A 71,562-nucleotide genomic window follows, 5' to 3' on the forward strand; every position below is an offset into this window, starting at 1 on the left:
CACAGAATCCAAAGCAGATTCCAGGCACTGAGCTGTCAGCAGAGCCCCACATGGGGCTTGAACTTGTGAACCATGAGATCATGACCTGAGCCGAAGTCGGACGCTTAACCGACTGAGCCACCCAGGTGCTCCTATTGTGTGAATTTTTAGAAATGCACCTGCTCTTTTTGTGGATGCAATTATCTTTTTCTTTTCAAGATTTTATTTTTAAGTAATCTCTACACCCAACGCAGGCCTCGAAGCCACAACCCTGATTAAGAGTCACACGTACTCCACTGACTGAGGCAGCCAGGCGCCCCTGCAATACCTTATCTAAGGAAATGAATAATAGTTTTTTGTCTCTTAAGGTTTCCTTCTTCCTGCACGTTGTTTCCTCCAAGATGGTTTCTTCTGTTGGTTTGTTCTGGTGTCTTTTGTATGAAATGCTTATGGATCCTTACATATGGATCTTTGGCTGGCTGAATAGCTTGGGAATTCCTGTGGATGTGGATGGGGCCTGGTGGCTGTGGCCTCTCCCACGAGGTGCTCCCCTCTAGCCTGCTTCATTAGGAGCAAGTACCTAGGAGTAGTTCATCTCAGATTCCATAGAGATTTCTCCAATGGTCTGCCTTCTGCCAGGAGTGTCAGTCAGGTGGCCAGTGCCTGGGAGCATAGAGGGGGAAAGGTGGCTAGTGAAGCTTCTACCTCCAATATGGAAACTTCCACTTAACCCTCTTTTCTGTAGAGAACCAGACGCTACCACACCTGGCACCCCAGGCTTCTGCAGGGTGACAGGCAGCTGGTTGGCTACACAGGGGAGGTGAGCTGGTCTAGCAGTTTGATACTTTAAGTCTTCCAACTGACCCTCTATTTTAGCCCCATTTTATTTCCCCTTGCCCCTTCCAGAGGTTCCTGGTGCCAATTTCTCAGCCCTTGGGGGCAGCAGGGTTCTACACGCTAATTCAATTACAGTCCCTTTGCTTTCCAGACTCATTGGCTTATGCCATTAAAAAAAAAAATCCCTTTCCTGGGGTGTCTGGGTGGCTCAGTTGGTTGAGCGTCTGACTTTGGCTCAAGTCATGATCTCCCAGTTTGTGGATTCCAGCCCCACATGGGGCTCACTGCTGTCAGCACGGAGCCTGCTTTGAATCCTCAGTCCTCCTCTCTCTGCCCTCTGCCCCTTCCCTGCTTGCACTCTCTCTCAAAATAAATAAAACATTTTTGAAAAATAAAATTAAAACAAAAAAAGAAGAAAATCTCTTTCCTATCATTTTAGTGGGGACTCAGGAACAAATGGACCTAAGTGTGTGACTTCAATCTACTAGGCCTGAGTTCAGGGTTTTTTAAATTTTTTTTTTTTAATCTTTATTTATTTTTGAGAGAGAGACAGAGTGTGAGCAGGGGAGGAGCTGAGGGGAGGGAGACACAGAATCAGAAGCAGGCTCCAGGCCCTGAGCTGTCGGCACAGAGCCTGAACTCATGAGCCTGAATTCAGAGCGGGGCCTGAACTCATGAACCGTGAGATCATGACCTGAGCCGAAGTTGGACGCTTAACCGACTGAGCCACCCAGGCGCCCCAGTTCAAATTTCTTAAAGTTAAAAACGCATTAGTTTGAAACCAAATGATCCTACCAGTGACCAAGATTTTCTTAAGTTTTGGATCACATAGCATCTTTAACATGCATTATCTCCTCTGAGGCTAATGATCACTCTGAAATGTAAAGATTATTCTTTCTGTTTTATGGATAAGAAAAATCAGGAAAAAAAAAACAAACAGGTTCACATACTTTAAAGCAAAAGGACAACATATAGGCCAAATCTAAAATCTAGACACATTTTTTTAGAAAATTAGAATTTATTAGAAATATTAAAAATTAGGAGACCTTGCATTAACAAATCCAATTTCAGCAGCCATAGAAAAAATGGAAAATGGGGCGACATTGGGCCCACACTTCCCATGGTGACCATCATTTGGAGCTGAATCACAGCTGCTCCTTTGAGATGGGGCCTGAGCCCTCCAGGCAGCCACTGCATTCCTTGTTACTAGGAGACATTTGAATTTGAGACCGGAAAGAAAGAAACCACTTTATTTGAACAGACAAAATGGAACTTAATACATATGCAAAAGTAAATTGATGACACAAGCCACTTCTTTGGATCCTACCCAGTGTCTACCTTTGCTAGGTTAAATAGTTACCTTGAGACTGGAAACATGAGTAACGGGGACAAATCCACGCAGAGATTATGCATATTTTGTCTCCTTTCCCCCCACACAAGCTACATGTACCTTTGTAAGCATTTGATTTGTAAATCATGTCTAGTACTGCAGACAAATGTGCTGGGATGAAAGGAAAAGAAATCACTGAAATAGGAACAAAGGTAATTTACCTGGCTTGGATCCCCAAGTTTGCATTTGATGATAAATTTCCACAGTGCCTCAGGTGAGGGGAAGGGAAGGGATATTCAGATGCACTGGGGTGTGGCATTTGTTTTTTTTTTTTCCTTCTTACATCCATAAAGCCTGCTTAAAAAAAACAAACAAACAACCTACAGCAAAACTGAAGGGATATTACATTCTAGTCTAATTTTAAATTTCATTCCCAGGATCCTCTAAATAACAGCAGCTTTCAAATCCTAGCTGCAGCTAGCTACTAACCAGCTGGGTCCACTGTGAGAGTCTACCTTTTGGAACCTTGGTTTCTCCATCTACGGTTAGAGATATGGGATTATATCACAGACTCTGTTAATCTCCTGGACCTTCAACGGCTTCTTGTACTTCAAGATGCTCTCTGATGACTTCCCAATTGGGCTGGAATGTCCTGGGGTTGTCTTTTGTTTTTGTATGCCCATAATTTGCGAGGGGGAAAAAAAAGCCCTTAACCAGCTTTAGAAGGCACAAAACCAGGTTTTAAATGTGGAATAAGTCCTCCTACTGGCCCAGAAGGATCTCAGCATCTTGCAGATCATTTTACTCTCCCCAGTCCTTAATAAGCATATGCTTAGCTATACATCCAGCCTTTTGGAAGAGAAGCTGGCTGAGTTAAGGCCATGGAGGTGGGTGGGTGGAAGCGGAGGAGTGACAGTTCAAGCCAATTCAGACGACAAATCATTAACTGGTTGGAAGAACCAGAGCCACAGATCAGGTGCTGTGACTAGGGATGACTCTCCATTTGCTCACACATTTACTGGGGCCTATTCTGTGCCAACAACCTGTGTTTTTGAGCACTCAAAGTTGGAAAGTTGAGATAGCTTTTACCTTCAGGGCATACTATATAACTCTTAGTCAAGGATTAGTGCCAGAGTCGGCAAACTACTGCCCAGGCAGGCTGTTTTTGTAAATAAAGTTTTCTTGGAACATCAGCCAAGCTCATTCATTTAGGTACTGCTCATAGGTGTTTCTTCACTACAGCAGGGGTGAGTAGTTACAACAGAGATCATATGACCTACAAAGCCTAAAGTATTTACTATCTGGCTGTTTAACAGAGGTAAGAGACAAGTCACAATAAAGTTGCTTTCCACTTAACATTTACCACATGCAATTTAACTCTACACACTGGTTTAAAACACACAAACAAAAAACCTAATGCAAGCCAACTTCTTGGTCTGGTGCAAATGAAAAAAAGGGTGAATACTCCCAACTTGTAAAGGAAGCTGGTTGTGGTGTATCCATACACATGAGGGATACTGGAATTTACAGGTAGTCTAAAGGATTTTTCCAAGGGTCATCCTGAATCCGCTTGATTTTTTCCCTTAGGGCAACACTCTGAACTTTGGAACCCAACAGCTGCAGAGGTTCACAACCTCACAGCACTTAACAGTACTGTGTTGAAAGACTTGTTTCAATGGACAGATAAGAATGGTTTGTATGTCACATTCTGTTTTTTTATTTTTATGTTTCCCTTTTTAAACAAAGGGAGAGAGGCTGCTTTAGCACTTGGGCTTGATCAAAGCAGTGTGTTTTCTTTGCTATTTGATACACCAACTGAAATCATACCGATATTAAATCTTACTCCTTTTAAAGGGAAAGCTCATTAAAGACAGAGAGCCACAGCCTCGCCCTGGGGAAACTACTGGAATTAATGAGTGTTTATAGTTCTTGCCCTCTCATTCTCAAACATCCGAGATAAATCTCAAGGGGCTGTGGCTGAAATAGTACGGCTGCAATTTACAAGAAAATGAGCCCAGTTTCAAGCAGAAAATACCAAAGAGAGGGCCTGGGGAACAGATTCTACATATAAACGTCAGATGCTAAGAAAACACAGAGGAACACTGTACACGGATACTTCAGGTACACTGTGGATGCTGCCACTGAGATGCGGAGTATATATCTGCTTGGAGTAAAGGCTCCAGTTCCAAATTGCTGACCTTACATGTAAAAGGTTTGAGGCGCACCCTCTCCCACACTAGCTGATGGAGAAGTTAGAGGTAGTAAATGTGTGCATACAAAAATCAAACCTGTTTTATAAAGCCCACTCTAGAAAGCATGCTGAAAAATGGAATTTGTATTCCAGAAAATCAGTTGCATTCGGGAAGGAAATTAAAAGATAAGCCAACAACCAGCGTGCAGGCCTTCGCCCACAGCAGAAGGGGGCCTGATACTGTGCAATCTTACATCCACAGAACGATGCCATGCATGCGTCCAAATGCTCTGAAATAAGGCTTTGCACTAAGTCATGATAAGATACACCCTGGGAAAAGTTAATGTGCAGCTCTACCCTCCCCATCACAACTCAGGAAACAAATTCTGTGGGCCCAAGGTTTCATTTCAGTACAGCCTGAAAAAGCTGGTGAGCAAAGCCCAAATAGTTTTCATTAATGGCAGCAAACAGCACTTTCTTACATCTCATGACCAAAAAAGAAAAAACAGAAGAAGCAGCTCAAAACGATATGTTGGTTCATTAGGCTGCTTTCTCGATCCCCACTCCCCAAGATGCTGCCCTAAGGGACAGCTGTAGTGTCTCTGCTAATAGCAAAGACACGTTCAAGAGTCAAAAAACGAAATACAAAAGTTGATTTACAATACACTAAAAATACTTGCCCCTTACCCCCGCCAAAAAAAACCCTAAATGATAAGTCTTCCCCCTCCCCTCCCTGCGCTTAGCCCTTTGGCTTGGGACTGGACGGCAGTGATTTTCCTGGCAAGCTATTCCTCCATCTGGGCCCAGGCTTCTTCTGCCTTCTGGTAGTACTGGTTGGCCAGCCGGCCCTTCATGGCTTCCATCGCTGCCTCGGCTGCCTGTGTGTACAAGTCGCCTGAAGGAGAGCAAAGTGGGGCACAAAGAGGTGAACCATCTGTTGTTTTTGCCAGCCCTATGACCCAGACCCCTCCCGGGGAACAGTACCCTAAGATTTCTTTAAGAACCCAAATGACTTCTTCCTGACCTGAGTGGGCAGGTGATTCAAGCCTAGCCAATCAGAACACTCTCCCAATTCCCACCCGGCCTTAGGGACTTAAACAGAGCCAATCAGACATCCAGACTTAGGCACAGCCAATCAGAGTAAACCATCTCAATGAGCTCAGTGATTGGCTTAAGGGTGAGGGGGTGATTCCATTTGATCCCATGAGAATCAGGGTGAGGATTTTTACAGGCCTAATTAGGGAATGCATGAAAGTGGAAGAAATAAATAGAAGAAATAAAGATTATTAACAGTTTCATGTCAGTTCTGGAGAGGTTTTTGCTTCCAAGAAAATTTGTGCAAAGTGTACAAAAACACTTGGTTTTCAGAGTTTTTTGAATTTAGAAATTTCAAATAAGGGATTTTAGAGTTGCATTATTATTTGCTTAGTTTTTTTTTTTTTTTAAGTTTATTTATTTTGAGAGAGAGAGACAGACAGAATAGGAAGGGGCAGAGAGAGAGGGAGGGAAAGAACCCCAAGCAGGCTCCATGCTGTCAGAGCAGGGGCCAATGTGGGACTTGAACCCACAACTGGTGAGATCATGACCTGAGCTGAAATCAAGAGCCAGAGGCCTAACCAGCTGAGCTACCCACGTACCCCTTATTGGCTTCGTTTTTTTTTTTCGCACATCTTAAAAAAACTTTAAACTTTTAAATATAGGCTCATCCTATGAAATCAGGAGTTCAGTACGCTTATTATGTAACAGAAAAAAATATATATATAGTGTGCACATCAACTGATGAATGTATAAACAAAATGTGGTGTATCTATACAATGGGATATTATTTGGTAAGAAAAAGGAATGACGTACTGATACCTGCTACAATATGGATGAACCTTCAAAACAAGATGCTAAGTGAAAGAAGCTAGACACAAAAGACCACATATTGTATGATTACATTGATATGAAACATCCAGAACAGGTAAATCCATAAAGACAGAGAATAGGTTAGTAGTAGCCAGGACAGAGGAAGGGGGAAATAGGGACTGACTGCTAACCAGTACCAGGTTTCTTTTTGGTGTACTGAAAATGTTCTGGAATTAGATAGTGGTGATGGTTGCACAACATGATGAATATACTAAAAACCACTGACCCATGCACTTAAAAATGGTGACTGTTGTGTAATGAAAATGTCAGTTCAATTTTTAAAATTGCAAAAATACCAAACTCCTAATATATAACCATTAAAATAAAAATGTTCATTTGCATCCCAGCTCCATAAAGCCCCCTCCTAAACCAGCACCATATGGGTATCCAGCCTGTCACACAGGGCTGGTATGTCTCTTTCTCCCCTCCAGTGAAAGAAGAGACTGTCTTAGGGCACCTGGTTGGCTCAGTTGGTTAAGCGTCTGATTCTTGATTCCAGCTCAGGTCATGATCTCGGGATCCATGAGATCGAATCCTGAGTCAGGCTCTGCGCTGACAGCTTGGGATTCTCTCTCTCCTTCTCCCTCTGCCCTTCCCCCCTCCCCTCACTCTCTTTCTCTCCAAGTAAATAAATAAAAACTGAAAAAAAAAAAAAAAAAAAAAAAAAAAAAAAAAGAGATTCAGTCTTGCCTCTGCCATAATTCCCAATGAGACAGGAATTATGTCCCTCCCTGTTCCATACCAGGGGCAGGTCAGCCAGGCCCTACCTGATCTCTGCGGGTCCTTCTCCAGCCCACAGCCGCCAGTAAACAGCATCTCAGCCTCCCTGGCCAGCAGCGTGTATCGAGGCTCATCTTGCATCCCATCATACTCCCCGCCCTCATCACAGTCTGTCATCTCCAGGGCAGTGTTGTACCAGCGCAGAGCCTCTGGCCAGTCTCGGGACCTTCCAGGAGATACAAAGGAAAAGTTGGAGGTTACCATGGCAATGGGCAGAAGGAGGAGACCCATCAGCAGGAGAGGCAAGTCAGGGATCCCAGTGGGGCCACCACCTATGATTCATGACCCATGGTACCCAGTGCTACCACATCTAAGGGGTATCATTCACATTGTAGGTTTAGATATTAAGACAGTAGTCAAGTAGCTTTCCCTAGCAAAATTGGTATATTACCCAGGGTACCTGGGTGGTTCAGTTGGTTAAGCATCTGACTCTTGATATGGCTCAGGTCATGATCAAGCCCCGAGTTGGGCTCTTTGCTGACAGCAAGGAGCCTGCTTGGGATTCTTTCTCTCTCTGTGTGTCTGTCTGTCTCTCTCTCTGTCTCTCTCTCAGCCCCTCCCCCACTCACCTCCATGGTATATTCTCTCTCAAAATAAATAAATAAACATTTTAAAAAATTGGTATATGTATTACACAATTTCCAACAGATGATGTAGAGTATTTTGAGGAAGGGGCATTTTTCTAGTTTGTACAGAATCACACTATGGGCTAGCATTAGCAGCGGCTGGTACCCAGCCAGTCTTCTCTATGACTTGAGTAGGAGAGGCGGTGGGTGGAGGACCCTTTCTCAAGGCCTCCAGAACCATCCAAGCTAACAGCAGTCACTCAGCCACATCTTATCCTCTGCCTGTGCTGGCCAGTTCTGGTGCTCCTCCAGCACAACTCAGGGCTCTCCCCAGAATAGCCGGCTTTTCTCTGGCTCTGCCCCTCAACTCTTTCTCCCTACTACGAAAGGCCAAGCCACCAAGGGCATACATGGGTTCCAACCAAATCTGAACATAAAATACAAAGCAAACAGGGCAGCGGGCTCTTTCTTGGGGTGTACTAACTGCACAATACGAAGCATGTGAGTAACTATTTATAGCATATCAGGAAAGAGCAAAGAGAGACGCAGATAAGAAAGTCTATGGGTCTCGTGAAATGTGCCAGGAATAACAGCTCCAATGACTGGCTGGCCTCTCCTCTGAGGCCCTGCCCGACCTAGCTCCACCCCTATCTTAGAGCCCATTAACCTCCCCCACGCCAGACTGGCTGAGCCACTTTCTCTTCCCAGAACGTGCCAGACTCTGTCTGCTGTTTGGCCTCTGCCCCCGCTGCTCCCTCCGCTTGAGCGCTCTTTCTTCAAGTCTTTCCACGCCTGGCTCCTCATCCACCCGTCACCTCTTGGGAGACACCATCCCAGACACTCTATTTCCTACGATGACCTCGATCATATAATCCCATAATTCTCCTGTTGACGTATTCAGTTGCTTATTATGGCTTCCCTTGGCTAAAACACAAGCTCCAAGAAGGCAGGGACTTTGTTGTGTCCGCTGCGGCATTCCCAGGGCTCGGCAAATAGCTCAGCCTTCCTAAATGTCTGTTGGATGAATAAACGTAAACAAGTGGCTGGCTGGGATGGCGTTCAGGAGATAACATTGATTCCATTTTATTTCATGAAAAGGGGAAATCATTTGAAAATTCTTGGTGACCTGACAAACTAGGGTTTGAACAGTGGACTGAGGCCACTAAACTACATCATCTCATCCTTCTCAGCTTTGACCCTCCCTGGTCCAGAACGGCAAAGCAGAACTGCCCCAAAAGCATTAAACAGGAAAGAGGACGGGGCGCCTGGGTGGCGCAGTCGGTTAAGCGTCCGACTTCAGCCAGGTCACGATCTCGCGGTCCGTGAGTTCGAGCCCCGCGTCAGGCTCTGGGCTGATGGCTCGGAGCCTGGAGCCTGTTTCCGACTCTGTGTCTCCCTCTCTCTCTGCCCCTCCCCCGTTCATGCTCTGTCTCTCTCTGTGTCCCAAAAAGTTGAAAAAAAAAATTAAAAAAAAAAAAAAAACAGGAAAGAGGAGGACAGGCCTAATCTCTCCCTGCCCGCCTCCCACCACACCCTACACCCCGAGATTAGGGTGCCCACCTTGCCTTGGAATCGCCAATGATTTTCCTTCCCATATTAAATGGCAACTTCTGGGGTTCCTGGGTGGCTCAATCGGTTAAGTGTCTGGCAACTTCTGGGGTGCCTAGGTGGCTCAATCGGCTAAGTGTCTGACTCTTGATTTTCCTTCCCATATTAAATGGCAACTTCTGGGGTTCCTGGGTGGCTCAATCGGTTAAGTGTCTGGCAACTTCTGGGGTGCCTAGGTGGCTCAATCGGTTAAGTGTCTGACTCTTGATTTCGGGTCAGGTCATAATCTCACAGTTCGTGAGTTTGAGTCCTGTGTTGGGCTCTGCACTGATAGCATGGAGCCTGCGTGGGATTCTCTCTCTCTCCCTCTCTCCACCCCTCCTCCACTCACACTCTCTTGTGTGAGCTCTCTCTCTCCCACTCAAAATAAACAAACATTAAAAAAAAATAAATGGTAACTTCTGAGAAAGTTGAAACCCCTTACATGTAAATGTGGGCCTATATGGGGCCCTGCCTTACCCAGAGCTGGCCCTTAATTAATAGTCTGTGAATGGAAGAGGCTGGAACTGCTTGGAATGAGGAAGAAGAATAAGAAAATGACTATGGCAGAAGCTATAAAAGCAAATGTTGACAGATTTAACTACATAAATATTAAAAACCAGTTGCCCCAAACCCAGTAACAATGGTCACACTGTGTGGAACATGTGCCACCCCCCTCCCTCACGCTGATGACAGCCATCTTCAAAAATAATTTTTTAAAAAAGAAGTATATGCCTCAGAGTCGATAGCCTTAATGTTAAAAAATTCTTACAAATCAGGGACACCTGGGTGGCTCAGTTGGTTAAGTGTCTGACTTCGGCTCAGGTCACAATCTCACACCTCGTGAGTTTGAGCCCCGTGTCGGGCTCTGTGTCAACAGTTCAGAGCCTGGATGGAGTCTGTTTCGAATTCTGTGTCTCCTTGTCTCTCTGCCCCTCCCCCACTCCCGCTCTGTCTCTGTCCCTCAAAAATTCATAAACATGAAAAAAAAGTGTTTTAAATTCTTACAAATCAAAACAACTGCCATCTCAGATAAAAAGTAAATAAAAGGCATGAAGAGAAAACACACAAAGATTTCTTAAGGACCTCAGATACAAATATTCAATGCCCAGCTCCAGCCCCCTCCCACCATGCAATCAATGGGCACCATATACATTGGCATTTGACCTGACATAAGCATGTCTTGTCTTTGCCTTTTTCTTTGTCTCCCCTCCCCTCTTTCTTTCTTTCTTTCTTTCTTTCTTTCTTTCTTTCTTTCTCCTTCTTTCCTTCCTTCCTTCCCTTCCTTCCTTCTTTTTTCTTTCTTTCTTTCTTTTTCTCTTTCTTCCTTCCTTCCTCCCTCCCTTTGCTTCTTCCTCCCTCTTTCCTTCCTTTCTTTCTTTCTCTTTCTTTCTTTCTTTCTTTCTTTCTTTCTTTCTTTCTTTCTTTCTTTCTTTCTTTCTTTCTTTCTTTCTTTCTTTCTTTTCTTCCACCTCTCTCTATGCCAGTATAGTTCTGAATCTGAGAAGCAAGCCAGTACACAGTACATTGGAGGAGAGGGGACAAGACCTAAGATTTGGCTCTGCCACTTACTAGCTACCTGACCTTGGCCAAGTCCCTTCACTTCTCAGAACTACAGTTTACTCATCTGTACAATGGGGCTAAAAACACCTCCTGTCTGTGTCTGAGAGAAGTGTGGGTTCGTTTATTCAAACAACTAGTAAGCCAGGCCTTGCGCTAAGCGCTGGGATTATAGAGATGCAGGAGACCCCCAGTTCTTGTTCTCAGTGAGATCACAGATCTCAGATCTCTCAAAATCACAGATATGAAGGTACAGTCGAAAAAGAAGGGGACGTGATTGTCACACTAGGTATCTGATAAAATTGTGGACGCATGATATGTAGTAGAGGTGAGATGTCACAAATGGAGACATTTTAGACACCGAGAGCTTGATACGATGCAGCCACAGTCCTGACCTTCCTTAAACCCAGGGAGAAAAGATGAGACCTCGACCCAAAGAGGAAGAAACTTCCAGGCTGCTCCAACCCTGCAGGTTTAGATAATCATAGTGCCCACCCTGTTCCCATCTAGAAAGCCATGGGCCCCTGAGGACAGCAGGAACAGCTGAGATCCAGTGGGAGCCAGAGGCTGAGCAAGGGGTCGCATTACGAGTTGAATTCCTTCAAAGGATCTCCACCGTTGGGACTTCTGGGACTTCCCACTGGCTAAGCCAAGGAGAGGAGATGAAGCGGGGCCACGCCTCCTGCCCTCCGCTGCAGAAACCAGTCTTGGCACCACAGCCGGAGGGACAGCTGGGAAAGTGCTGGCACCTGCAGCGGGGGAGCCTTCAGGAGACTCAGAGCCACTCTGGAAACTCACACCAGGCCTGAATCTCCATGGGATCTTGCTTCCTTCCCTGCTCTCCCTCTCAGAAGTGAAAAATAACATCACAAAAATAAAAGTAGAAAGAGGAAACTAAAGTCACCCATAATCCTAACATCTAGGGACAACCACTCTGGACCTAAAGCAAATCTCTTGGCAGAATGTCTGGGATGTCCCTGCTTTATCTGCCAGGCTCGGGGAGGATTACAGGCATCATGTCAATGAACCCTCACATAACCACCCTGGAATGCAGGTTATATAATTATCCCCATTTCACACAATGAAGACACTGAGATCACTTGTCCACAAGTGAAATAACTTGTCCACAGTAGGGGACTGGGACCGGGGGAGCTGAGCCTGGAACCTGGGTCTGTGCTGATACTGAGGGGGAAGTCCCCGCCTGTGGCCCAGGTTCCCACCAGCTCCACTTGAGCTACAGCCACGGTACCTGTCTGGGCTGAGGTTCTGGCCAGTGTCAAAAGCCCGAGCCACCAGGATCATGGACTGTCTGTCGCCAGCTTCAGCTGCCTTCAGTAAGTAATCGAATCCTTTAGTTCTATTCTCTTCTGTTTCCTGTCAATACAGACCAAAGAGGGGGAGAGAAACGGAAATGAGGCAGGGAGGAATGGAAGCTTAGCCCACTCTTGCTCACTGCTCTGATTCCTCCAGCCAGCCACATCATCTCTTGCCTCCAATAGGGCTCCTTGCTACCATTATTTAAAAAGTTTTTATTCTGGGGCGCCTGGGTAGCTAAGTCAGTTAAGCATCCCGACTCCTGATTTCGGCTCGGGTCATGGTTTGTGGTCAAGCCTCGCATCAGGCTTTGCACTGACAGTGCATGGTATCTGCTTGGGATTTTGTCTCTCCCTCTCTCTCTGCCCCTCCCCTGCTCACTCTCTCTCTCTCTCTCTCTCAAAAGTAATAAATAAACATTTTTTAAAAGTTTTTATTTTTAAAAAGTTTTTTTAAACTTTTCTTTTTATTTAAAAAGTTTTTAACAGCTTTATTGAGGTATACTTCACATGCCATACAATTCATCCATGTAAAGCACTCAATTCAGTGGGTTTTAGTACATTCACAGAACGTGCAACCATCCCATTATCAATTTCAGAATATTTTCATCAGCCCAAAAAGAAACCAAAATACCATACCCTTTCACTGTCATGTCCCAGTTGCCCCATCCCACCCAGCCCTAAGTAACCACGAGCCTACCCTCTGTCTCTAGAGATTTCTCTATTCTGGACACTTTATATAAATGCAATCATACAGTACGTGGTCTACTGTGACTCGCTTAACTTCACATAAAGGTTTTAATAGATTGGTGCTTTGTTCTTTTTATGGCAAATAATATTCCATCGTATGGACAGAGGATTTTATTCATTTTATTCATCACATTTTATTCATCAGTTGGTGGATGTTTGGGTTGTTTCCACCTTTTGGCTGAATAATGAATAATGCTGCTATGAACATCTGTTACAAGTTTTCACATGGATGTGTGTTTTTATTCTTTTGGGTAGATAGCTAGGAGCGGAATTGCGAGTCACATGTAACTCCTACTTAGCCTTTGGAGGGGCTACAGTGGCTGCACCATTTCACATTCCCACCGACAGTGCACCACCTGCTTCCATTCTGCTCCCCCAACATCCATCCCATAGCAGCAGCCAGAGGGATGCTTTTAAAGACCAGGTCAGGTCACATTACTTTATCAAAGCTGCCCATGGCTTCTTATCCCCACTCAGAGACAAAGCCAAAACCCTCACATCAGCCCTTCTCAACCACCAGGCTTCAAGAAGTATGGGAGGGGAGGGCACCTCGGGGGCTCAGTTGTTCAAGCATCTGCCTCTTGATCTTGGCTCAGGTCATGATCTCAGGGTTCTTGTGATCAAGCCCCACCACGGGCTCTGCACTGACAAATCCCTGTTTGGGATTCTTTCTTTCTCTCTCTGCCCCTCCCCTGCTCACGCTCTCTCTCTTTCAAAATAAATAAAAAACAAAAAAAAAAGCGTGGCAGGGACCACCAGCTGTCTCCATATCCATTGTCCTCCACCATATTTTGGGCGCCACGTGGCTGACTAGCTACAGGCTACGTTTTTCAGCCTCCCCTGGAGCCAGAACTGTGTCCTAATACAAGAAGCCCCTCCGGTCACTCTCAATCACCTTGTCTGGTATCTTCTCCTCAGCACAATAGAACAATGCCTGGCATGGGAGGTGCTCAATAAAGGCTAGTTATTTTTAATTCTGTTGGAAAGATTTTTGTTAATTATGATCTGTACTATATCCTTCTCCATTTGAAAAGTTTACTCCATGAGAGCAGGAACCTAGGACGGTGCCCAGAGTGTTGGAGACTCTCAAAAAGCATGTGTTAAATTCATGCATGTGTTAGTAAGAAAACAAACAAAAGTCCCAAAGGAGGGGGCAGTGGAGAAAGTGGGTGATGGGGTTTCTAGGGCACATAGCGGCTTCTCAGGGTACACACCCATCATTTCTTTTGCTAAGCCATAAGCCTGCTGGGACACAGCTTACTTCCTCCCTGCCTGCCCTGTCCTAACCGTCCACCCACACTCCTGCTAGGGAAAGCTGCCAGAGTCTATCCTCCGGAGAAAGGCCTTTGAGAGGCTTACAGGTGAGAGAGGAATCTGAAATGGCTTGTAAATCCCTTTACAAAGCTGCCAAGAGTGTGGTTTGTGTAAACAGCCTGAGGTCACAAGAAGATCTCCCCCGAGTCCTGGTCCCTCACCACTCATGCCGGGCTCTGGGATTACTTTATTCAGGCCTCAAATCCTTCTGAGTGTCCTCTCTGGACACAGAGTGCCAGGCTCTGTGGCAGATGCTGGGGGAACAGGCCAAAGGCAGCAGTATGCTGGCGCCGGCTCTCTGGGCTCAGGAGAACTGACCATGAAATTATCGGGGATTTTGCAAGCCAACTGTAAAACACAGTCATTATTAAAAATTACATAAACTTACAATTAAATGAATTATATTAAAAACAAAGGCAACAAATACTCAAAACTCATGACTTTTTTTTTTAAACTCATGACTTTCTACTTATTTTAACTATGATGTACTGTTGTCCATATTCTTCAGATTATTTATGTCTATTTCTGGGTTTCTCAACCTCGCACTACTGACATTTTGGACCAAATAGTTCTCTGCTGTAGGGGCTGTCCTGTGTATGGTAGGATGGTGAACAGCATCCCTGGCCTCTATGTACTAGATGCCAGTTGCAACCCCAATATTTTGACTACCAAAAGTGTCTCCAGGCATTGTCAAGGATCCCCTGGAGAAGGAACAGCAGAATGACTGGTTGAGAACCACCGGTCTCTTGAATCTCTACAACAGAAATACCGTACATTTCTTTCCAAATCCAGATTCAGTGATGATGTATTGGGGCCTTGAAAATGGCACCCTAGTCACATTTACATCAAAGAAAGTGGAAAATAGTACAGATCAGAGGGCTTTTTAAAAAAAAATTTTTTTTTTGTTTTAATGTTTATTTAGTTCTTGAGAGACAGAGACAGAGCGTGAGAGAGAGAGGGAGACACAGAATCTGAAGCAGGCTCCAGGCTCCAAGCTCCAAGCTGTCAGCACAGAGCCCGATGTGGGGCTTGAACTCACCAACTATGAGATCATGACCTGAGCAGAAGTTGGATGCTCAACTGACTGAGCCACCCAGGCACCCCTCTTTTTTGTTTTTTTTAAGTAGGCTCTATGCTCAACATGGGGCTTTGAATGCCCAATACAGGGCTTGAACTCATGACCCTGAAATCAAGAGTCTCATGCTCTTCTGACTGAGCCAGGCAGGCGCCCACCTATAGATCAGACTTTGATTGTTCTTTTCAATGGTCTTGATGGAAAGCAAGGGACGGAGAAAACATTCATAATGCAGATTAAACTTACAAGTGTGTCACGTCTGTAAACATGACATTGTGACTAGCACAGGAAATTGAAGAAACATTTTTCAGTATTTTAAGTTTATTTTGAGAGAGAGTGCGCAGGAGAGGGGCAGAGAGAGGGAGGGAGGGAGAGAGGGAGGGGGAGGGAGGGAGGGGGAGAGAGAGAGAGAGAGAGAGAGAGAGAGAGAGAGAGAGAGAGAGAATCCCAAGCAGACTCCACGCTGTCAGTGCAGAGCCCCATGTGGGGCTTGAATCCATGAACCATGAGATCATGACCTGAGCTGAAACCAAGAGTTGGACGCTTAACCAACTAACTAAACCACCCAGGTGCCCCTGTGTTTCAGTAGTTAAAACCATTATCTGATTCAGCAAAGAAGTTGCTCACATCAGTGGCAAATGAATGAAGTTCCAGTTCTGACCATCCTGGCACCTCTGCCCCCTCTGCCTGGACAGCTCACCTCCCACACTCTGCCTGGCTCACTCCCACTCAGCTTTTAGGCCTAACTCAGAGGTCACCTCATTCATCCGTCCCACAAATGTACACTGAATATGTACTGGGCATCGGGCTCTGTTCTCACCACCAAGGATACAGATGGAACCCACCATTAGGCGTTTCACCGACCCCGTGAAACCCACTCAGGGCCCTTCCCATCTGCTTCCACCACTACTTTCTGTTTCTCCCATCATGCCATGTCATAATTGCCTGGAATCATGACTGTCACCTTGCACTCGTTCCCCAGTGGCACATCCCAGTCCTACCAGTTTCAGCTAACCTGCAAGTGCCTGGCCCCACACTGGGGCTCAGAAGTTTCCGGGGCATGCACAAACCTGCAGGATGGAGAGGACGATGACTGAGCACCCCCTCCCACCCATGACTAGGTCCCTGCCGCCCCTCACCTTCAGAGAGACGTCGGCCAGGATGTGGTGGGGCAGCTGTGAGCACATGAGCCCCAGGGCCACGATGGCCTCCAGCTCGCCCAGGTCGGCCGCGTGCTCCAGATGGAAGACGGCCGACTCGCGGTCCCAGTCCTCGTCCTTCTCGCAGAAGCGCCCGCCCTCGTGGTAGCGCACCATGGCCAGATGGACCTACCACACAGACGTGGCTGTTGGCCCAGCTGCCTGGGCAGAAGCACCCAGGGCCGCCCAGCCAGCCTGCGGGAGGAAGCGATTAGCGGAGCAGAGGCGTGAGCTGGGCTCTGGGTCAGCGGACAAAGGGCTCTGAAGCGGGCATCACCGTACCTTCCCCAGAATGGACTTCCCGATTTTTTTTTCAAGGTCCAGAGCGTTAAGCCTTTGCACTTCCAGGGCCACAGCGGAAGGTCTGGGCAGGTGGAGGCGGGAGGGGTTGAGGAGATTCCACTTGTCCACGCACACCTGAAAGAGGGAACCGGGCACGGAAGTTTACAGGCCAGGGAATGAGGGGCTGGGGACGCAGGCCCCACCACCAGCCGTCAGTTGCTCCTACCGCGTGAGCCTGGCTGGCAAGATGCAGGGGGCGAACCCTTAAGGTATCAAATTTTCTTGGACAAACACGGCTCCATTTCTAATCCCTCAAATCCTGCCAATTTACGGGCGCTGAGGGAATATTATAGCACCAGGACACAAAGGCCAGTGGAATGGACTGCAGCAGTTCAAAGTGTTTCCCACTCGTTTATCAAGCAGGGTTTGGTTGGGGAGGTTGGACCGTAAGCTGCCTCCTTGGCCAGTGACCCACATGATGGGCCAGAAAAGTCTGACTTGAGACCCTGCAGCAAATCCACTTCGCTTTCCTCTGTGCATCCACAGGAAGCTTCGGGGAATAGGTTTGGAAAACACATCATGTTCCAGCTACAGACACCCTCTTCCAAAGGTCCCTGCAGGACGGAGCCAGGCAGCTGCGTGCATATATGTGCACTAAGCATCCTGCAATGCACAAGGCACCCCCCACGACAAAGAAGGGCCCAGCCCAGAATGTCAGAATGTCAATGGCACCACGGTTAAACAACCCTGCTCTACACTGTGTTGAGACCTTGCACCATCGGTAAACACCGCGTGGTAAATGCTCTGTGTTCTGGACGGAGCAAGAGTCACGCCTGCTGGGGCAACTGGGAAAGGCTCCCGCAGGAGGTGCCACAGGGGGCCAGTCTGGGGTTGCAGATGGGCTTTGAGGAGATGTGACCACAGTAGGAGGAAGGACCTGGCAAGTGGGAGACTCACAAAGACTAGAGGGTGAGAGGTTCAACATGTGTTTCTGGTTCAGCTAGGGAAGGGTGCCCGAGGATTGGTCTTCCCACATCTGCCTGATGATAATGAGCTTCTAAGATGCTTGTTAGAAACACTTGCCGGTGACCTGGGGAAAGCTGCTTAAGAGCCCCGTTTTCTCATATGTAAAATGGGGATGAATAACATTAGCCTGTCTCGCTGGGTGGTTGATAAGTAAATGAATGAATTCTCTGAGGCACTTATACACAGGCATTACTTTACCATGTGAGCTGTGGCCCTTATAGCCCCCCCTCCAGAATGGGCTATCCTACTTGTGTCTATGCCTCTCCGCAGATCCCCCAGTGTCCCGCCCAGTCCAGGGGCTCAAAAGTATTTGCCAGTCCCTTTGCACAATCTTCCTTTAGCTGATGTGTGAGGCGTCTGGGCAGACAGCAGTGACACCAGGGAGGAGAAACAGGGGCTGGAAAAGGCAAGCACGTGGTCACGATAAGGCTGCCTCAGGGAGCATTACCCGTCCGGAGCTGCCCAGGCTGTCTTCGTCAGACTCGTACCTCCGGTTACCGTTTGAGTGGCCCTGAGGGAGGTGAAGGGTAGAGTGAGCCAAAGAGCAGTTCCCAAGAACTGGTCCTGCCCTCCTCCCCAGGGGACCCTCTTCCAGGGGACTCTCCTCCTAGGGGACAGGCTCAGCCCCCTCCAGGAGACCCTGCTCCCAAGGGACAGGCCTGGCCTCTAGGAGGGGCAGCTGGAACTCATGTGCCAAGAAGAGAGAATGCTGGGTAACAGGCAGGACCAATGTGCTGGTGTGCCCACAGCCTTCCTCTCACCCTCCCTGTGTGCACAGATGGAAATGACTCAAAGGCACAGGATCGTGGCAGGTAAGTACCAAGAAAACCTCCTTCCCCTTACCAAAGCTCCCATAATAGGTCTTTACTCGCAGTAACAAAGCTGAGACCAAAGGGCTCTCAGCAAGACTGGTTTGGATGCTCAGATTCAACTCTGGCACATGGGAAAACCTCTAAGTGGCAGACACTGCCTGAGCCACCCGCACCAGTGTCCTCCAGTGCACTCCCCAGGATGGCCAGAACACCACGCATTGAACGGCATCCTTCTGCCCACACCTTTCCAGCCTATTACCCAGCACCCTAGATTCCAGTTTCCCCATAAGAGTTGTCTGCCATTTTCAGTCTTATGTAATCGCCCATACTAGTCCCTTTACTAAACTTTCTGGTCCCCGTAACCCTGTTTTATCTTCTGCCCTGCCTTTATTTTTATCTGAAATGATCTTGGGTATCAATTTACCTATTATGTTCTCACAACGCACTCACATTCCTCCCCACCCTTCCGTCCCCCTGGACAATGAGGCAACAGAACACTCTGGTCTCATTTCACTGGGGGGAATTCCTTACATGTTCTCTGGGCTCTGGGTCATCCAGCTCACCCCGCTTCTCACTGGGGTATCCGCTGTCCCCACTGTTCTCAGAGTCCTGTGGAGAGAAGATGGCCCTAGGGTCTCAGTGGTCCTCTGAGTGGTGGTTACTTCTGGACACTCAGACATTTGCTATCTCTCCTTTGTCCTATCACTTCAAGTAACATCCCCTTCCCTCCGTAGTGCTGATTGGGTGACAAGGAAATAGTACAAAGTAGTGGCGAAGACCTTGGGCTCTGAAGCCAGACTGCCTGGGCTCAAGTCTGAGCTTTGTGACTTGCCAGCTGGGACCCTGGACAGCGATTTCCTTAGCCATGAGGATTCATGATAGGGCCTACAATGAAGGGCTATGAGCAAGAAGTGAGGTGTTACTCACTGAGAGTATGGACCACAGGAAGACCAATCTATTATTAAGAGGGGCTCGGGGTGCCTGGGTGGCTCAGTCGGTTGAGTGTCCGGCCTTGGCTCAGGTCATGATCTCATGGTCTGTGAGTTCGAGCCCCATATCGGGCTCTGTGCTGATAGCTTGGAGCCTGGAGCCTGCTTTCAGATTCTGTCTCTCTTTCTCTGACCCTCCCCTGATCATGCTCTGTCTCTGTCTCAAAAATAAATAAACATTAAAAAAAAAATTTTTTTTTAAAAAGAGGGGCTCACAGGCAGAAAAACAAAGGCTGGTTTATGACATATGACCCATGGACACAAATGTAGCACTGAGTGCAGTATTTACTACAATGGAGCCCTCTGCCAAAACTGGGGCACATCTTTTATTCTTCTGGACAATTCGGAATCTCTAACTTCAGTCATTTGTCTACCAGTGTTCAGTTCTGGACATCTCTGCATGTCACCTGCATCACTATTCGGCTCACACTTTTGTTTCTTTCTTTGTTCTACTAATTAGTATTTCAAACATACCTCTAAGAACAGAGAATAATAAAATGAACTCCTATGCACCTGTCACCTGGCTTTGTCTGCTCTTAACATTAGGTCTTAGTTATTTCAGATCTTTTAATTTTTTTTAATTTAAAAATTTAATTTTAGAAAGAGAGAGAGTTGGGGAGAGGGGCAGATGGGGAGAGAAAGAGAACCTTAAGCAGGCTTCACACTCAGTGCAGAGCGCCACACGGGGCTTTGATCCCACAACCCTGGGATCATGACCTGAGCCAAAATCAAGAGTCAGACCCTCAATGGACTGAGCCACCCAGGTGTGCCTGGATCTTTTATTTTATTATTTTTTTTAAGTTTTTATTATTTTTTTAAATTTATTTTTGAGAGACAGAGAGTGAGCAGGGGAGGGGCACAGAGAGAGGGAGACACAGAATCCAAAGCAGGCTCCAGGCTCTGAGCGGTCAGCACAGAGTCCGATGCGGGGCTTGAACTCACAAACCGCAAGATCGTGACCTGAGCCAAAGTTGGATGCTTAACCGACAGAGCCACCCAGGCGCCTTGAAATTCTAAAATGCATTCTAATTCCAGAATGAAATCTATTATAAATGGAATCAAAAATAATATCTACCTCACGGGTTGTTGGGCATAGAGTGTCTATCAAACTCTTGAAACAGTCTTATGCTTATTTTTTTCCTTCCACTCAAAAACTCTGAAAAGCAGTCAAGAGTGAACTTTAACCTTTGGAGCAATCCCAGGGTGCGAGTTAAAGTGCACCTGAGGTCTGGGCACAGGTGACACGTCTCAAAGTCTGCTTTTAAAATTCCTGTGAGTTTTTACTTTGACACTGTAATATGTCTGCCTGAATGCAAATGCAGTGCCTTCAGCTTCTGCAGAGTCACCCAGAAGCTGTTGGAAACCGGTCCTGTTTATCCAACCTGAGGGCATCACGCTGGATTGTGCTATAAGTCACTCGTCTGAAACCCAGGACAGCTCCCTCCCCCCAGGACAGCTGTCCACACGCATGTGGCCAAACCACACCAGGGCTGAGCTTGCTCAGCATTTATCAGAAGGTTGCATTGTTGCTAATTTGGATTCCCTCTTCTGCTACCATCTCTGGGAACTGCAATGGATCCAGCTCTTCTCAGAGGGCACCACTGCCCTGGGCAGGAGGCTGAGAGTCATCCGCACTTCCCTGTGGCCCCTGGCAGTGCCCAGAGCAGACCGGGAGATCCCTCTCCAACTTACCCGGTGATTGTCCAGATGGTCATGGTCTCGGGGTACCATGTTGTCAAGGTCACTGAACACAGGCCAATCTGGGCAGGAGAAAACAGAGATAACGCACTGGCTCTACCATTAAAACTGTCTGAAAGACTGACTACAATCTAGGGCTGAACGCACCTGTCACCAGGCCTTTTAAAAAATTTTTTTGAAAATGGTGCAAAAATGGGGGAAGAAAGCTGTCAGTACCTGGAGGGCTACAGTTCTTCCTCAAGAACTTATTCAGTCTGCCACTTGCTGGCTGTGGCGTCCTAAGCATGTAGCTTCACCCCTGTGCCTTCTCAAGGCTGTAATGCAAATAACTTGTGCAACGGGCTTAGAGGCACACGTGCCTGGGCCACAGTTGGCCTTCAGTGAGGTGCAGGTGTGAAAGAAGAACGGCCATTTGTGTATCTGGGGCTCAATGAGTAGCTACAAGTTGGAGAAGCCTCAGATGGCTTAACAACCAACCACCTCCTTCCTGGTGGTTCCCAGTCTCTGTCTCCTCCCCTGAGCTTCCACAGCCAAATCCAGCTTGTTTCCATTTTTATATGGTTTTTAAGAATGGTTTTTCCATTTAAAATGGTTGGAAAAATTAAAAGAATAGTAATTTATGTGAAAAGTACATGAAATAGAAAATTTAATGTCTTTCTTGGAACACAGTTACACCTACTCATTTACATACTGTCAATGGCCACATTCATGCTGCTAATGCAGAAGCCATAGGTCCCCAAAGTCTAAAATATTTGCTCTCTGGCCTTCTAAGGAGAGCCTGTCAACTCCTGCTTCAAACTATACCCAAGGTCTTCTAGTGGAAATGTCTAAAAGGCTTGACATTTGACACTAAAATCTTCCTCTTCTGTTCCTCTACAGCGTCCCCCAGCTGAATAAATGGCCACCCCACCCTTAGAGTTTTTCAGATCAAAACCCTGGAGTCAGCCGTGCCTCCCCTCCGCTTCATCAGCAAACTCTATCACTTTAACTTTGAGGATAATGATTCCGTTTTCCTCCTCTGATCTATTCATAGGTCGTTCAGATTTCCTAATATTGAACAAGTCTCAGATGCTTGCAAAAACACTATCTGATTATGACGGACTATTCTTTCAAAGACTACCAGTTTTGTTAATGCCTTATTTAGAATTTCTGTATTGCATGTTTATAAGTGGGGTTGGAATGCAGTTTTCTTTTTTTGCTGTTTTGTGAAATCTTGGTGTAAAGGTTTTGCTAGTTTCATGAAACACGCTGAAAAAAATGTTATCTAAAACAGGGTCTGTTTTTGAAGCATTCGGAAGACTTGGGTCTTGAAAACTTATTAAACAAATTCACTCATACAACCATCCGGGCCATGAATCTTTTTGACTAGCATATCTGATTTCCTAACGTAAGCGAAAGCCAGTTTAGTTGTGTTCTTTCTGGTGCCTGTCCCCTCCAATCACAACTACCAAGGACCAAAAACGTCACTCACGGAGGTTGTCCAGTTTCTGGCTGTGTGGTGTGGCCGAAGATGGGGAAGAAGGGAGAGAGTCAAAGGTCACGTCACTCATGTTCTCATCTCCAGAGTTTTCTGAAAGGCGAAGGAGCAGGGGGGGGCGACTCCCAGAGAGGGTCCTTACTCGGGGGCTCCCACACTTCTCCTCTGTCCCCCTCAAGATGGTCTTGGCTGATTGCTGGAGAATTAACGGACACCCATGTCACACAGGAACCCTCTGGGGAGAGAAGGGCTCTTCCGGGAGCGTGCTGTTTACCCAAACCCTGAGGCCCTTTCAGTCAACGGCCCCCATACATGCCTGTTTAGGGACTGGCAGGAAATCTAAAAATAACCAGTGGGGGATTAACCCAAAGGCTTCTAAGAAGAGGCATCTGGTACAGGAGCTCAAAGCCAGCCAGCAATCCCAAAGTGTTAACCACACTCTACAGCCCTGAGCTGGGGCATACCTGCGGCCACACATCCAGAATCCCAAGCTGGTCTGTCCTGACAATCTCTTACATCTGGTCACGGTAAAAGCAGGGGGCCTATCCTGGACACAGCAAGGTGGCCAAAGAGCCAGGTCCAGGTCTAATCCAGCCATTTATCAACATGCCACACAAATACATGTACCACACACCTCCCTCGCTATCTCTACACACTTGGGCTCTTCACTCTGGTCAAAATAGGTCCAATCAAGCAGACCCCAGGTACTGGGTTAGCGGGGACACTCGGAAGGGCTATGTGCACTGATCCTGGGAGGAATGAGGGCCACGGATGGGGCTGAGATCCTTCTGGCCCTGAAACTCTTCAAGTAAGCATTGCAGGGCCTGGACTGCCATCACAGAGAAGCGCAGCTCACTGCCTGGCAGAAGAAGGGCCCGGTCCCCCTGAGCAGGCTCTCATTGGGCACCCACCAGCAGCTTGGTGTTCTGATTCACAGTGTCCCTCTCTCTTGGTGAGAGGTCAAAGGCAGCGAGGCCCATGCTCTTGCAAATCCGGTTGCAGGCATGAGAGTAGAAGAAGAGCGCCATCCCCCGGACACCTGCGGGCAGAGCAGGGGAGTCTGGAGCAGCGCCTTGCTTTGTGACAGAGGCGGGGCAGTGCTGGGCACCAAAACCACGGAAAGGGCAGGCACTGAAGTGGCAGGGCTCAGACGTCCCAAGCTTCCACCCCCACCATCTTGGAAAGGCCGATCTACCACCTCAGCCAGTTTCCTCGTGTGCAGGGAGAGCTGAGAGATGCGGGGAAACAGGGAGTGTGGTCTCCATGGAAACGGGCTGGCTTTCCCCACCTACCTAGGTTGCCATCTCCAAAGTCAGTGCCTTTCTCGGTGTGGATCTGCGGGTCGGTGTAGAGGTCGCCCACACCCTGGATGTCCACCACAATCAGCTGATGCCCGGAACGCTCAAATGTGAAGTGGCTGAAGGCCTGGGGTGGGGTGGAGACAGGAAGACTAAGGTGACCAACCACAAGAGACCAGGCTGTGGACTATGCATACACACGTCAGCCACCACTGCGGGGCTGCAACACCTCAGCTCTGCCCATGATGGGGCCTTTCTCTGCAAGAAGAGGTTGCATATGGGGTGCCTGGGTGGCTCAGTCGGTTAAGCGTCCGACTTCGGCTCAGGTCATGATCTCGCAGTTCATGGTTGAGCCCCACGTTAGGCTCTGTGCTGACAGCTCAGAGCCTGGAGCCTGCTTCGGATTCTGTGTCTCCCTCCCTCTCTGCCCGCCCCCTGCTCATGCTCTCTCTCTTTCTCAAAAAATAAATAATAAACATTAAAAAAAAAAAAAAAAGAGGTTGCATAGAGGAAGAGATAAAGGGGGAGCCCTGTTTAATTCTGCAGGGACAGAAGCTGGCTGGCATGTCTCGTTACAGAATCTACTTCGGGGCACTCCAGGAGGCTTGAGGGCCCCCTCGGGGTGAGACCTCATGCCCACAGGGACCCGCCCCTCCAGGGGCCTCACCTGTGGCGTCAGGCGCATGTTGTCATCACGGACAAAGCCCGAGTTGGAGTTGTACTTGATGTACTTGCCCTCGATATAGTGCTCCAGGTGGAAGAGAGGCTTGCCCGGTCTGTCCTTCAGCTCCACCACGCACATCTGCATGATGTCCACCTGGTGGGAGGGGAGCAGCTCAGGCAGGAGCCAGGTGGCAAGCGCCTCCGACACAGAATGCTTGGGAGGAGCCGCCCGCCTGGGCTCCAATCCTGGCTCCATCAGTCAGCAGCTCCCTGCAGGCCAAGTGTCCCCAGAATCCACTGTCCCCTTTTCTTTTGAGAATGAAAACCCCTGTGATGGCTTAACTGCGTCTCCCCCGAATTCATATGTTCAAGTCCTAACCCTCAAAGGTGATGCTATTCGGTGGGGCCCTTGGGAGGGGATCAGGTCATGAGTGAGAAGTCTTCATGAACGGGACTGGCGTCCCGATAAAAGTGACCACAGGGCTCCTTCGCTACTTCCGCCATGTGAGGCCACAACAAGAAGGCACCGGCTATGAACCAGGAGAGGACTTCACCAGAATGTGACCAGGCTGGCACCTTGGTTTTGGACTTCCCAGCCTCCAAAATTGTAAGCAATAAATTTCTGTCATTTGTAAGTTGCCCAGTCTGGGGAAGCCTGGGCGGCTCAGTCAGTCGAGCAACCTCAGTCAGTTTCAGCTCACGTCATGATCTCGAGGTTTGTGGGATCAAGCCCCATGTCCGGCTCCAAGCTGGCAGTGTGGAGCCTACTTAAGATTCTCTTTCTCCCTCTCTCTCTGCTCCTCCCCCCGCTCATGCTCTCTCAAAATAAATAAACTTAAAAAAAAAAAGTTCTGTTAGAGCAGCACAAAGGGACTAAGACAGCCCCCAACTGAGTTCCAACACAATGCACAGCCATCCAGGAGGAATGACATCACTTGGCCTCCCTTGCAGCTAGGTGTGGCCATGTGACCAAGCTCATCCAATGGGAATTGAGCAGCAGTGATGATGTAACCCCAGCCTGCCCCTCCTCCTCTGGCCTTCCTGAGGCTATCGAGTGGACATCTCCCAGTGAGGCCGACCTGGCCATGTGCTCCAGGGCCACACTCTGGGGTAAGGCAGAAAAACAAGACAGAAGGAACCAGGCTTCTGGATGACTTAAAGAAGTGAGGCACCAGCCCACCCTGAGCCCCCCACCAAAATGGGACCATCAGATGAGAGAGAAAGAAACCATTTTGCCTTACTACACATTTGTGGGTCTGTATGCTAAGCAACTAAGCAGGTGTCTTACACTAATACTGTGAACATGGGCAAGTTAGTTCATCAACTCAGTTTTCTCACCTGTGGAATGGGCTCTCACACGTAGCGTGAGAATGAAATCTGCTGATACGTGAGTCTGTCAACGTTTGCTGACGTTATCATTACCAGTAGACATAACTCTAGAGCAATAAACACCAAACTATACCCAGTGGTTCTCTCCCTGCAATGGGGAATTATACACATTCCTTGCTGAATTTCTTTTAACAAGCACATGTCTAATATTGGGAAGGAAACGTGTAAGTCTTGTGAATGGTTTATAAAGTGAGATTGGTAAGACCTGAGACACTGACTCCCCATGGCTCCCCGTCCCCCACAATGACACCCACCGTAGAAGGATCCAGGTCTGGGTTTCCCAAGGAAACAACCATCCAAGGAACCATTTGGCTGAGTCGCTAGACAGGCAGACAACAGCTGCAGAGGCTGAAGAGGCCCTGAGCTGAGCGTTGCCCTAAACTTGGCCTCAGTTCTGAGAACCAGCCGAAAGGGAAGGAGCAGATGGTTCTCAGAGGTTCTCACCCCAAATGCTGGCTCCATCCCTACAAGGAACAAGGCCACCTGCTTGGCCAGTGGGCTCACTACAGGGATGCGGCCGGGAGGGAACAGCCTGTTCCTTCTCAAACAACTACATCCTTCTCCCTTATCATTTCAAACAACCACATTGTTTAGTGACCCCCTAGGGACTCTGATACAGAGTAAATAAGACAGGTAACATCCCTGTCCTTGGGGGAGAGAGGCAACCAAAATATTAACTACAAAAACAAGACTCTTTCAGATGGCGCCAACTGCTCCCAATAAAAGGAACCAAAACAAACAGAATGATGTGACAGAGGGAGACAGCAGAGGAAGGGCTACTTCATTCAGGATGTCCTGGGGCGGCCTCACTGAGCAGGTGACATATGAGCTGAGACTTGAACTAGGAGAAGGAGCTCATCATGCAAGAATGGAGGGGTGGGGGACACAATGATGCAGGCCGGGGGCACAGTCAGGGCAAAGGTCCTGAGGCAGGAACAAGCTTAGGAAGGAAGAGAAAGGAGGCCAGGATGGCATGCAGTGAGGTGGTCACAGCCCCCGTGGGTGGGGACTGTGGTTTCTTGTGTCTACCCCAAGTGCGCTTAATCAAGGGCCCTGCAAACAGCAGGCACTCAATAAATTCTGCTGGATTCTTGGAAGTGCAGCTCTCCCAAAGCTCCCAGGAGATAGTGTCCTGTGTCTAGCAGGTGTTCAAACAACGGGAGAGCTGAGCTGCGAATTAGGCAGGGCAGAGGCACTGAGCGCTATTTCCTCAAATGCCCATAGGCAACAGGAAATTCTGCTAGGCCTGGGGTCAGTAAACACCCTGGGGGCTCCGGTGAAGGAGCCAAATGGGCAGGGGCTTGGAAAGCCTGGATTTGAGCCCTGGCTCCATTCCTGACCATTTGCACAGGTCACTTAACCTCTTTGAGCCTGGGGCTCCCCAGGGGCAGACATGCTATCCATTCTCCCCTCCTTCTACTTTTTCTTAGGAGCCACCAGTCTCAGTCTACATAGTCTAGGGAAGGACCCACACTGCTGCCTCTATGGGTGAGCACATGGCTCATGCCTCCCCAATCTGCATATTCCCTCCCCTGACCACTGTGATTGGCTCAGCAATAGGCACCTGACCTAATCAGAGCCAATGAAACCCAGTTCTGAGACTTAGTGGAACTTCTGCAAAAACAAGTGTTGTCATATCCCACCAAGGTTTCTGAGAAGACAGAAAGTGAGCCTGCAGCTGCTAGTGGCCGACACATCACTACAAACAGAAGCTGCCTGTGAGTGATGCCACACGGAAGAACACCAAGGCTAGAGATGGGGGAGATTCTCAATATCCTATTGGGTCCTGGATCCAGCCACACCTGTGGCCAGCCCTATTTCTCAGTTACATAAAGCCAAAACTTCCTTTTTTGGATTAAACCCATTTGAGTGGGTTTCTAACACATGCAAACAAAAATCCTGACTAACAGATCCCATTTGTAAATGGGATAAAAGCATTTTAATCTCAAATAACCTCCACGCTCTGGTTTTAAGAATAAATGAGTCTGCATACAGTGTACTTGGCCCATCATGCTCAATAAATGATGATCATTATTAGCTACTGTTAAAACCATAAAGGGAGGGGCACCTGGATGGCTCAGTCGGTTCAGCCTCTGACTTCAGCTCAGGTCATGATCTCACAGTTCGTGAGTTTAAGCCCCACGATGGGCTCTGCACTGACAGCTCAGAGCCTGCCTCGGACTTTGTGTCTCCCTCTGTCTCTCTCTGTCCCTCCCCTACTCATGCTCTCTCTCTCTCTCTCTCTCTCTCTCTCAAAAATAAATAAACATTAAAAAAAAATTTTTTTAAACAAAACAACAACACCACCAAAACCATGAAGGGAACCTGTGACTGGTACCACTGTTGCCCTGGTCTCCAGTCACTCTCTCCGGCTGCCTTGTGTGGGAAGGTGGCAGGTAGGGCTGTCACATACCTGCTTGGGGGGCTTGTGCCGATTATACTCCTCTCCCCAGAGCTTGGCCTCCATCTGTAGACGCACATCCTCGAAGTACACGTCCCTGTCCACAGACTCGATGTAGCGCTTTGCCACGTAGTTGGAGGCCCCCTTCCACTGCTGGGTGTGCAGGAAGTTGGAGAGCTTCTTCCTGGGAGGAAAGGCAGCAGAGGACCCACCTGGGCACCTGGGTTCACCAGGGACCCAGCCTGACTCACGGCACCCTTCAAAGAGCTGGGAAGGGGACCAAGGGACATTGTTAAAGGTCTCTTATCCCACATCTTTTGGCCTCCAAACACCAGAGCAGAGGTTAGTGGGGTATTCCATGTCCTCCCCGAGACCATCCCCATAGCCAGGCCCATCATGTGGTCCAAGGGAGAGCAGAGAGGCTTGGCCTATAAAAAGCAGAGGCCACTGTCTCAGTTTCTCAGCCAGAACTGTTGCATTGCCCCTGCTCTTAGGAGCCTGAGGGAATTCGGGCAGGGAGCCTGAGGGAATTCGGGCAGGGCCCCAAGAACCAGGCTGAGTCACTTACGTCCTGAAGCACTCCCTCATAGCTCCACGGCCAAAGGGCTGAAAGACACCACACAGAGGGTTATTAGTGCCCATGCCCCACCCAGAAGCAATCCTGAGTCAGGAAGAGATTTTCCCCTTGGACATCACCCACCAAATGAATGCCTGGACCTCATCTCAATCCTAAAATCCCTGGGCCCTCCCTCCTTCACCCCAGCACTAACGCCCAACAGAACTTTCAGCCTGGAGGCTTCGGGGGTGACAAGGCCACCCTCCTCCTACCCTCACTGAGGGGAATAACCCCCAGGGGGTGAAGACGTTATGCGGGAGACAATGCATGTTAAAGAATTTTTTGCAGCCCTGCTTTTCTGTTTTCTGTACCAGGAAAAGAGTGGAAACAACCTAAATGTCCATTAACAGTGTAATGGATAAACCCATCAGGTCTACCCTACTTGATGGAATACTACAGGCGACGAGAATGGATATATTCTATTGTTCTCTTCTACTATTCTATGAAACATAGAGCTGGCCAAAACATGTACGAACATCACAGATGAAATGCTGAGCAGAAGAAGCCACACTCAAAAGAATACACCCTGCGTGGCTCCATTTATAGGAAATACACAAATACGTGAAACGAATCCAGGGAGATAGGTTCGGGATTGGTGCTCACCGTTGGGGTAAAGGAGTAGTGACTGGGGTGCAGGTGGGCTTCAGGGGGCTGCTCGTTATGTGCTGTGTTCACTTTGTGAAACTCATCAAGCCATACCCTTTCCTGAGTGTGTAATACACTAAAAACAGTTTTGCAAAACCATCCTCCCCCTGACAATGGAGGAAGTGCTCTATTTTCTAGTCTATTCCTTTTTTTTTACCCACCCCCCCCAAAGGATGATTGCAAGCCACTTTTTACAGCTTAGGTTTAGGTGGTGGCCTGTAATTTCTGAAAACTGACATACACATCTACAGTCAACTGATTTTCGACAAGAGTGCCAAGGATCGTCTTTTGATATGTGATCAATATATAAAATGTCCAGAATAGGTTAATTCTACAGAGATGAGAGCAGATTAGTGGTTGCCCAGGGCTGGGGGAGCTGAAGAGATAGGGGGCTGGCTGCTGTTGGGTAAGCACAGGGTTTCTTTTAGAGATGGTGAAATGTTCTGGAATCGATCGTGGTGATGGCTGGATAACTCTGTGACTATATTATATAAACCACTGAACCATACACTTTAAAGTGGGTATGCAGCATAGTGTGTGAATTCTATCTCAGTAAAACTGTTATAAAAAATGAAATAAATACACAACAATATAAAGAATGCCCCAAAGTAAAAACAATTAAGTGAGTGTAAAGGGGAGGGAACAGGGACAGAAGTCCGCTCATGGAGAATCCCCATTCAGCCCTGTCGTCGCTGGGATGGGGACGGCTCACCTGAGATGCCATCTTGATCAGAACTTCATCTTGTAGCCACTCCCCAGTGACAGCATTGTACCTGCAGAGAGAGCCACCCCAGGGCACAGCGTCTGTCACATGATCCTATTACTGGTCTTGGGATCAAGACCACTTAACCCATAGGCCCAGCTGACCTCCTAGGTTGGGTCTGTGGACGCCCTCCTGCCCTCCCAGGCCCCCACACACTGGCCTCCTTCCCTTTTCTCTCCAATGTGTTGCTGGGCACTTTTTGTGCTGTGGGTGGGCTCGTTCCCCATCTGGCTCCCCTGCTGGACTGTAACTCCCCAAAGGCAGGTCCATGTCAATTTTCTTTACTGCAGGGCCTGGTGCAGGTGGAGCCTTAATAAATGCATGTTGGATGAACTGACAGAAAAAATAAATATCCTTGTTTTAGCCCGTCTACACAACAAATGGCGTGTTCCAGGACAGGAAGTGCCCTTGATCTTGACGACACCTGTGTGAGGCTCAGCCAGGTAGCTGGGCCTGTGTCCCGGTATAGGCAGGGGTGTGTGTGTGTGTGTGTGTGTGTGTGTTGGGGTGGGGGAGCTGCAGGAGGACACCCACGGCAGAGACAGAGAAGATTCTCGAACATTTTCATCTCTCCTTTTTCAGGAATCCTCTTTCCCGCAGCAAACCTGCCCCTGGGCCTGGCTGGGCCTCAAATAGATTTGCCTGGTAGAGAGCTCCTCAGCTCAGTAAACTCCTAAATTCTAAAACCTCCCCTTAGGGGTGAGGTGTTCTTAGCTCTAGCAGAGGCCTCCCTGGCCCACCCTTCATCAGGACAGACTCGGAGAGAACAGGCTTCTCAGAGCCTGAAACCTCCATGGGGAAAGACAAGCCTGGCAGGTAACCTCTCCTGGAGCTGGGGGAAGGGATGCTGGCTAGAGCTGCAACTTACTTGCAACCCGTCTGCGGTAAGTACCGTGCCCAATAAATAACGATTATTACTACTACTGTGTAGAGACCAAGGTAAAGGAAACAGTCTACTCTCACTTCCAAATAAGACTGAAGACTGAGGGTGCCAGGGTGGCTCAGTCGGTTAAGCATCTGAGTCTTGATTTCGGCTTTGATCATGAGCTCACAGCTCGTGAGTTCGAGCCCCGCATGAGGGGGCTGTGTTCGGTGAGGGGCAGGCTTGGGATTCTCTCTCCCTCTCTCTCTGCCCTTCCCTGGCTCATACTCTCTCTTTCTCTCTCTCAAAAATAGATAAGTAGACTTAAAAAAAAAAAAAAACAAAACACTGAAGCCTGAGAGGCACCCAGAAGTTGAAGGAGAGGGGAGATATGGGATGTCAGAAGGATCTCATTTGTCCTTCACAACCATTGACAGCATAAAGGTCACAGTTGCTCAAAGTTCACTGAGCATTCACTATCTGTGGGGCGTTTAAACAGATCTCTTCAATTAAACTCTGCAGCACCTCTGTGAGATTGGCACAATTATTGTGCCATTTTCCAGGTGGGGAAACTGAGGCTCAGAGAGGTGAGGAACTTGCCAGAGAGCCAGGATCAGACCCAGGTCAGTTTCAGCTGGAACCCTGCTCTTAACCGGCCTGAGTGAACAGGGAATCTGTCCCAATAAAGAGGTAGCCTGCACCAGTACTCTTGAAAAACCAGGAATAGAGGAGGAAGCCTTCCAGTTTACAAACTGCCCAGAGACTCCAGCCATCAATGCCTGAGCTCCCTCTGCCGGCAGTCACTTCAGTTAGGAAACAAACAGTGTGGCCTGGTCCCTGGTCCCCAAGGAGCTCTGGGACACACAGAGCCGACCCAGCATGTGCGGCCTGTGTTCCCAGGGGTTTCCCTGGGTCGCCTGGTGTCTTCAGCCTGGCGGCTATGTGTCACCAACCAGTCACCACTGGCCTTATAGGCAGGGAGGAACAGAGTCCATACCCTGCCCTACTAGGGTCCCCACAATGCTGACCTTGGCTGCCAGCACAGCCCCCAGTGCCTGACAGGAAGTGGGCCCCCAGGGGTGGGGAGGAAGGGCATGCCAGGCTCAGAGCCATCTCCTCACAGGGTGGGAGCAGGGACACGGTGCAGAAAGCCATAAAGGACTACGTTGTTTCTGCCTGTCTGTGTGGTATGTGATCTAGACATATCAGAATCAGAGCAAAGCTCCCTGGCACAAGACTGGTTCAGAGAAGGCCATATAACCAAAGCCAGGCCAATGGCATTCCATTATGGAACTTTTGTTTAAAAAAATTCACGAAAGGGGCGCCTGGGTGGCGCAGTCGGTTAAGCGTCCGACTTCAGCCAGGTCACGATCTCACGGTCCGTGAGTTCGAGCCCCGCGTCGGGCTCTGGACTGATGGCTCGGAGCCTGGAGCCTGTTTCCGATCCTGTGTCTCCCTCTCTCTCTGTGCCTCCCCCGTTCATGCTCTGTCTCTCTCTGTCCCAAAAATAAAATAAATGTTGAAAAAAAAAAAAATTCACGAAAGAAAAGATGCTCTTCTGTTGGGTAAAATGAAATGTGAGGCTCTCAGGGAATATCTGTTCCACTGATATAAGAAAGGCTATCTGAGGTCAAAGTGCAACGCATCCTTGGAGCATCTGGAACCAGCCATGCCCGAAGTCCACATGCATGAGCCAAACATCCCCTTCCATGCTTAATGCTGTGAATTCGGTTTCTGTCACCTACATTTGAAACAGTGTTCTGACTAACTGAAAGACACTGAACTGAGAGTCAGAAAGTTAGCTTATTAACTACCTAGGTGACCCTGGGCAAACCTCTATTTCCCCTGGGAAAATTATGGGAAGTCAGGGTGTTGGCTTAGAGGATTCAGACTGGAGGGGTCCACAGGGGTCACGGGATGGGGTGGGGTGGGGAGGCGGGCTCCAGGGCAGGTCCAGGGCCCTCTAATATTATGAACAAAATTAGACATATGTGTGCAACTTTCTGAGATGGCTGTCATCAGATTCTCAGTGTAGTCCCAAATGCTTGACATGATTCATATTCCAGGCTTTTTTATAAGTAAATACATATAGAGGACTTCAACCAATGCCTGCCACATGGATTCGATACATAAGGGCTACTGTTGTCATAGTTATCTGGTGGTAGTCTGTGGTTTTTGCTCTTTTCTTTCTTCTTGATACCCCCAGAAATAACTCTTCTCTCCCCCTGACTTTTCGAATAGGAAATCTATATGCTCATAGCTCTATTTTGTTAATCTTCCTGGGACCAAGTCATCAAAAAGCTGGCATGCTATTTCCATGCATTCTCCTTCCCTTTGGTGGCAACTGTAGGGACCACGTGGTGGGGCAGTGGAACCACAAGACGGGAGTCGCCTGGGTCCCTGAGCAGCCCCAGGGTCCCGGAGCTCTCACCCAGCTTTACTCAAGTGAGAAGTACACCTTTGCTGCATTGAGCCCCGGACATATTTGTTACAGCAGCATGTTCAGCCTTGCCTGATGAATACATACATTACAGGACCACACTGAAGAGGAGATGAGATAATGCACAGCACCATAAGCACGCATAAATGCTCAAATATTGGCAGATACTATCATTATGTCCTTCTCCTTGACCTCCAAGGGTATGTAGGCCTCAGTGATTATGAGCAGAAGCAGGACCCATACCCCCAAGGACTCCTTGAGGCCTGGGGCCACAGAACACACCCAGACGAGCTGCCAACCTGTGACGTGTGGCACATTCTGTGGCAATATCCTCCAGGTGGAACTCGGCCCAGGGGTCAGGCATGTGCTTGGCCTTCTCAATTGCATGCTTCCAAGCTTCCTGCAAAAGGCAAAGGGAAGTGTTAGACCAGGGCCTTCTGGGGCAGGGCTGTCTAGCCACCTCCCACCCTATGATTTCCTCGGTGTCTCCCACCTCTGGGGAGGCGGACAGCATCAGTGACAGAGAAGTACTCCCAGCTATCATCCTTTGGGAACCAAGTTCCCAAAAGACCCTATTTTTTCTCAAGCGGGCATGGCCTTCCGGTGGGCAGAAGTGACATCTTTTTTTTTTTTTTTAATTAAGTTTATTTATTTTGAGAGAGAAAGAGAGAGAGAGAGAGAGAGAGAGAGAGAGAGAGAGAGAGAGAGAGAGAGAATCCTAAGCAGGCACAGATTCCAACACAGGGCTCAATCTCATGAACCATGAGATCATGACCTGAGCTGAAATCAAGAGTCGGATACTTAACCAACCGAGCCACCCAGGCACATGAGAAGTAACATATCTTAACCATGAAACCAAAGAAGAAACACAATACACAGAGGAAAACACACACTGCTTCACCTGCAACCAAAAAGTTGAAAATAAAAATAAGACACCAATCCCCTTCTCCCCCCTTGTTCGGACTGGCAAGCATTTTAATGGCTGCTAATAATTAGTGCGGGCCAGTATGTAGGGGAAACAGGTGCCCTCACAAACGGTTAATGGTCTAAACGTCTTCTTAAGGCAACCTGGCAATGTACTGAGATGAAAAAATATGAATTCCTTTATTCTGACCCAGAAATTTTACATCGAGAAATGTGTCCTAGAGAAATACAAACACAAACCTGCAAACGTATATATACAAAGCGTCGCTGTGTGCAAAACCAAATCCAACCCAAATGTCCATCCGTGGGGACTGGTTAAATGTATTTTGGTTTTATCCACTTAAAATGCTCAACAGCCCTTCCAAGTGACTGCACTTACCTACTGGTGGGAATCGTGGACCCTATCAGGGCCAACGCCACCTTTTTATAAATACTGTATAAATCATAAGTATGCCCCATTTTACCACCCTAAATGAAAATCATAGACAACATAACCTTCCCAAACTCAGAATATCTCCAACCATGCCAAAGATATGTTGCCTTTATGTAAACACTGTGCTAAGTTCTGGGCTCAGAACAGATTCCCATGAGACATTCCAAGGTCCTGGGGATGCAGGAAAATTCATTGCACAGAACTGTTCTGCCCATTTCAAACTTTTACCATCCATGCCCTCCACCTTTTCAATGCCTTAGTGCCCCTGAATCATTGTGGGGACCAAAAATGTCCCCCCAAACTTTTAAAACCTGTCGAGAAACAGGGCTTTTGGGTACTCACTGGGAAGGATGATATTATGGAGATAAGGCTGATTCTCAACAGTATCATGACACAACCCTGTTTTTTATTTTTTTAATTAAAAAAAAACCATTTACTTATTTTTTGAGAGAGAGAGAGAGAGAGAGAGAGAAAGAGAGAAAGAGTGCAAGTGGGGGAGGGGCAGAGAGAGAGGGTCACACAGAATCCAAAGCAGGTTCCAGGCTCTGAGTTGTCAGCACAGAGCCTGACATGGGGTTCAAACCCACGAACTGTGAGATCATGACCTGTGCCAAAGTCAGACACTTAACCAACTGAGCCACCCAGGCACCCCTTGTTTTTTGTTTTAAAAACCTCATTTTATGGGCACCTGGCTGGCTCAGTCAGTACAGCATGAGAGTCTTGATCTCAGGGGTTGTCGGTTTGAGCCCCACACTGGGTGTAGAGATTACTTTAAAAAATAATAGTAAAAAGCTCATTTTATTGCTTTTATAATCCCAAGGTGGAATCCTTTCCTGTCTCTTCCAAACACTCCTCCACCCACACTGGGTAGCAATCCCTTCTCCCTCTTTCTCTGAAGAAACTGAAGCTCTGCCCTGCAGCCTCATTACGAATCGGTGAGACCAAAACTCCTTCCCAGGCCAGAGGCCTGAGCCACAGGGAGGGTGCTGGATGGTGGCCTGAACACTGGGTGTGGAACAGCAACTCTAGATTTCCTCACCTATCGTCAGTACCCCTCAGCCACTAGGACCAGCTCAGCATCCCATGGACTCAGGCCCAAACAGGACAACACCCCAAGCATGGCCCCGGCCTGAGCCTCACGGCTGGGATCCTGCTCTGAGGAGAAAGGCGCACACACACACACACACACACACACACACACACACACACACACACACGGGCTGAACAGGCCAGGGCTCCCTCTCTGCAAAGTCCAAAAATCAAGGCCAGAATTTCTTTCTTCCAATTTGGAAGCTAACTCATGCTTAACAAAAATGCTTAGAAAACAGAGAAGACAAAATTCAAATCTACCACATGTCGCCCACCCAGAGCAACGATCGTCAATGCTTCAGATGTGTTCCTTTCCAGATCCTTCCCATGCATGTTTTGTAAGACTGGAATCACACTGTAAATACAATTTACAGCCTTTCAGGAGAGTGGGCCAATGAGACATGGTACTTTCTCTAGTGATCTGGATTATCTTCTGGATTCCAAATGTCTGATCTGCTTACTGTAAAAAACCGCAGGGACTACAGAATGTGAAGTAGAAAGTGGAAGTTCTTTCTGACCTGTTGCTCTGAAAACCACAGTTGACAGCTGATGTAGACAGTCTGCAAGTTTGTTCTGACGCATTTGTTAACACATGAATTTAGCATCGGGTCAGGGCCTCCTGTTCCGTTCTGCACCTTACTTTTCTCCACTTACCACAGGGCCTTGGATGTCTTTCCATGCCATTTGTACAGGCAGGCTCGGTTGACCCCATTTCCCTTCTATAGTTCTAAGACATATAATGTATAAATGTACCTTAAGATATCTCTCCAACCTCAGTGGATGGATATTCGTAATATTTGTATTCTCTCCAATAATTCCAGGACAGACAGTCCTGAAGTGAACACCCTCGCATCTAAATCTTTATGCGATTGTGCAAGATCTCGGTAGGACATATTTCTTGCAAGTGTAATTGCTGGACCACATTTAAAACGTACAAGTTTGGAGTTCTCCTCCAAAAAGTTCCTCCAAAATCATACTCCAAGAGGCTGAGGACACATCACTTACATTTAAAAACTTTTTTTTCATGTTTATTTTTTTCTGAGGCAGATGGTAAAAGACAGAGTGTGAGCAGGGGAGGGGCAGAGAGAGACACACACACACACATAGACTCCGAAGCAGGCTCCAGGCTCTGAGCTGTCAGCACAGAGCCTGATGCAGGGCTGGAACTGATGAACCGCAAGATCATGACCTGAGCCAAAGTCCGACGCCCAACCAACTAAGCCACCCAGGCGCCCCCTGCACGTCACTTACATTTTTAAACACAAACGTGACATCATGAATTTACAAGTTAGCTGTAACAGCTGCCTAAGTAATCCATTGTATGGGTTTGTCATTATTGACTTAACCATTCACCTGTGGATCTCTGCTGTCAGACTTTGAGCTTGTTACTATTCTTCCCTGTTATAAATAACCCAGCAGCAGACATGTTTGTAATTAAAACAGTTCCTGAATCTCTGTACTTAACAAAAAAGTGCCACTGTCCCTCTCATATTCCAGCTGCTGTGAATGGAAGAGATAGACTCTGACCCCTGCCTGTCAAGGAAGCTATAGTGTTCTGAGCCTGTCTGGACAAGTGCCCCATTCCCTACCTGTGACACATGCCTCTCCAACTGCGCCTCTCTTAACTGGTGACTCAAATGCTCCCCCAATTCCCCATTCAATGAGGAGTATCAACAGAAGCTATCTCCTGGGGGCACCTTGGTGGCTCAGTCGGTTTAAGCGTCCGACTTTGGCACTTTGGCTCAGGTCAATGATGTTGTGGTTTGTGAGTTCGAGCCCCACATTGGGCTCTGCACTGATGGCTCGGAGCTGCTTTACATCCTCTGTCTCCCTCTCTCTCTGTCCCTCCCCCCGCTCTCAAAAATAAATAAGAATTTAAAAAAATTTCCTCCTGGTTAGAGGCTATGGCTCCAACTGAAAAAATAGTCTAGAAAAAAAGTATTTCAGAATTTGAGGGCACGTTATTTCACAGGATCAAAACGACCTTTTTTTCCAAACCCAGAAAAGAATCACGCCATACCTTGTTGGCAACAGATGGGTTTAGTGCAACTTTTCTTTAAAAGCACAATATAAAAGGTCTTGTACTAAGATCTGTTCCCTGGACTCTGGTTCCTACCCATGGCTGACTAACTGGGGGAACCTCCATTTCCTTGTTTACAAAAGACAATGAAGAATGTTTTGACTCCTAGTGGCCAACTTTTTTCCTGGGGTAGACACATTCTCTTCAGAAATAGCAAGTGGCAGGGCGCCTGGGTGGCTCAGTCAGCTGGGCAACCAACTTCACTCAGATCGTGATCTCACAGATCGTGAGTTCGAGCCCCGCATCGGGCTGTGTGCTGACAGCTCAGAGCCTGGAGCCTGCTTCAGATTCTGTCTCTCCCTCTCTCTCTGCCCCTCCCCCACGCACTTTCTATCTCTCTCCTTCAAGAGTAAATAAACATTAAAAAACATTTTTTTTAATTAAAAAAAAAAAGAAATAGCAAGTGGCTCACTGGGGCACCTGGGTGGCTCAGTTGGTTAAGCCTCCGACTCTTGGTTTCGGCTCAGGTCATGATCTCATGGTTCATGCGTTCAAGCCCCACATCAGGCTCTCTTCTGTTAGCACAGAGCCCACTTCAGATCCTCTGTTCCCCTCTCCTGCTGCCCCTCCCCCACGCGTACACAGGCACACTCTCTCTTTCAAAAAAATAAATCTTAAAAAAAAGAAAAGAAATAGGGGCTCACTGAGGTTGTAATGCTCATTACAGTTCAACAGCCCTGTAATGAGCTGCAAATCACCGGTGTACTATTTTATCCATCAGGCTAAGAAAAACAGGTGTTTATGGATGCCTGAGGAATGGGTACTCTCAGGCACTGAGGGGGTGGAAGCAGGTACTGCCACCTTTGAGAGGCATCTGCCAGTACCTTCACTGACTTGTGACCCAGCCATGCGGATCACCTACTCTGGTGTGCACAGGTGAGTAACCTAAAGATGGGTCCGTGCTTATAATGCTATATAACGCTCAGGCATTGCCGACAACCTGCCTGTCCACAGGGGGATGATTCCATGCACCTGGCAGACTAGTATGCAGCCATTAGGAAGATCAAGGTATTGGGATTGGCTGGCTCAGTCAGAAAAGCATGCAACTCTTGATCTCAGGGGTCGTGGGTTCAAGCTCCATGTTGGGTATAGGAATTACTAGAAAAAAATAATAAACTTAAAAAAAACAGATTAAGGGGGCGCCTGGGTGGCTCAGTCGGTTGAGCGGCCGACTTCGGCTCAGGTCATGATCTCACGGTCCGTGAGGTCGAGCCCCGCGTCGGGCTCTGTGCTGACAGCTCAGAGCCTGGAGCCTGTTTAGGATTCTGTGTCTCCCTCTCTCTCTGACCCTCCCCCGTTCATGCTCTCTCTCTGTCTCAAAAATAAATAAATGTTAAAAAAAAAAACAAAACCAAAAACAAAAAACAGATTAAGATATTGAATGGACAAACTCTACGACTTATTGTTTAGAAGGTAAAAAGCAAGTTGCTGAATAATGCAAGCAGTATGACACCATTTACTGGTGGAGGAAACCCACAAATCAGCACTATGGATATTTTTTTTAAGTTTATTTACTTATTTTGAGAGAGGGAGTGTGTGTGCAGAGGTGCAGAGAGATGGGGAGAGAGAGAATGTCAAGCAGGCTCAGCACTGTCAGCATAGGGCTCCATCCCATGAACCGTGAGATCATGATCTGAGCCAAAATCAAGAGTCAGACGCTTAACCAACTGAGCCAACAAGGCTCCCCAGCATTATGGATTTCTAAGGATGTGTGTGTCTGTACATATACACATAAGTGTATCTTTACATATAAGTGCATAAAAGAGGTCTGAAAATTGTTTTCTACCAAAATGATAAAAAACGGTTATCTCTGGGGGATAGGTTTACCTATGTTGTTTGCATTTTTTTACTACGAGAATATTAACATATTGAATACCCTTCAGGTATTGCACTTACAAGTCAAAGTTAACAAAGATCACTGGGTTAGGTGATTCTTAAGGCCCTGCCAACTCTAGCATTCTCTAGTTCTAAAGATCCGAAAACAATAAAATTAAAATAAAATAAAATAATAAAATAAAATAAAATAAAATAAAATAAAATAAAATAAAAGATCCGAATTCAGTTGTTGGTGCATGATCTTACACAGAATGGGCAGGCCAAGGGGATTTCCTAAAAAGGAAAATATAACCCTGCCTAGAGATCAGAAAAAACTTTGGTTCCTCAAAGACTGAGAGTACAAAATAAAAATAAATATAATCATAATAAAAGTAACAAACAACAACAACAAATTTCCTGGAATGTGCCAGGAGTGGGGCTGGGGTATGTGTTTGCAATTTCTTTGGCACATAGGATGTTATTACTGTTGGTCCTGTTTTTATATTGCTATTCTTATTATCACCCAACACAGCAATCAAGGCCTCTGGATCTTACACGAGGAAGCATCTTGAAGCTGCCTAAATCCTCCCTGAAACATCAACTGTTTTTCCCCAAGTGGACATTATAAAATGTCTTTTCCCATGTCCCTTTCTGTAGACTCCAAGAACTGTCTGTAGCTCTGTGTCAGCCTGACTCGCCCCTCCTGGTTGACAGTAAAGGGTTAAGCTACACCCAAGGACATATAAAAGAAGCAGGAAGAATTGGGGAAGTTTTCTTGCTTACTAGGGAAGAGGCCACTTCGCTAGGGAAGTGTTATGTGCCTGTCCCACTCTGAACCACATGCATTTAGAGGTTTCATGCAATTTCCGTGGATCTCAGCACTGGCTATGGCAGCAAAAAACTGGAAACCGTCTAAGTATCCCACAGGAGGAAATGTTTAAAGGAACTGGGGCACATCCAGGCTGCCATGGAGCCGTTAAGAAAAAAAGATGAACTAGATCCACATTTACTAATATGGAAAGATATGCACCATCTCTTGTTTGCCAAGAAAAACTGGTTTCTGAAGACATAGATACATAATGCAATAAAAGTCCCTATTTATTTAGTCAAGTCTATATTTATAGTGAAATGCAGAAAAGACTAAAATACACACTAAGACCTTAACAGCAATTATATCTACACTTTCGCTGTTTTCTGCAAGGAACATGGATTACTTCCATAAGGAATCACACAAGTAACTGCCAAAGAAACATAGCTAAAAGTCCTAAACAAATCTCTCTGTCAAAAGGAATAGTTGCAGCTGGTCTCCCCCGACCAGTCGGATTCAGAGCCAGGGTTAGAGAAGAAAGGATGGGAAGGATGGAAATAATAATCAGCAATGCAGTAACATCCCCGAGGGTGGCATAATGCCCTTGCCCCCTGGAAGCTACCTTCCCAGACAGAATTCCAGCCTGCACCTCATGGCAGTCTTGTGAAGGGCAGCCAGGCAGGTAGGACAGTTCCCTAGTCTACTGGAGAAAAGCCCAAGGCTCCAAGAGCAAGGAGGTAACTTGCCTATAGACCTGCAGTAGCCAGGAACCGGCAGACCCCAAACTCAGACCAAGCCCGTCAAACCCCAAGTTCCTTGCTCTTTTGTAAAAAGGAGAGCCAAACATAGAGTACGACCATGTGACCCAGCAATTCACTCCCAGGAGAAATGAACATGCATCCACACAGCAATTCATGTAGCATTATTTGCAAAAGCCAAAAGGGAGAAACCACCCCAAGGCACGTCAACAGATGAACAAATAAAATGTGGTATGTCCATGCACTGGGTAGTATTCGGCAATAAAAAAAATGAGCACTGACACATGCTTCTACATGCATGAATCTTGAAAACACTGCAATGAGAAGCCAGACACAAGAGACCCCATGTCACAGAATCCTATTTATATGAAAGGTCCAGAAAAGGCAAATCCATAGAGACTGAAAGCAGATTAGTGGTTGCAGGGGTTGGGTGGGATGGGGATGCTTGCGGGTTATGGCTGAGAGATAGATGCGGGGTTTCTTTTCAGGACTAATGAAAACAGGCTAAAATTGATTGTGGTGATGTGGACGCAAAATTGAATAACTATACTTAAAGCTGCTGAATTGGACATTTTCAATGGTTAAACTGTATGTTATATGAACTATATTTCAATGAAGCTGCTAAAAACATAAAGTAAAATTGAAGAAGGGAGACCCTGTACCCCAGCACATTTCCATAAAGGATTTGAGCATTTTATATGTGTATATATATATACATATGTATATGTATATATATATACATATGTATATATATACATATACATATATATATGTATATATATATACATATGTATATATATACATATACATATATATATGTATATATATATACATATGTATATGTATATATATATTTAATGTTTATTTATTTTCAGAGAGAGAGAGAGCACACAAGCAGGGAGGGGGCAGAGAGAGAGAGAGAGAGAGAGAGAGAGAATCCCAAGCAGGCTCTACACTGCCAGTGCAGAGCCCAATGCGGGGCTCGAACCCATCAACCATGAGATCATGACCTGAGCTGAAACCAAGAGTCAGACACTTAGCTGACTGAGTCACCCAGGCGCCCTGGATTTGAGCATTTTAGCCCATGCACAGACTTCAGAAAGAGGAGTCCCTGTGGTCAGGCTTGAATCTCCTCAGCCTCATCCTGTTTTTCAGACAGCAGGTCACTGGGTGGCCTCCTGCCCACTGCCATTGTCACCCTCTTTTTCCTTCATCTGCCTAGCAGGCCCTCATCTTGCTAGAAGTCCAAAGCTTTGTGGACACCGGATGCCTAACCTTCCCTGTCTGATTCTGCATTCTCAAAGCAGTGGGCAGAGCCCCAAAATGTTCATCACCTCTGGGTGTGCACAGAGCTTCCTGTGGTCACTAGTCAGGGACAGAAGCCCAAAGCTGCCAGGGTGGGGCTTCCTGGGGCTCAGATGGACAGGGATGCCTCTCTTCCCAGTGAGTCATCAAAGGCTGGCATGTCCGTCTCATTCTGGGGTAATCGCTGCCTCTGACCAAGCTGTTAGAGCCACCCTTGGTGGGCTGAAAAGATGTGTAATCACCAAAGTCCACCAACAAGGGCGTGGGAAGCAGATGTGCCCATACAGCGTGGGGACAGACATTGGTGCAGACTCTTTGAAGGACAGCCGCCAATTTTCAGCTGTGTTCTTAAACATCCACCTCTGGGGATTTATCTGGCAGGTGCACCCTGCTTGGGCACAAGGACATATGCACAAAGATGTTTAAGGAAGAGATGTTTGTAGTAGCAGAAGACTGGAAACGACCTTCCAGTCCATCCATGAGGGACTGACTCAGTATATTATGGGGCTTCCAGACATGATATTCAGCCATTACAAAACAACAAAATAAGCTGCACCATGCTGCCATCACGACAAGCATCAAGTGATTAAGATCTCAGAGCCTCAGGGGCGCCTAGGTGCCTCAGTCGGCTGAATGTCCGACTTAGGCTCAAGTCATGATCTCGCAGTTCATGAGTTCGAGTCCCACGTCGGGCTCTGTGCTGACAGCTCAGAGCCTGGAGCCTGCTTCAGATTCTGTGTTTCCCTCTCTCTCTACCCCTCCCCTGCTCATGCTCTGTCTCTCCCTCTCTCTCAAAAATAAATAAATATAAAAAAAATTTTTTTTAATAAAAAAAAAAGATCTCAGAGCCTCAAGTTTACTGTCTGCAAAACGCCCATCCTTACAGAACTGCCGTGTAGATTAAATGAATAAAGAGTGCAGGGCAGTGCCTGCCCAGCCCAGAGTGGCTGTTATACAAGTACTAGCTGATGCCAGCTCATACGTGCCAATGTGGGAAGACAGCCACAGGAGCACAAAACAGGTCTGCAGGCAGCTAACAATTCCATAAAAAACGGGGGGGAGGGCCATATACATATAGATGTGTATATAGGCAAGGAACATTTCTGGAAGGACATCCCTAAGGGAAGCAGGTCTGAGGTGGGAGGCTGACTTTTCACTATTCCACTGATACAGTGTGAATTCTCTTTACCTTGTATACATATTATTTACATATTATAAAATATATGCATTTTATAGTAATTATTTTTTTAGTTTACTTATTTATTCCGAGACAGAGAGCACGAGTGGGGGAAGGGCTGAAAGAGAGGAAGAGAGAGAAAGAATCCCAAATCGATGTGTGGCTCAAAATCACAAACTATGAGATCATGACCTGAGCCGATGTCTGACGCTCAACCTACTGAGCCACCCAGCACTGCTGAAATATATGCATTTTAAAGTTTGCTTAACTATACATACAAGGAGATTTATTACAGCACTGTTTGTAAGCAAAAAAAAAGAGCGGGGGGGGGGTGCGGATAATGAAAGTGTCCCCAAGAGGCGGAGTGGCTAAATAAATCCATGAACATCATGTGATGGAACATAATTCACTTAAAAAAAAAAAAAAAAGAGGTGATCTATATGTGCTGATATAGACTGATCCCCAAGATACTCCCAGACCAGGAGAACAATTTCTTAAAATCAAATTTCCCACTTTATTAAAAAATTAAAAACACATATGCTTATTCTAGAAAGGGGAGAAATGACAGAGCAGTAGAAAGGAAATACAATCACTCCTAGTATCCAAAGGCAATCCCGGCTGGTGTGTTGATATACTTCCTTCCACACTTTTGTTCTGTGTGTGTATGTGTGTGCATGCACGTGCAAGTGTGTTTTAACAAAGCTGTAACTGTACTGTATATTCTGCTATTTAAATTTAACTCTAGAGCAGAAGCACTTTCCCATGTTATAGTAAACTCTATAAATATCCTTGCTTGGCTGCCTGATATTCTATCAACAGGGTGGCCCCCTTAAAGATTCCACCACCACCCCCCACACCCCCCCCCCCACACACCCCTCCGGGGAACTAGGCAGAAGGCAGTGACAGAACTGGACTGTTCACAATACATGCCCGGTACCTGCCAGGGTGGTGCCTCTCTGGAGGAACTCCAGGTGGCCATTTTGGTTGAACAAGCCAGGTTGCCATGTCAACAGTAAACAAAAACACATTAGCTTTGAGGAGCGCCAGCACGAGTGAAGTTTGGAAAACTGAGCTGCTGTCCCCCTCTGAAGCTGCCACAGACCACAGGAACACCACAGAGCCTGCTTTCAGTTACCTAGGACGGTGGGCAACGAAGGGGCACAGTCTTGTCCATAAATGGTCATTCTACCAAGTATAGGGAATGGGAAGTGCAATGAGACACAGTCCCTAGCCTTGGAGGCAGCAGCTGACTCAGAGGATAACAGACACACACAGAGGTTTCCTATGATCCCCAGGGAATGCACAAGAGATAGCCAGGGCAGGGTGTCTTAAACCACACATCCTGAGGGAGCCAGGACAATCATTTTAACAGACCGGATCAACCATCAGTTTAAAGAGGTTTCAGGCTGAGGCATGAAAAGGGAAGCCTATTCCAGGAGCAGGCAGAAGTGTGGGGTGAACAGAGCCCAGAAGGGTCCCTGGGGACCACAAGCACTCCCATCCTCGGTGAGGATTTTGAACTATGCCTCGTAGAAGTTTTACGGAGGGGCTATTTATTACTTTGTTTGTTTGAGGGAGGGGAGGTGATCTGGATGTTTTGCTTTATTTTTCTTCTAAAAACACCTTCTTCTGCACACAAGTAATACATAGGTGTGGTTTAAACATTCCAAGTGTTTGGGGCGCCTGTGTGGCTCAGTCGGTTAAGTTTCTGACTCTTGATTTTGGCTCAGGTAATGATCTTACAGCTCGTGGGTTCAAGCCCCGCATCGGGCTCTGTGCTGACAGCGCGGAGCCTGTTGGGGATTCTCTCTCTCTCCCGACTCTCTGCCCCTCCCCCTTGTGCTTGCTTGCTCTCTCTCTCTCTCTCTCAAAAATAAATAAACATTAAAAAAAAAGTCCCAAATGTTTAAAAATATATATAACATAAAGTCTCCCATAGTGGCATCCTCTCCCCCAGAGAGAATCACCGTTAACCGTTGGGTGCAAATTCTTCCAGCAGTTTTTGTGATGCAAATACTAAGATGTGTGTATAGTTTTTTGGATAAATGTGAGATTGTATTATATTTCAGCTTGCTTTTTTACGTAGCAGTGTATAAAAATAAAAATAGCTAACATTTTTTGTGCTAATTATAGACCCATTACTATCCCTCTGCTTTTCATGGATTTTCCCTCCAAATATATATATACACATCTTGGCACAGTTTTCAAATCAAATTACATATAAACATCACCTTTGTTTTTTTTTTAATTTTTTTTAACGTTTATTTATTTTTGAGACAGAGAGAGACAGAGCATGAATGGGGGAGGGTCAGAGAGAGGGAGACACAGAATCCGAAACAGGCTCCAGGCTCCGAGCTGTCAGCACAGAGCCCGACGCGGGGCTTGAACTCACGGACCGTGAGATGATGACCTGAGCCGAAGTCGGCTGCTCAACCAACTGAGTCACCCAGGCTCCCCAACATCATCTTTGTTTTAATGTAAATACACTATTCTCTTAGGACCATGGTTTATCATTTAAATAAGCCCCTCTTGATAGACCTCTGAGCTATGTCCATTTTTTCTTTATTACAAACAATACTGCAACATCTTTGAATATGCAAACTTGAACACTTGTACAAATACTTCTATACTTTTTTTTTTTAATTTTTTTATTGTTTGAGAGAGAGAGGCAGACAGAGACAGTGCAAGTGGGGGAAGGGCAGAGAGAGAATCCCAAGCAGGCTCCGAATGGTCAGTGCAGAGCCTGAAGCGGGGCTCAAACTCATGAAACTGAAATCATGACCTGAGCCAAAACCAAGAGTCAGATGCTTCTCTGACTGAGCTACCCAGGCGTCCCTCTTCTATACTGGTTCTAAACTGAAGTGGGTACCCTCCCGTATGGGCTTTGCAGACACATAATGGGAAACATTTTGGATTGTTGTAAGGAACAGGGGGGAAATGCAGCTCTTGGTGGGCAGGGGTCAGACCTGCTGAATAACCTATAATAGAATGGACAGTCCCACCCAACAAAGAATTGTCCTTCCCCCAAAGCCAACAGTACCCCAGTGGGAACACTTTGGCTGAGGAAGAGTCTCCAGAGATCGAATTGCCATCTGAGGTATATTTTTTATTTTAAGGACTATTGTCAAGTGGCCCACAGGGGTTGATGTTTTACATAAATACTGTCCTTTATCAAGAGGGCACCCACAGTGAAGTCAGTTGAGTAGTCTCCCACCCGTCCCCCCTGCCCAATTCTGAAGCAAGTACTTACTGTGTGCAGAGCGTGGCCCCAGGTACTGGGGATGAGTGATAAACGCCACAGTGCCCTGCCCCCATGAGGCTCACATCCTAAAGCCACGGACAGACAGACAAACCTCCCGTCTGCGCTTCCTTTATAAAGGCTTTACCATACTACATTTTGTGGTCAGGGACTGGCCGTCTGTGTCTGAGGCCTTTCAGTTCCTGGGCCCTCTCAGTGTCTTCCCAAAAGCCTCAACTGGGCTCATGGGGTCAGCTGCCAGGTCTGCCCCCCAAGGAAGCCACCAGGATCCTCCTTCCCTGAGGCAGTCCCCTCTTGTGCGACACCCTCCCCACCCCTCAATCCCATGCACTGGACAGAAATGACTGAGTCAGAGAGAGAGAATGCCTGACCCAGGCTGGGCCAAACAGATATTTGCCGCTTGCAATTGGGACGGAGAAGGTCAAGTCTGTCTTTGCACATGGCTCCATCTGTAATGAGGGGACACTGGGGCCATAGGGGTCTATCTTCCCACTGTCTAGAATGAGGCAGAGAAGAATAAAGGATAGGGAAAGAGAGACAGGGAGAGACAGTCATGCTATCTCCTGGTTCCTAGACCTGTGCCCTGAGAGACCAGATATTACTTCTCTCCCTGGGTCCCCAGAAATACTCCTGGACTGTTATAATGGATACCCTTCCTCCCTTCAGCTGGCATGAGCTGGTTTCTGATTCACAAGCCCTGAGCCCTGCAGCCCCCGCTGGTTCCCAGATTCCCTCACATGTGGTACAGGATTCCTCAGGGATCTGTGTTTCCTCAAGCCTCCGTGACCCACAGTGAACAGACAGGAGTGCCAGACTGCTCTCCTGCCCTCCCTGTGCTGCCCTCCATGGGGCTGGGTGTGAGTTTCAGAGGCTGGCTCAGTATGGGAAAAGCAGGGCAAGCCTCAGTCCGACCCCTCGGGGGCCCCCAACCTCAGAGGAGACCCACAGGGCTATTTCTGGAGCTGCCTGTCCCACAGAGACTTAAGCCAGAACTCTGGCCCCGATAGGAAAAAAAAATCCAACTGTCCAAGAACTAGAATTATTATTATTTTTTTTTAAGAGAGCATGAGCAGGGGGAGAGGGGCAGAGGGAGAAAGAATCTTAAGCAGGCTCCATGCTCAGTACAGAGCCTGAGGCGGGGCTCAATCCCATGACCCTGGGATCATGACATGAGCCAAAATCAAGAGTCAGTTTGTTCAGCTGACTGAGCCACCCAGGAACCCCTAGAATCATTAATTTTCTAAAAACAGATTAATTTTGAAGTTACAGAAGAATGACTCCAATTCTAAATCCCAAAGTGGTAATTTGCATTTTGCTTATGGTACTAACAGATACCTTCTGTTGGTGGGCATTAAATTAAATCAGGATAAATTTAAAATTTTGGGGGGGCGCCTGACTGGCTCAGCTGGGAGAGCATGTGACTCTTGATCGTGGGGTCATGAGTTTGAAATTTTTTTTTAACGTTTATTCGTTTCTGAAAGACAGAGAGAGACAGAGCCCGAGCAGGGGAGGGGCAGAGAGAGAGGGAGACACAGAATCTGAAGCAGGCTCCAGGCCCTGAGCTGTCGGCACAGAGACTGATATGGGGCTCAAACCCACAAACCACGAGATCATGACCTCAGCCGAAGTGGGACAATATACCGACTGAGCCATCCAGGCACCCCTCTGGGTCATGAGTTTGAGCCCCACATTGGGCATAGAGATTACTAACTAATAAAATGAAATTTTTTTCACCACCAGTTATTATACAAAAGCCCGATGATGTTCATCTTTCCCCTACCCCTTTAGACCAGCTTTGCCCTGGCATGAAGACAAATCCTGAACAAAGTAAGTACGCTTTTCCTCAATCCAGAAGGTTGCCTAACCCCAAGCATGGTTTTTTAAAAAATTTTTTATTAAGAGCTTTATTTTAATTCCAGTATAGTTAACATACAGTGTTATATTAAGGCAGTGGCATTTTTTTTACTACAACCAACATGAAGAACTACATTTTACATCAGGTCCCTGGACCCACATACACACACATCAGGGATGAAATGCAAATATTTACATGATTAGAGCCTGGCCGACAACAACCAACTGGGTCACCACTTCTACACATGTGAACGTGTGTGAGCATAGGTAGCAAAAAATAAGATCTTTACAATTTTCACTGGTCTCCAGGATGTCCTGGTCTATTCTGTTCTGTTGCAATTTTTTAAAAGTTGGTCAAGGTTTTCGTGACCCAGCAGTGGGTCAGAAGCAGCTATTTGAAAAACACCTCTCTAGGGGCACCTGGGTGGCTCAGTCGGTTGAGCGTCTGACTTTAGCTCAGGTCATGATCTCATGGTTCGTGAGTTCGAGCCCCGCGTCAGGCTCTGTGCTGACGGCTCAGAGACTGGAGCCTGCTTCGGAGTCTGTGTCTCCCTCTCTCTCTGCCCCTCCCCCACTCATATTCTGTCTCTCTCAAAAATAAATAAACATTAAAAAAATTTTTTTTTTTTTTTTTTTTTTTTAGAAAAACACCTCTAAAGTAATGAGACTTGTTTTAAGCCAACAAAAACCTCCCAGCTTAACAGGCATATCTGCCAATCTCCAGGGCTCAGAGTGCTGCCCAGGGGATGGAAACACAGAGACGACCCCAATCAGTGACCCCACTTCCCCATCCCTTGCGGCAGGGGGGCCGGGGTGGAGTGGGCGGTCCACTCACCTTAAAGTGGAAGGAGCTTGCAGGGGACCCACTGGAGCCATACTGCTCGCTCTTCGTTAGGTTGCTGTAGTAGTTATTAACTTTGGAATTGACATTCTGGTGTGACCTAGGGTCATCAGTGATGGGGCAGATGAAGTAACTTTCCTCATCGTCGCTGTCTGCCTCGGAATCACCGTCGTGACCAGCCCGGGGGGTCTGGCCGCCATCAACACCTTCCAGGCGAAAAATGAGGTCTTCGTCTGCCATCTTCCTGGGATGCCCGTGTTACCCAAGGGGTGGGCGGTACAGCCAGAGTTATAGTGTAAATGCAGCAGTGTGGGTCCTGCAAAGGGAAGCAAGACAATGGGTGCCCGGGTCCAGGGAGTCAGAACTCGCTGTGCACCTTACTGCGAATGCCCCTGGTGACAAAGAGCTGGCACCCTCCGAGTGAAAACTACAGCTATCTTTTGGGGAGGCACCTGGCAGGCGGCATCTAAGAACATTTTTAATGTACAAACCCGTCGACCCAGTAATTCCACTTCGAAGAACTCTGTGTTTGAAATAAGGCAGGGAAAATAAATGCTTCCTAAGCAACTAGAGCAATCGTTTTAGAACATAAAGTAGATTAAATCATTCCTCTGCTTAACACCCTCCGGGAGCTTCTCTCCCCATTATTAATAAAATGTAAATGGCTGGGGCGCCTGGGTGGCTCAGTCAGCTGAACGTCTGACTATGGCTCAGGTCATGATCTCATGGTTTGTGAGTTCGAGCCCCGCGTCCGGCTCTGTGCTGACAGCTCAGAGCCTGGAGCCTGCTTCGGATTCTGTGTCTCCCTCTCTCTCTGCCCCTCCCCTGCTCACGCTCTGTCTCTCCCTCTCTAAACAAACAAACAAACAAACAAACAAACAAACAAACATTTTTTAAAAATTGAAAAAAAACATAAACGGCTTTTAAGACTACAAGGCCAGCCTTAGTCTGGCCCCTGCCCACTTATCCTCTGGCCTTGGCAGCTTTCCAAGGCCCACTGGCTTGCTTTCTGTTTGGTGAACACGGGGAGCCCATTTCTACCCCAGGGCCTTTGTACTTGCTATTCCCTGTGCCTGGAACAATCTTCCCAACCTTCCAACAGTGGGTTCTTTCTCATCAGTTGGATCCTAGCTCAATAGTCGCCTCTCTAGAGAAATATTCTCCAGCCCCTCAATTCAAAGAACTCCTCTCATATACATATCCAGTTACTCCTTAGCACATCTGCTTTATTCTCATCACAGAGATATTCCCAAGCTGAAACCTCCTTTACTTTTTTACTGTCTGTATCCCCAGTGCCTCAAAGAGTACCTGGCAGAGAGTGGGCACTCAATACACGCCCCCAGAATGGTTGTGTGCCCTAAACAATGTTCTCTTTAGCATAATCAGTAACAGCAAAAAAATGGTAACAGCCCACAATGTCCACCAGTGGAAGCATGTCAAATTAATTAGAGTTTTCTATACCATGAACTTCTGTGTGACTGTTAGAAGAAAGGGGAAACTCTAGATACATGCAGACATGCAAAAACAATAAAAAAAAAAAAAGTTCAGCAAGATTGTAGGATACAAAAATCAATAGTATTTCTACACATTAGGAATGAAAAATCCAAAAATGAAATTAAGAAAACAAGCTCACCTATTAAGGACTTCAAAAAGAATACTTGGGAATAAATTTAATAAAAGAAGTACATGACTCATACACTGAGAAACACAACATGTTGAAAGAAATTAAAGACCTAAAAAAATGGGAAGATATTCTGTGTTCACAGATCAGAGGATGATTTAATATTGCTAAGATGCCCATACTCCCCAAATTGATCTATAGACTCAATCCGATCACAATCAAAATCCTAGTGGCTTCTTTGAAGAAATTAACAAATGGGTCCTAAAGTTCACATGGAAATTCAAGGGTCCCAAAATAGCCAAAACAGTCTTGAGAAAAGAGGAACAAAGTTGAAGGAGTCACACTTCCTGAGTTCAAAACTTGCTACAGTAGCTGCGGTAATCAAGACAGTTGGTATTGGTGTAAAGATAGACACAGATCAATGGAATAGATTTGAGAGTCCGGAAATGAGCGCTCACATTTAGAACCATTGATTTTGACAAGGGAGCCAAGACCATTCAATGCGGAAAGAATAATCTTTTCAACAAACGGCGCTGGGACATGTGAATATATGTGGCAAAAGAATGAAATTGACCCCCTTCCTTACACCCATCATAGGAAATAACTAAAAATAGATCAAAGACTTAAATATAAAAGCTAAGACATTACTTAACCCTTAGAAAATAATATGGGAGAAAATCTTGTGATGTGGGTTAGGCAAAGCCTTCTTAGATATGACACCAACAGCACGAGCAACAAAAGAACAGATAAATTAGGCACCAGCAATACTAAACATTTGTGGGACGCCTGGGTGGCTCAGTCAGTTGAGTGTCCAACTCTTGATTTTGGCTCAGGTTATGATCTCACAGTTCGTGAGATCGAGCCACGCGTCGGGCTCTGCCCTGAGAGTATGGAGCCTGCTTGGGATTCTCTCTCCATCTCTCTCTGCTCTTCTCCCACATTCTCTTTCTCTCAAAATAAATATTATACAACTGAACAATAAAATAACAAATAACCCAAATAAAAAATGGGCAAAGGGCTTGAATGAATTTTAACAGACATTACCCTAAACAAGATATACTCGTGACCAATAAGCCCGTGAAAGATGCTCAACATCATTAGCCATTAGGGAAATGCAAGTCAAAGCCGCCCACTAGGAGGGATCAGTTTTTTAAAACCCAATAAATAACAAATGTTGGCAAGGGTACGGAGAAATTGAAACTCTCATACACTGTTGGTAGGAATGTAAAATGGTGCAACCACTTTGGAAAATAGTCTGACAGTTCCTCAAAAAGTTAACCACAGAATTACCATATGATCCAGGAATTCCACTTCTGGGTACACGTCCAAGGGAAATGAAAACATTCACATAAAAACTTGTACACATATGTTCATAGAAGCGTTATCTGTAATAGCCAAATGGGGAAACAAACCCAAATGCCCATCAGCTAATGAATGGATAAACAAAATGTGGTGTATCCATACAATGGAATGCTATAATAGTCACAAAAAGGAAGGACTGACACAGGGTGAACCTTAAAAGCATCATGCTAAGTGAGAGAATCTAACCACAAAAGACCATGTATTGAATGAATCCACTTACACGAAATACCCAGAGAAGGCAAATCTATACAGATGGAAAGTACATGAGTGATTGCCTATGGATGGGGGAGGGGAGAGTTGCGGGGGCGGGAAATGGGGAACAATTGCTAACGTGTTTCTTTGGAGTTGGTGAAAATGTTCTAAAACTGTCTTGATTGCATGACTGCCAATATATTAAAAACCGTTGAATTGTACTTTACATGGATAGATTATAAGGTTTGAGAATTATATTTTAATAAAGCTAAAAAAAAGTCAGAAAAAACTGTGACACTTATGTTTTTTAAGATTTTACTTTCAAGTAATCTTTACACCCAATGTGGGGTTCCAACTCACAACCCCAAGATCAAGAGTCACACGCTCTACTGACTGAGCCAGCCAGGCACCCCACAAAACTGTCACATTTAAAAAGCAAGTTGAGGGGCGCCTGGGTGGCTCAGTCGGTTGGGCGTCCGACTTCAGATCAGGTCACAATCTCACAGTTCGTGAGTTCGAGCCCCACGTCGGGGTCTGTGCTGACAGCTCAGAGCCTGGAGCCTGCTTCACATTCTGTGTGTCTCTCTCTCTCTGCCCTTTCCCTGCTCATGCTGTGTCTCTCTCTGTCTCAAAAATAAATAAACATTAAAAAAAAAATTTTTTTTTTAAATAAAAAGCAAGTTGAAGAATATCAGGTCTATTATGGTGAAAAGAAAAAGGACATTTGTAGATGGGTTGAGACTTCCCTCAAGGACCCCTAGGAGCTCTACCAACACAGGGATGGCAGTGATAATGGAAGCTGGAAGGTGGGGGTGGTGGGAACTTTGAAGAACTTTGTACAGAGGTGCCTGGGTGGTTCTGTCAGTTTAGTGGTTGACTCTTGATTTTGACTCAGGTCATGATCCCAGGGTTGTGGGATTGAGCCCTACAATGGGCTCTACACTGAGTGTGGAGCCTGCTTGGTTGGGATTCTCCCTCAACCAACCTCTCTCTCTCTCTCTCTCTCTCTCTCTCTCTCTCTCTCTCTCTCTCTCCCCTCCCTCACTTGTGCACACACACAAACACTCTCAAAATAAATCTGTAAAAAAAAAAAAAAAGAACTTTGTACACTTCTACACTGTGTTAACTTCTCACAAGCTGAGTTGCTTTCAATATAAAATAATAAACGAAAACACTTTAAAAATTTTTTTAGATCAAGGTAATACTTTTTTAGATCAATCTAATGGCTCCTTCCATCTGCAGGCAGCCTCCTAGATCTGAGGCTCTGGCACTTTCTTAACAGCTATCATAGCAGGGAATATATTTCTATCCTAACTTGGTACACACAAAATGCAAATTAAAATGTGAGGAAGCTGTACTTAGCCTCACTTTGTACAACGTGCTCTGCTATTTTCTACTCCACTCATTTTTGTTTTGCTTTACTTCCTTTTCATTCTTTTCCCTTAAGGCACCACCCACAGGGATTTCTTGAAAATTGGCCGCCCCAGGTATCAACTGCAGAGTTGTTTCTTACCCTGTGGGCAGGACAGAGTCACGGTCAGGAGCCAATGCCTGAACCACCTGACCCTGCTGGTTACCAAAACCTGCCCTGGGCCCTGGGCCCACTCCTCCCCCTCTCGGCCACTCCCAGCCCCAGCTCCTGCTCTGCCCCCGTCAGCCCTTGGCCAGAACCTCTGCTGACCAAGGCAGGGTGGTGTCTGGGGCTGCCAGGGGACCCAGCCCGGTCACTGGCCTCTGGGGGCTGGGACGGTGCTGGGGAGGGGCCAGAACCTCAGCTTCAGCCCACAGGCTTCCAGGCAGTGTAGTCCAGGGGCTAAGAGCCTGCTCGCAGGTACAAACCCCAGCTGTGCCGCTGATGACCTGGACTAAACTAATTCAGCTCGCTGACGTCCCCATTTGTGAGGGGAGCTGAGGGAGGGGAAGTGGCCTGACGTTCCAGAGCCAGTTCACAGGGTAATTATGACCAGAGCCACAGACCCGACATTCTCCTTGACCCTGGGAAACAAAAGGAGCTGCAGACAAGCAGCTGCGACCCTGCCTGGCACAGCGCCTTGCACTCAGCAGGCACGTGATGCGTATTCCAGAACTGAGCGAGGATGTTTTATGGTTTTTCCGTTGTCATAAATTTGCTCTTAAGGCAGCTGTGACAGTGCCTGCGAACTGTCCCCCAACAGCTGTTCTCTCCTTCTTAATAACAACCACTGGTTTTTTGGCTAAACACATGGCCACTCAAAATAAGGTCCTTTGCAGTTAGGTGTGACCATGATTCCTTTGCAGTTTGCTTCCCAGATTCCTTCCCAGTTTCCTTCCCAGATTCCTTTGCAATTAGGTGTGACCATGTGTCCAAGTTCTGGCCAAGCAGATATAAACAGAAGGGCTGTTTTCAACTCTAGGGAAGAGTTTTTAAAGGCAGGGAGTGTGCCCTTCTGGACTCTTCCTCCTTCCTGCTGGCTGGAATGGAGGTGTGATGGCTGGAACTCAAGCAGCTATATTTAACCAAGAAGAAGAAACCATATGCTGTGGATGGCAGATCCATGAGACAGAGGGAGCCTGGGGCAGCATTATCTTCCATCATGGGCCAGTATAACAGCCCTGGACTCACAATCTTCAGACTTGACTATCTCAACTTATAATATCTACTATAATCCACCCCCACACTACTTGCTAATTCTGTCTAGTCCAGTAACCCCATCTCTCCCCCAAAAAGTCACATCACATCTCTTACGACAAGTCAATGCCTGGATAGGATCAGCCTGGGAAAACCAAGGCCTTAGTCCAGAGTCCAGACTTGGCAACTACTCCCACATTCGTCCAGGAAGACTGGGCCCTGGAGGCTGCCGGATTCCCCTAGGCAGGCAAGGAGCCCTCAATGGCCCATAACTCAGCCCCACGATGCCTGTGCCAACACCAGCCAGAGCCCCGGCCTCCCAGGAATCTCCATCCGACTTGGGCTTCCCTTGGCCCACAGGGGCCTGCTCCTGTTGGCAAAGAGGCTGAGACCAAGAGCAGCACCCCAGCTAAGACATCAGGATTCTCTGGAAGGTTTCCTTTGCCCTTGCTCTGGAACCCACATCTTCCCCTCCGAGTCCCTGACACACCCTGGGAAAATATTTGTATAGAGAGGTAGTTGGGTGGAATTCTGAGTCAGACCCAACTTCAAGCCCCCACTCTGCCTCTTACTAGCTGTGTAACATTACCTCTCAAGCCTTAGCTTCCTTGCGATAATGCGGGAGGCAGTATTCTCACCGTTAACCTCACAGCACTGCACAGAGCAAGCACTAAGACACAGAACTATTATCATCATCACCATTTTTATTATCCTAAATAAAGGGGGCTGAACCTTGGGTCCCAGTCACGCTGGTAACCTGGATACCTGGTTAGCAGCCAAGCCAAGCTTCTTCAGGGGTCCTCGGGGAACAGGCTATTTTAGACTCTGGCCAGAGAACCACTGCTCTTACTGCGTCTCGCTATAAAAGGTTCCTCTGGCAGTGGCTGGGACAGAAAACAATGTTTGCAATGTCCAGGTCAAGGCCTGTGGGCCAGGCCACAGTGACCTCTGGTCTTCCTTGGGGTTCCCTTCCCGCCCCCCACCCAGGGCCGCCTCGCTACCTGTAGAAGTGAACTTCCGGCCACTCCCAGGAGTCAGCATCCCAGAGCCGATATTGTCCACGTGATGTGGCCAGCGCACACACACTGCCACATGCCCAGCACGGCAGAACCCACCGGGTCGTCAATTGCACCGCGGCAAACAGGGTGATTTGGGGGCCACCTTGGGTCACACACCTGTTTCTGTTCCAGGATCTGTCCCTCCCCCCGCTCCCATGTTCTGTGATTGGAGATGCACCATCAAGGAACAGGGTGTGTCACATGACCCAGGTCTAAGCCAATCACAGCATTCAGGCACCTGGCCACAGTGATTGGCTCACAGGTGAGCATGTGACTCAAGCTAACCAATCTGGCCCAATCCCAGGTAAGCCTGGGGTTTCAGTCTGAGAGACTAAAGAGCATCCGTTTGTGTAGGATGTGAATCAGAGACAGGGCTGAGGCCACCAGAGAACAAAGGTGACGATTGGCAGAAAGCAGAACAAGAGATTTAGAGAAACAAATAGTGGTGATATCATTTGAGACCATGAATCCAAACATGCCTGACACTGCCCCTTTTTAGGGGGTCTGGGGATGACTTAGCTGATTATACACAGGTTTTTCTCACCTGCATTATGAAGAGTCCAAAACCCAGCCAGCACTTAGAGCCACTGTGTATTATTTCTTATAATTAAAAAAGTTTCAGTAAAGCCCATGGTTAAAAATAACGGCATTTTCCTATTGAGTCCATGGTGTATAACGGTACAGGTGGGGTACTGCTCAACTTTAGTTTACAACCTTTGCAAGAGGACAGGACAGCCCTGCTTCCCACCTCCAGAGGCAACCACTTCCAATTATTCTAGATGTTACTTCAGGTAGATACTGCCACATCCCTAAATAACATGGTTTCTCTGCCATTTCTTACTTTGCCTATTTGGGTCCTTATATATTGATTTCCTGGTGTGATAAATGAGACTTGAGCTTCCCTCTAACTTCCCACTTCCCTTCCACACTCCACCACTCCCAGACTGGCAGGTCCTCTCCTGGTTCCTTTAGATCTCATGCCAATTATGCTGTCTTATTCCACCAAGCAGAAGGAGCTATGGGTTTCTTACAGGTTAGCATGAGTTCATCTCACCAAGGGAGATAAGCAAAGATGTGGCTTTTGTGCTGCAAATGAGTGATAAGAAAGAGGAAGATACTTTCGTTCCTATGGAAGATGCGTAATTTTTACTGAAATGAGACAGATAAGTAACACATGTAGACAGCTTCCGGTGTCCCAGGTGCCAGGCTATGTACTCGACATGGACTCTTATCTGGCAATGACAGGAACTGCTGGGCAAAGAAGTGACAGCCTGCTTGCGATGGGGTACCTTGGGGAGGAGGGGTGAGCAGGGGCAGGATGCCCTGGGCTGCACCCCCGGCTTGTTCCAAGGGTATCTTGGGCTGTAGCAGGAGTCCTCAGTTTCCTTCAAACCAGAAAGGAAAAACTATCTTGAAGACACATCTGCACTCTCGTGTTCACTGCAGCATTATTTACAATAGTCAACGTATGGAAACCACCTAAGAGATGGATGAATGGATAAAGAAAATCTGGCGTACATATACAATGGAATGTTATACAGTCTTAAAAAAAGGAAGGCAATCCTGCCATTTGCAAAAACATGAATGAACCTGGAGGACATTATGTTCAGTGAAATATGCCAGACATAGGAAGACAAACATTTTGTGATCTCACGAAAAACAAAACAAAACAAAACAAAACAAAAACACCCCCAAAGACACCAAAGTCATAAAAACAGAAAGTCAGATGGTAGTTGTCCAGGGCTGGGAGGTGGAGGAAATAGGAAGATGTTGGTCAAAGGGTACAAAGTTTCAGTTGTGCAAGATGAGTAAGTCCTGGGAATGTAATGTACAGCTCTGCGACTATAGTTAGTAATACTCTACTGTATACTGGAAATTCGCTGAGAGAATAGATTTTTCTAAAGTTTATGTAAGTATCTCTACACCCAAAGTGGGGCTTGAACTCAAGACCTGGAGATCAAGAGTCCCATGCTCTTCAGACTGAGACAGCCAGGTGCCCCGAGAAAAGATCTTAATTATTCTCACACAAACATAAAAAACTTAGGTAACTATGTGAGTCGATAAAGATGTTAATTAGGTTCACTGTGGTAATCATTTCACAACACATATGTATACCAAGCCATCATGTTGGACACGTTAAATACGTACAATTTTTATTTGTCAATTATATCTCGATAAATCTGGTGGAAAAATTTAATAAAAATCAAAGCCAAAATAGGGGCTGAGAAGCTGTGCTCTGCAGCTGCAGGGCCTGGTTTGAATCCCAGCTTCCCCATTAGGAGCCAAAGTGCTGTCCTAAGGGTAAGCTGAGCCTTCCTGGAGTCTGTGTCCCCCACAGCACCTGGCCCTGGCAGGACTCAATGGTGCTAATCAAATACCTTTCTGGGCTGGGTTTTATTTATTTACTGAGGGTGGGGATAGTAACAGAGGTGAAGAGCTCATGTCGGTGTCTTATTAATGTCTATAACCCCAGCATGTGGTAGGTGCTCATGAAAAAATATTTAAACTATTGTGGAAAAATGAGAGACTTTAAATTTTTTTTTTTGATGTTTATTTATTTTTGAGACAGAGAGAGACAGAGCATGAACGGGGGAGGGTCAGAGAGAGAGGGAGACACAGAATCTGAAACAGGCTCCAGGCTCTGAGCTGTCAGCACAGAGCCCGACGCGGGGCTCGAACCCACGGACTGTGAGATCATGACCTGAGCCGAAGTCGGACACTTAACCGACCAAGCCACCCAGGCGCCCCAAAAAATGAGAGACTTTATATGAGAATGTCAGGATAAAAGGACTGATTTGCAGATGTCTACACCCACCTGCCCTGCCCTGAAGAACCATTCACACCAAGCTCCCACCTCCCTGCCCCTGGCACCCCACGGGCCCTCTTTCTGAAACGCCTCTCCTACCTGCTGCCAAAACCCTTGGTTCCCTTCAAAATCCAGCTCAAATTTTTACTCCTTCTAGAACGTCTCCCCTAGGTGGTGTCCTCATCTGTGAAACAGAGGACCAACAATACCAACCCCTGGATATGTTTGAGGAGTCAGTGAGATCCGGCATGTAATGCCTGACAGAGACCTGGAGCTCAAAAGTATTGGCTGTTAGTGTGACCACCCCCCAAGCCCCACTCCCTAAGTCACTTCCCTCCTGCCAGGCTCTCCAGAAGCATTTCCATTATACCCAGAGGCTGAACATTCTATGTGGTGGGCAGAAAACTGGCCCTCCAGAAGATGTCCACATCCTAATCTCCAGTATCTGTGACTATGCTCCCTTACATGGTAAAAGTCACCCTGGGGATGTGATCTTGAGATGAAGAGATTCTCCTGGAAAATCCAATGTACTGTATATAATCACAAGGGTCCTTATAAAAAGGAGGCAGGAGGGTCATAGCTAAAGAGACATGATAATGGAAGCAGGGGTCCTAGAGAAAGATTTGAAGATGCTATGCAGCTGGCTTTGAACATGGAGAATGGGGCCACAAGCCAAGAAATGCAGTCGGTCCCTAGAAGCTGAAAAAGGCAGGGAAATAGATTTCTCTTAGAGTCTCCAGAAGGAACTTAGCCCTGCTGTGCCTTGACTTTTGAACGTGAAAAAAAATTTGATGTTTATTATTGTTGAGAGAGAGAGAGACAGAGAGAGACAGAGAGCAAGCAGGGGAGGGGCAGAGAAAGAAGGAGACACAGAATCCAAAGCAGGCTCCAGGCTCCAAGCTGTCAGCACAGAGCCCGAAGCACGGCTTGAACTCATGAACCACGAGATCATGACCTGAACTGAAGTCGACCGCTTAACCAACTGAGCCACCCAGGGGCCCCTTGAACTTTTAAAAAATGTTTTATTTTTATTTTTGAGAGAGAGAGCGTGAGTAGGGGAGGGGCAGAGGGGGAAGCAGAGGATCTGAAGCAGGCTCTGTGCTGACAGCAGCGAGACCGACACGGGGCTCAAACTCACAAACCGTGAGATCACGCCCTGAACCAAAGTCAGACACTCAACCGACTGAGTGAGCCACCCAGGTGCCCCTTGACTTTTGAACTTCTGACCTCCAGAACCATAAGAAATTTGTGTTAAGCGTGTGGTGATTTGCTGTAGGAGCAATGGAAAACAAATGTAGCCTAGAACAGTGGCCCTAAACACTGGGGCACTTTTGCCCCTTCAGGAGACATTTTGGCAACGTCTGGAGACGTTTTTGGTTGTCACAACCCTCCGAGTACACCTGGTATCTAGTGAATAGTGTACCGAGTGCACCAGGGATGCTGCTAGACACTCTGCAGTGCACAGCACAGGCCCCACAACCCAGAAGTATTCAGCTCAGAATGTTAATAGTTCTGAGAAACCCCACTTTAGAAAGATTCTGGCGGAAGCTCGAGGAGCTTCTCCTGACCCACTCCCCCTCCTCTCCTCTTTAAAAGCAGATCTCCATGCATACCGGTCCTGGTGTTTCTTTTGAACTGAAGAAATAAACTCACTCACTGATGAGAACAGCACCCCGCGGCTGAACCCAAGGAGAGAAGTCAACGTTTGCTCCGCTGAGGCTCATAAAAAGATCCCTGCGGCACATACGCCGTGCTTTGTGCATATAAAACTGTCATGGAGCAAAGGCAATTTTATTGTTTTAAAAATCAGAAAAACACATTTTAGAATACAAAGCACATAATATTGTCATTATAGCTTCGGTTTACAAAATGCACAAGAGAGCTTGAATTTAATTTTTAATCATTTGCTGGGCACCCTTCTCATGTACCCGGGACACTCTGTACTCCTGGCGGGTCAGACCAGGGATCCAGCGTGTCTCACTTCTCAGGGGAACTCTGTGTTTACATAGCCTCTCGGTGGCCAAACCATGTGAACGTTTGGAACAAAAGGGGCTGTGTCTTATTCCTCGCCAGCTCCGAGCCAAGAGCACAATGCCTGGCACACAGCAGGTTCTATGTAAATGCATGTTGCATGAATGAGTAATTAGAGAAAAGATGGCAAGTTCTATGGAGATCATGGGCAGTGCAGGCATGGAGTGGAGGGACTATGCCATTATAATTACAAGGCATCTGGGGCTTAGTTAGCTTGAGACATGGCTGAGATCCTGATTAGGAAAACCTGGATCATAGGGAGGCCCTTAAAAAGCACCCAGGACTACGATCTGGACCAACAGGCTTTGAGGACAAATAGACCTGGGTTCAAGTCCTGTCTCTGCCACTACTAGCTGAGTGACATTAGGCAAATTACTTAACCTCTCTGAACTGCAGCTTCCTCATCTGTAAAATTCACTCATCCTACAAAGCGGAGCAGAGTAAGCAGGGAAGGAAAGGTAAGAGAGGTGGCCAAGGGCCATAAAAAGCTGCTGTGGCATAGACAGCTAGCTCTCCACCACAGATTTGTGCTCCCCTGCCCCACCACGGACTACATTTCCCAGCATCCTGTGCATCTAGGCGGGGCCATGTGACTGCATTAGGGCCAATGGAATGTGGGCAGGAGTAACTGGCGCTGCTTCCAGGCAGCCCATTTTCCACAACCTGGTCAACTCTCCCTCAACTGCAATCCTGCCCTGAGACACGTAGCACAGAACAGATTTGCAGCATTTTGGTGTCACTTACAAAGCACTTACACCATAGTTCCTCTCAGTTCCCTGGAGGACACAGGTTCCCCATTCCCTGTGCCCTCTGCCTGGCACACAGCCAGGCCTGCCCTCCGTGGCCAACTGTTCTGCTCATCCTTCAGGTCTCAGTTTAGATGCCGCCTCCTCCAGGGAGCCTCCCCTGAAGCCCAGGAGGTAGGCACTATTAGCTTCATCCTACAGACAAGGAAACTGAGGAACAGAGAGGTTAAGTGACTTCCCCAAAATCACATGGCTAGAAAGTGGGGTAGTTGGGTGTGAAGACAGTGTGGGCTGAATCCAGGGCTTTTACTCGCCATCACTTGCTACATCAGTCCTTCTAAAAGTGTGGTCATGGGACCACCAGTAGCAGCAGCAGCAGAACATGGTATTTTCCGATTCTCGGGCCTCACTCCAGTCCCACTGAAGTAAACTCTGGAGGTGGGCCCAGCAATCTGTGTTTAAACAAGCTCACCAGGTGGTTCTGATAATGTGCAGTTAAGTTCCAGAACCAATGGCCTAGAGAAATTCTCCTCAGCTGACTCCACCTGTGGAGTCCTTGCTAGGGCGAGAAAGTGTCACAGCTGAAGATCTGAACACTTGTCCACCCCTCTGACTTTCTAGCCATTTGAAATGCTTCTCTGGGTGTTCCTAGCCCTAGGGTTTTGGGGACCCAGAGACCGTCATCTCCTATTTTATCATCAGCATGTTAGTAACTCGCTGTTTCCTTTGTTCAGAGCCTTCTGCTTGTGCCCATCAGTCTTGTCTACAAGGGTTCAATCCAGCAACAAATACCCAAGGCACTTTAGGGGCACCTGGGTGGCTCAGTTGGTTGAGCTTCTGACTCTTGATTCTGGCTCAGGTCATGATCCCAGCATCATGGGATCAAGCCCCACATCGGGCTCCATGCTGAGCATGGAGCCTGCTTAAGATTCTCTCTCTCTCTCTCTCTCTCTCTCTCTCTCTCTATCTCTCTCTCCTCCCCCCCCCCCACTGTCCCTCTCCCCCACTCACATGATCTCCTCTCTCTCTCTCTCTCAAAAACAAAACAAAAAACGCTTTCATCCTGTGGTGGCCACCATAATCACCTTCTTCTAGAATATTCTCAGTTTACTAAGGGAACAGTCTGCAGCTTCTTGGTCAGCAGAACTGATCTCTCCAACACAAAACTTTTATTTTTTAATCAGTCCAGCCAGCCGCCATTACTTTGGATATAGTCCCAACCATCAATTTTTTTTCTGCTTCAGCTTTAAGAGCTGGGTCAGAAAGAGTGATTCCTAGAGAAGGAGCTTGAACAAATCCAAGTTTCTGCCGTTGACCTTCCATTTTCTCCCACAATGTTCTCCGTGTCCCGGCAACTGGCTGTCAATCCTGCCAAAGACTGGACAAGACTTCTTTGGGGAATCTGACCAGTGTGAGAAAAAAGGCCTTAAAGACGCCCTTCCCCAGGGAAACAGCCCAGCCAGATCACCCGGATGCAAAGGCCACAGCCAACAAACCCCACGCACAGCCCCAGACCTTCCAAAGAGCTTACTGGAGCCCCATTCCCTTCAGCAGACATGGACCCCCAAGGGAGGCAGAAAGGGGGGTGGGGCTCTGCTCCACAGTCATTCAGGGGCCCAGACTCCTCCCGTCTGGTAGCTCTGCCCTCTCCTAGGCCCTCAGAGCCCTCCAACTCCATTGGTAAATGTGGACAGAGGGGGCGGGAGGTTTTTGGGGTTCAAGCTCAAGAGGGGCACTCGCCATTTCTGCTCACATCCCATCAGCCAAAATGCAGTCACACAGCCCACCAAACTGTAAGGGAGCCTGGGAAATTCAGTCAGGTGATACCCCTGGAAGAGGGGACTAATCGCCATCTCTGCCATATTATACATTAAAAACGGTTTAAAATAAACTCAGGGCTACATCCTCAATCAGCCAAAAAGCAGTGTGCCCTCACCCAAAGCACCAAAGAGAGAAAGTGTACATCGCAGAATGTACACAATCGATCCTACACAATCTGAAACCACTTTAAGTGATCGTTAGGCTCTGACTTTCTGCCTCCCCTGACCCCTGCAAACCCCTCTTTGAGAAGGGAACTCAAAGGAGGATGGCCATCCCAACTGTGTCACACAGTTGTGACACAGTCACAATCCACATCGTCTAGAAGCTTTATCGTATTTGTTGAGTTAATACATGAACAAAGGAATGAATGTGTGCATACGCTATCTCTAAACCCTACCTCCTTCCACAGGCATCCTTTCCAAATCAGCTCAAACATCACCTCCTCCAGGAAGCCTCCCAGTAACCTCCCCCCTCCACGCACCTCCACACAGCGGGCACAACTGGCTCCCACCTGCTTGCTCTAAGGGTCCGCGCTTAGTCCCTTTTGCGCATTAGTTGGCTGTTAGACAACCCTGGGCTTCGGTTTCCTCCTCTATAAAATCATAGGGCTGGACTATGTCACTCCACTTCCTGGCTGAAACTGTGGCCCCAGGCAAGCAGCGTCCCGGGCCAAGGGCCCAGAAGTCAGGCTCCCAGAGTGTCCCCACAGCACATGTAGCGGCCCCTTCCCATGCGGCCCATCTGTCACACTAAGGGCGCAGCCGGAATGGCTCCCCTCAGTCCTCCGCCCGGGTGCTGGCCGATCTAGGCCGGGACTTACCCAAGAGGCCTCCACCCCCGCGCCTCCACTCGCCTATCAATGCCCGGCCCTCCGCGCACATGTCTGCGGAGCCTGCCAACACCCAAACTCCCTCCCGCAGTCAACAATACAGCAAGGGCGCGTCTACGCTGTCCTCGGGGTTCCAGGAATTCAGGCCTCTTGTTCAGGGGCCAGGGTAGGGCATGCGGCTCGGGGCCCCGCAGGAGACAGGAAGGCAGCACCGCCCCCACCCTCTACGGGCTCTGAGGAGCCCGGGGCGGAGGCCCCCAAACTGCCTCTCCCTGCCGACGGCGTGCCAAGTGTTTTCCCAACAGACACTGCCGTTAATCTGCATGACTCCCCGCTTTTACAGAAGCAAACACAGAGTCCCAAAGAGTTGAACCCACAGAAGAAGCGCTTCACACACTCTGCGCCGCCTCCGCCCCACTTCCAGGCTCCGACCGAGCGCGCTCCGGGAGCCGGTGCACCGGGGCGCGCCAGGCCTGCAGCGCCGGATCCCGGTCCCCCATCCGCCTGGCTACACGCGGCCCGCACTTACCTCCTTCGGGCGGACAGGCACCGCAGCCGCTGCCCACGGCCGCGAAGAACCAGAGGAGTTGGCAGAGGCTCGCGGCCCGGTGCTCCAGGGTGCAGGGCGGGCGGGCCCCCCGAAAGTCCCGGGGAGCGGCGAGCAGGGCGCACCGGCAGGCGCTCCTGGGAGGCAGAGAGGGCTGCGCAGGGCGGTTGGATAGATCTCGGGGCGCGGCGGCCGCCGGCACGATCCCGGGGCGCGATGGGCCGCTGGAACGATCCCGGGGCGCTGAGGACGCGTGTCGGGGGCGGGAGCGCCGGCGACAGTCAGCGGAGCTGGGGCAGCTGCAGCGCAGGGAAACGGACGTCGGATCCCGGCAGGAGCGGGGCTGGGGCACCAGCCGGCGGGCAGGGGCGGGGCTCTGGCCCGGCGGGCGCACCGCGCAGCACTTACGTGCCCGCCCCCCGGTGGCGGTCACCGCTCCTGCAGCCGCCACGCAAGTCTCCAGGCCCCAGTGCACAACCCGCGCTGAATGCCAACCCCCCCCGCCTGCTGACTACACCGCGTCCGGACCTAATGTGGGGGGCGGTCCTAGCACCCACCCGCGAAAGGGGCGCCCTCCCGGTGGGTAATTCGAGAAGTCCTTTCCAAAATCACTAGAAATCCATCTCATTGTTTGAGTCTCCATGTGAAGGCTTAAAATATTTTTATCCGAAATTGTTTTTTCCCCTGATTTCTTCTTTGTTAAAACGTAGGCACTTACGACAATTGCAGCTATTTGTGCGATTATTTGATTAGTATCCCCTGTAGACGTTTCTTGCCATTCCAGTAAATTGCCGTATTCCTAACTCTCAGGGCTCGGCATATAGTAAATGTTTAATAAACACCTGTGGAATGAATGGATAAATATGGAAAGCCATAAAGAAGAAAGGATACAAAACGTGTGATAACTACTGTGAACATGCTGATACTATATCCTTCCAGATACTTTTCTAATAAACTTTTAGAAATTGCACAGCTCTTATTTCAGATATAATTTCAGGTATAAAAATAATAAGTGATATTTATTGAGTGATTTATCTCATTCCAGTTTCACACCAACCCTGTGAGTAGGTTGCATTAGCTCTCTTTCACAGATCATAAAACTGAGGCTTACATAGATTTTTTTTTTTAAGTTTTACTTATTTAAGTAATCTCTAATACCAACATGGGGCTCAAACTCACCACCCCAAGATCAAGAGTGGTGCACTCCTCCAGCTGAGTCAGCCAGGCACCCCTGCCCAAGAGATTTCTAAGGTGGCTCCTCTTGCCAAAGGGCATCTATATTACAGGAGCTGGAGGGCATGCTGAGTCTTTGCTCAGGTGAGGCCCAGCAAACACAGAGACCACAGGTGCAGGCAGACCAGAGACAGACGATATCTGGGTATACATGTAGGTATATTCACATTTTTCTAAGGAAGAGTGACTCCTTTCTCTTGCTCCTTTCCCTGGGTGACACTAGCTTGTGAACATGTTTTTGTAGTCAAGAGCCACCTGTCATATGTAACGCTTGCTTTGGTATGTGGGGGGATGTAGCAGGCACTGATATTTTTACAGGACACTCACTTTGTGCAAGTGACTGTGGTAGGTAACTGCTTTACAGGATTAGCTCTTTGATTACCATCCCAATGCTCTTATTCTCCCCACTTCATACACAGACTGAGACAGGTTAAAGGACTTTCCCAAGGTTACACAGTCAATGGCAGAGCCAGGATTTGACCCAGGCATGAGTATACACTGGCCCCTCAAGTGTCCTGTCCCTAAGCCTTGACTCTTCAGTTTTTGAGGTCCCTGAAAATTCAGATTCCCCTGAGAGAGCAAAGGCCTTCAGCTTACCAAGTGCCATGGCCTCTGTAGGGAGCAGGTTCAAGTTTATGTGGCTTGAGGAAGGGGGATGACATATGGCAGCATCTCATAAGGTGGGGGGGGGGGGGAATGAATAAAATGAAATGGTCTTGAAACCTATCACTGAGTGTTGTAGCCTCTGGCCTCTGTACTACAAGTTTTGGAAAATACCAGAACCAGTAGATATTTTGGTTTGATGTTTTGGGAAAACTGGCTTTTGGCAAGACAAAATTGCACCTGAAATTCTGACGGTGGGAACGCTGGGCAGGAACAGAGTCTGAGCTACTCTGTCCAAGTCCAAAACCAGACAAAAAACAACAACAACAAAAAACCTACCAAGACTGCATTACTTAACTACTTAAAGCTCTGAGTGGTGTTGGGCAAGTTATTTAACTCCTCTGAGCCTCTGTAAGTTTTGTCTGCCCAGAAGTCCCCTTCTTTGCAGGAGGATCTTGATTTGTCCTCAGGAAACCAGCTCACCCTATTCTCAGTTTGTGAGGATGGCCCTTCCCACTGACGTGCGGCCAAGTGTGAACACACGAGAAGACCTGGCCAATCAGCACATTCCATCCTTTTAGCCACACTGATTGGTTCTGGGATGAGCATGTGACCCAAGTCAGGCCAATGAGATACTTATCTGCATATTTTCTAGCAAGCATGAAAACGAGAATCTCTTTTCCAGAGAGTTGTTAAGCTAATAGGATTTAAGCCTAGGGTTTCTGGACATTCATTCTCATGGCAAAAATTTATTAAGCCCCTATTGTGGGCCAAGTATTGTGCTAGGAGTTGGGGGAAAGGCCTGCCTTCGGAGAACTAATGGAGTAAGAAATGGGAGAACGGCAATTTCTCTCATAGTCATTATTCCATCATACCATTATAAACCTCCAGGTGTGCCAGGAGCGAGAGGTATGGGCAACAAGGAGAGATTATAAGGCAAACCTGCTCAGAAAGGCTTCTCTGAAGAAATGGCATTTGAGCCGGGCTCTGAAGGAAAAGTAGGCATCGCTTCCAGTAGCTTTAGGAAGACAGTGCCTGGGTGGCCTCAGCAAGGAGATGTGGGTCAGAACCATTCTTGGTTTTTACTCGGTCCTTGATCACCTCCTGTAACCATCACACAAAGTTGTTCAGACTTTACTGAAAAGTTTGGGGTAACAAGAATTAAATAGAGGACGGAAAACATTAAACCATACTAGCAATGTTACAGTATCCAAGAGGAAGAATAAACCCTTCCCAGGGCACTCTTCATTGGCCCACTCCAGTTCCAAGCCTTGCTCCCCGGTCCTAAAGCCTGCCCCTCTTTCTGTCACAGAGGCAGCCATCTCCTCTTCAAGCTCTGAGGGACAAAATCCCCGCCTCTATTGGAAAAATCCCTCTTCTCACCGACAGGGAGTTGGTTTTTTTCCCCCTTTCCCACCAGAGGAGTCCAGAGTAAGGGACTCAATAACCCACAAGATGCAAAAGATACCATCAAGAAAGTGAAAAGACACACCTGAAGCTAAGGTAATACTGTGTGGTTGTGACTCAACAATACTTAAAAAAAAAAAAAAAAAAAAAAAAAAGACAGTGAGAAGACATTTCAGATAATGGGAGAAAATATTGACGAATCCTGTATCTCATAAGGGATTCGTAGCTAGAATATATAGAGAGCTTTTACCACTCAAAGAAAACCCTTTGGGTTTAACCACTTTGAAAACATTTGCTTCAAAAAATTAAACATTGGGTTACCATACAACCCAGCAATTCCATTCCCAAGAGAAATAAAAACATATGCCTACACAAAAACTGATACACGAATGTTCAGAACAGTATTAGTCATAATAGCCAAAATGTGAAACCCGACTATCCATCAGCTGATGAACAGGTAATTAAAATGTGGTATATCCATACAACGAAATATTATTTGGCAGTAAATATGAATGAAGCACTGACACATGCTACAACGTGGATGAACCTTAAAAAAATTATGCTAAGAGGCGCCCGGCTGGCTCAGTCGGTGGAACGTGTGACTCTTATTCTTGCGGTTGTGGGTTCGAGCCCGACATTGGGTGTAGCGATTACTTAAAAATTAAATCTTTAAGGAAAAACCATTATGCTAAGCGAAAGGAGCTAGTCACAAAAGGCAATTTACTATATAAATTTATTGATATAAAATGTCCAGATTGGGGAAATTCAAAGTGACAGAAGGTAGATTATTGGTTGCCTGGGGCTGGGAGGGGAGTTTGGGGAGAATGGGCAGTGACTACAAAAGGGTGTGGGGTTTCTTTTTGGGGGCTATGAAAATGTTCTAAAATTAATAATCATGGTGATGGTTGCAAACTTTGAATATACTGAAACAAAAACAAAACCTGAATTATACACTTTAAATGGGTATAGCGGTGCCTGGGTGGCTCACTGGATTGAGCATTTGACTCTTGATTTCAGCTCAGGTCATGATCCCAGGGTGGTGGGATTGAGCCCCGCGTCGGGCTCTGCGTGGAGTGTGGAGCCTGCTTAAGATTCTCCCTTTCTCTCTCTCTTTCTCTCTCTCTCTCCTTCCCTCTGCTCAGGTACTCTCTCTTTAAAATAAGCAAATAAATAAATGGGGATATTGTACGGCATGTGAATCACATCACATTAGAGGTGTTAACCCCCCCCCCCCAAAGTGCTCATGGAGTCTCCATCTCACCACGGTGCTTCGGGGTGTGGCAGCAGAAGAAAGGTCACCAGGAGCAGTAGCCCAGCTCCTACGCGCACTAGCCCCGTCGAGGATACATGGCTGTTCTCACCTTCCAGGAGATGGGTAGAACCCTCACAGAGGCTCAGAGAGGATGGAGAACCACCCTAGCCCCATATGCCACAGAAGGGAAATGTTCTCAAGTGTTAAAGGCTCAGATCTCCCGTCGGTAGGAGCCTGCGACTGCGGCGGTTATAGAGCGATTTTAGGTTCACAGCAGAACTGAGCGGAAGGTCCGAGATTTCCCATATCTCCCCTGTCCCCACACAGGCACGGCCTCCCTGTCATCAAGGTCCCCCACCAGAGCGGTACATTTGTTACAAGTGGTGAACTTACACTGACACATCATTATCATCCAAGTCCATTGTCAACATTAGGGTTCGCTCTGGGTGTTGTACATTCCATGAATCTGCACAAATGTATAATGACATGTACCCACCATTGTAGTATCATATACAGTAGTTTCTTTGCCCTACAAAATCCTGTCTCCCAACTTTCGGGAACCACAGTGAGATGCTTTAAAGCAGTAGCTTGAAAGTCCTCCTTGGCGCACTTCCGTGGCTCAGAAGGTCCCCGGCCTCCTGGGCATAAAAAATGAAGTGCATCACAGAACCATGGCATAGCCCAAGTGTAGCTATAGGAAGACTCACACAAAATGACTACACTTGGGTCTTTTGGGTGGTGCATTTCTCCCCTTGCCTTGTGCAAAGCAAACCCCAGGAACAGAGTGGGGCATTTACACACATCTGCATAGGAAAAGATCTGGAAGGTCACTCTTTACAGGGTAAAGAGCTCCTGCCAGAGCTGTGGGGATTCAGTTGTAAAGGACGGCGATGGTGAGGAAGAGAACTTCCCTCCAACTTTATACATATGATATAACATTTGAAAAAAAAATTACAACCGGCATGCATTACATTACATTTCAAATTTATTTTTTAGGATTTTTTAATTTAAAAATGTTTTTAATATTTATTTTTGAGAGAGCGAGGGAGAGACAGAGTGCGAGTGGGGGAGGGGCAGAGAGAGAGGGAGTCACAGAATCCCAAGCAGGCTCCGGGCTCCAAGCTGTCGGCACAGAAGCCAGAAAGAGACAGGAGATCATCCCCTGAGCCGAAGTTGGACGCTTAACTGACTGAACCACCCAGGTACCCCCTATTTTTTTTTCAAGGTTTAAAAAATAATCTCTACACCCTAGGTGGGGCTGGGGCTCAAACTCAACTCTGAGATCAAGACTCAGCACTTTCCATTAGCAAAACGCTGACAGAGTTTAACTGGGTAGAGAAATTCAAGGTGATT

At 47.4% G+C, this 71,562-nt stretch overlaps 1 protein-coding gene and 1 long non-coding RNA gene across 4 annotated transcripts; one reads left to right on the plus strand and one right to left on the minus strand.

The window, feature by feature from the left end:
* Positions 1-2,050: 2,050 nt before the first annotated feature.
* EEF2K (eukaryotic elongation factor 2 kinase) lies at positions 2,051-50,333 on the minus strand. The gene is made up of 17 exons (XM_007084102.3): positions 50,088-50,333; positions 34,050-34,150; positions 30,398-30,458; positions 28,993-29,030; positions 28,437-28,608; positions 24,639-24,788; positions 23,966-24,098; positions 23,585-23,712; positions 22,668-22,869; positions 21,191-21,258; positions 19,041-19,118; positions 18,146-18,208; positions 16,672-16,806; positions 16,330-16,518; positions 11,988-12,112; positions 7,013-7,191; positions 2,051-5,232 (listed from the first exon to the last, which is right to left on the minus strand). The coding sequence occupies exons 1-17, from the start codon at positions 50,331-50,333 to the stop codon at positions 5,123-5,125; spliced, it is 2,178 nt and encodes a 725-aa protein (XP_007084164.1). The 3' UTR covers positions 2,051-5,122.
* LOC122234579 lies at positions 45,187-50,283 on the plus strand. 3 transcript variants are annotated; one of them, XR_006212415.1, is made up of 3 exons: positions 45,187-45,282; positions 49,139-49,225; positions 50,198-50,283. It is a non-coding gene; the product is annotated as an uncharacterized LOC122234579 (long non-coding RNA). The 3 variants fall into 3 exon arrangements; XR_006212414.1 differs by having other exon boundaries at positions 49,187-49,225; XR_006212416.1 differs by lacking the exon at positions 45,187-45,282 and adding an exon at positions 45,290-45,645 and having other exon boundaries at positions 49,187-49,225.
* Positions 50,334-71,562: the final 21,229 nt, after the last annotated feature.

This window comes from Panthera tigris, chromosome E3 (genome assembly GCF_018350195.1).
Source record: "Panthera tigris isolate Pti1 chromosome E3, P.tigris_Pti1_mat1.1, whole genome shotgun sequence".
Taxonomy (NCBI): Eukaryota; Metazoa; Chordata; class Mammalia; order Carnivora; family Felidae; genus Panthera; species Panthera tigris.

Coding starts and splice junctions, on each gene's coding strand:
- EEF2K (XM_007084102.3), bottom strand. CDS start 50,333: ATGGCAGACGAAGACCTCATTTTTCGCCTGGAAGGTGTTGATGGCGGC. Junction 30,459..34,049: donor GAATGTGCCACACGTCACAG/GTTGGCAGCTCG, acceptor CTCTCTCTGCAG/GTACAATGCTGTCACTGGGG. Junction 23,713..23,965: donor CTTTGGAGATGGCAACCTAG/GTAGGTGGGGAA, acceptor CTCTGCCCGCAG/GTGTCCGGGGGATGGCGCTC.